At 45.1% G+C, this 72,089-nt stretch overlaps 1 protein-coding gene across 2 annotated transcripts; it reads right to left on the bottom strand.

Annotated features, from left to right (window-relative positions):
* Positions 1 to 9,567: 9,567 nt before the first annotated feature.
* On the bottom strand, positions 9,568 to 18,062 carry LOC146174970 (uncharacterized). Of its 2 annotated transcripts, none has more exons than XM_084584224.1 (4): positions 17,944 to 18,062; positions 16,123 to 16,161; positions 12,819 to 13,016; positions 9,568 to 9,725 (listed from the first exon to the last, which is right to left on the bottom strand). In XM_084584224.1, the coding sequence occupies exons 1-4, from the start codon at positions 18,053 to 18,055 to the stop codon at positions 9,703 to 9,705; spliced, it is 372 nt and encodes a 123-aa protein (XP_084440350.1). In that variant the 5' UTR covers positions 18,056 to 18,062; the 3' UTR covers positions 9,568 to 9,702. The 2 variants fall into 2 exon arrangements, with proteins under 2 accessions (XP_084440350.1, XP_084440351.1); XM_084584225.1 differs by having other exon boundaries at positions 17,950 to 18,054.
* Positions 18,063 to 72,089: the final 54,027 nt, after the last annotated feature.

Consider the following 72,089-nt stretch of genomic DNA (forward strand, 5'->3'; position numbering starts at 1 on the left):
CCGGCCAGGCGATGGCGAACACATCCGCAACAGCCCAAATCCTAGTCCAAGCCAATACTCTTAATGGCCTTTGAGCGGCGCGCGCAGCAGCTCCTTTGAATTCACCGCCACCTCCCTGAGAGTAATTAACGAAGCAAGCTTCCGCAGTGAAGTCACAATGCGGCGAGTGCAGCTGCTCTACTTGGCGCCGCCGACCCGGTCCATTGTCCAGAAGTTTCCAGTCACAAACCGTAGCCTTGCTGCAACGGCGCCGACCAGGCGATAGGGCACACATTTCCCCGCCGTCCAACTGGAGCCCCAAAGAACCACACCCTGGTCCAAGCCAGTGTGCCTTAATGATCATGGGGTGACATAAGCAAAATCTTTGAGTCAACAGTCGCTTCCCTAAGAACAGCTAAAGAAGCCATCTCCCGCTGCTCGGTCACAATACGACGGCCTGCCACGGCTCCCGGTTCGTCCCGCTGCCCTGGTTCATTGCTCAGAAGAGAGGTGCCGGAGATCAAATGACTCTTGTTTCGGTTGCCGACAAATGCGCTTGACTTCAATAAACTTGAACAAGACGCGCGTTTCTATATCGGGAAGATGTCCCTGGTCAATACGCCTCGGTCCACTGCCGCATTCGCGAAAAACCACAGTCGGCTCTCCAGTGGCCCTCTCCGAATGCGCGAACTCTCTGGGACAATTTATGGCCGATTGTTCGGGCATAACACTAGCTCAATAATTTATTTTCAGGAAAGGAAAGGCGCCGTATCTATCACACTTTCTGCGGATATCTGTATTGCGCCGTATGGAAAGACAGGATCCTGCGAGTGAAAGCGAAGAGAAAGGGATGCCGCAGTGGAGGGCTGCGGAGTTATGTTTGAATATCTGTGGATCTTAACGTGCACTGACATCGCACAGCACGCCGACACCACTTCACTTAACCTCCTTAGAAACGCAACCGCCGGCGGTCGGAATCAAGCAAGAAGTATCCAGTGGGCAGCACCAACCCTTGCCTTCCTAGCAAGAGCTGTACTAGGGCGCGCGATGTACCGTATGAAGCAGCAATACCCAGGTTTTTGCATTTCTCCAGTAAAGATCTGTAAGACTTCTCGCTGACATCCGAGGGTGAACTGCGCTGCGAAGGAATGCAGGACGGTGGATGTGAAAGCGGAAAGTGCGCAAGAAGTCCCATACACCGTTAGAAAGCTAGTAGGTGCAGCAGTTACTATCTTTGAATAGGATTTGGTTCTTTTGTACTACCCTTTAACTAAGGCACAACTTTCTGAGGTAGTGATGGCTCCCAAAACTAACCAGTGAAGCTATGTTAGTAGTTTTGACGGGTTAAATTCTAGAATCCCTGTGCAACTTTGCCATAGTATCTTGCTAGCGCAACTTTGCCAAGATTTTCAGAAATAAACGTTTTGTGCTACGCTCACTTTGGTTCTTTTTGAATGTTGCCTTGCCATTCATACATTACCACGCATTCCCGAATAATTTAGATAGAATATTTTTGATTATTTGATGGCGCTTTTCCTTAGAAAGGGTTTTGTCAGAATTTTCTTACGAAAACGCCGAGCTGAACACCTGGCGCCTGTGTCAAAATTGGGCAATAATTTGGAAGTTCATATTTTTGCGCACACTCAAAGCTAACGAAAAATAAAAAAATGACAGAGAATGAGCCTTTGTGCCCCAAGCGCACTCCTGCTCGTGTAATGCGGTGATGAAAAAAGTCAAAGCTACCCTTAACAGCTCTTCCAGGAAGAGCCTGCATTAGAGTGAACTGTGGCGCTTAGTGACAACGACATGAAGACAGTCGCGGAGGAGCGGTCACGTTAGATTGGCGTCACTTTAAAAGCGATACATTTCTGAAAAAACTTGAAAATAATTTGCATTCACGTTCCACAGTACAAATGTTTTGCGCCTACTGCTGCTTTCTTCATCTTAACTTTGTGCTTTCCAGCAGTGTAACAGACTTGCACAACGACACGAAATCAGTACTATTTCACCCCGCAGGCAGGCCCTGCAATCAATTTTTGTTCCATTTTCTTTACTTCTGGTCCAGACATCAACACACTTTAAGCAAGAAAAACCCAAAACGGCGCTGGGAGATATTCACCTGGGCTCGACGGCTGGCAGGTGCTGTAGCGTCGACATTTTATCCAGGCATCCAAACCCACGTGGCTTCGCTGGTGGGCGGGGTATGGCGGGTGTAGGCGCCGAAATACGAAACTGTTTCACGTGCGGGCATAATAAGAACAATGTGGCGATGGCTTATACTCCGGCATTCTCTCCCCTCCCACTCACTTTACGCATGCTGTCCGCTCTATTAAAAAGAGCGCTCTGGACGGGAACGTCATCGCTGTGCTTAGGAAATGGGGTAGTCGAGTCCTATATTTTCTGAAATGCCTGCATGTCCTTGTACACATTTTAAAGTTAGTCATTACCATCGGATTGCCTACACATCAAGTACCACGTGAACGTTGCTCTTGCACCAGTAAGCAGACATCGACTCCACGGTCCAGTCGCATCTGACAGCAGCGCCGCCGCTGCTGTCGACAGTCTGGCTTATTTCCTTCGTTCCGCTTCGAGGTGCTCACTTATTGCCACTGATACTAAGTTTTTGGGGGGGGAGGGGGGGGGGAATTGACGCCGAATAATGTATGAGGAAAGGCAGGCGCTCTGTTCTGCGCCCATGTCTAGCGATTTGGAAAGACCGGAAGAGTGTAATTCAAGTCGGCGGGCTGTATCAGCAGGAAGATTTGATAGATAATTTGCTGGATAGCGATTTCACGGATGCTGCAAATAGCGTGCGCATCGTGCCCCCGTTTTCGTCTTCATTACTTACAATGAAAAGACCTGTGCATTGCATAATCATTATTTATCGCCATTGTTGGTAAATTGATGCCGCGTGTGTCCTTATCCTGACAAAAAGAAATAATGTTAACTCTTCGAAGTGAAATTGCACACAGTAAGTTGTGGAGAAATTGGCTAGAGACATTATGCTGAATACGAATGTCCTGTAGTCCTGTGCTTTTTTTTTTGTTGAGCATAAACAGCACTGAAAGTAAAACGCGCCTAACACCCTAAAAATTATGTCTCGTGTAAAGAAAGCAGTGTGTATAGTTTTTATTTTTTTTTTCATCACGTTTGCATAAGTCTAATAAAGCATATTTTGTTCGAACGTGTTTACATCACGCTTATATCTTTTTTTTGTACTAATTTGTAGGTTTGTAGTAAACCAAAGCCTTGTGGACATTTTTGGTATTTTACAGCACCGCCAGTACTAGTATTTTTTTGTAGTAAACTGTAGGTTTGCAGTAAATTCAAACCTTTGCTAACATTTTCGTTACTTGTCGGGAACATATAACTTGGTCACAGACTTCCTTCAAGACAATATGAGCTGAATTTTTCTGCTTCGCTTTGTCTACAAATATTAGATGCTAGTGCAGCTGCTGGGTTACGCGTGTCTTTATAAACACGTTTCTGTAATCTGTATGCAGCTCAAAAACTTCCTGTAGCCTGTGTCAAGTGAAAGCAATTGTTGAGCTAGTTGGTGCATTTCAGAGAAAAGGAACGATTCACAGCGCTAACAAATACACACTCACAAATAGACACACACAGGAAAGCGCTGACTCCAGCTACTTTTTCGAAACGACACCAAAATGAAACTTCTTCAAGAATTTTTTTTTTTTAAATTAGAGTCAGCACCTGTCCTGTGTGTGTTCCTTTGTAAGTGCATTTGTTAGCGCTGTGAATCTTTCCTTTCCTGAAAGTGATTGTGTCACTTATCACTCCAAAAAATTATACCTGTGCGCATTTATATCTTTTTGTTTTTAATAAGTTTCATTTTGGGGAAATGAACGAACTAAACCAGCAGTTGGTTTTACTTGAGTAAATCCTTTATAGATTGCGGCAACGCTGTAGGAATATTGTTACATATATGCCCTGCGTTGCTGGATTTTGAAGAAGAGGAGGATCAACAGTAGTGACGCCAAAGGAAGACGAAGCTGAAGAAACCGTTGGGACTTGCATGAACACTTGCTGTGTTCTGCTCTACTGTGCTGCGAGCACTTGCTCATCACCTGCTGTTGTTTCTTGTGCTAGCCTTCTGCCCCGTATCATCTTGGTGGAACAAAACGTTGCGGGCTAGTTGGTTTTGTCCGTGTTTAGCTTGCGCTGTTCCCCCTTGTGATCTTGGTGGAGGTGACCAAAGATCCCCGTGCGCACAGATTACCCCTTGCGCTGCCAAAAGCTGGATTTGCGCTGTGGCCGTCATCTACCTGGGCTTTCAACGACGTCAACAACTACCACTATGACCTCCGAGGCAGCCCCTACCACCGCAGCAACTTCGGCTCAGCCAGTCGAGCTCACAAAAATTCGCCACTTCCCATATTTAATGGCGAAAACAATACAGACGTGGAAGATTGGCTGGATGAGTACGAGCGTTGTAGCAAGAACAACAACTGGGACGCGACCATTAGGCTGGCCAACATGATTTTTTTTATTTGGCGTGAACAGCTCGCACGTGGTTCCAAAATCACGAAAAAGAGCTGGTGACGGGGGCAATCTGTAAGCAAAAGCTTCTGGACCTGTTCGGGAAAATTCGAGCAGGCTAAACAATGACGCCTCGTACATCTCTTTGAGCGCCTTCGAAACACCGCAGCTACATCATCCTGCGATGATCTGGCCCCTTTGAAACAGCCTTCTCAACCCACGAACATGACTCGTATCGTCCGTAGAGAACCCGAGGCCTTAGCTCCTACACAACTCATGTCTCCGCTAACCGACACCGTGGCCATGATACAGGCCGTAGTTCGCCAAGAACTTGCAAACGTCGGCCTCTCCTCCAGCCCTGTGTCGCCCACGCCACCATCCCACTCTGTTCCTGTAGTGGCTGCTGCTACTGCCAGCCCACCTTCCCCACGTCGCTACCTTAGTCGCAATCCTGCAGAGTGGCGCACCTGAAACGACAGGCCAATTTGCTTCATTTGCTGTCGCGCCGGTGACACATCGCGTTATTGCCGTAGCCGTACCTTCTTCGCTCCTCGCTCCTATTACAACGCCGACCACCAATACTACCAAGGACCTCGACGCTTCCCTGCCCAACCAGAGGAACTCCGCCCCGTCTACGAATGACCAGGTCATTATCTTTCTCAACAAGATGAGACTCGAAACGAAACCACCCCCCTGCCCATCGCACCAGCCGATCTCTATCCCCACAGTCTCGTCGATCCCATTCACCGGTATCTCGCCGAAACTCCTCCCCATCTCACGCCGGTCCCTACTCGGGAACCTAGCCAGTGCAGCGCCGTGGAGTGAAGCTGCATTCCCGACCCGGACTGTCAACTCGGAACTGATCCCCGCACCTAGACGTAACCTCATTGATATTCTTGTGGACGGAGTCTCCGTTTCTGCCCCTATTGACAGTGGAGCCCACATTTCTGTTCTTAGTTCCTCGCTCCGTCGACGCCTCAACAAAGTCCTCACACCTGCTTCCTCGTCTACCGTTCGTGTTGCTGATGGCAACACAACTACTGTCATTCGTATGTGTACAGCGAGAGTTACCATTGCTGACTGCCACATCCCTGTGCTATTTACAATCCTCACCAGTTGCCCTCATGAAGTTATATTAGGACTCGAATTTTTAACAGAACACTCCGCTCTCATTGACTGTTCTTCTGGACTGATCAATCTAGACCTGCCGCTCTGCCCTGACAACAAAGCTCCTGAAACTTCAACGCTCCGTCTCCGCTCTGCTAAATTTAGTCGCTTACCACCAGAAGCCGCAGTGTATGTGTTGATGTCTCCTTTTCCTTCCGTTCCGGATGGCGACTACGTTGTTTACCCCATAACTGACTTGACACTTGAGCGTAGCATCGCTCTACCTCACAATATAGTGCATGTAGCGAATAACAGCACTTGTATTCCAGTCCTGAACTTCAGCTCTTTTCTGCAAGCTCTTCCTGAGGGCATTTCTCCCGCCGAACTGACCCCATTGTCGGAGTGTGTTGTGGCTGCTCTTTTACGTGACCCTATTGCCGCAGTGCTGACACGACCTGCACCATTCCCACCTCAGGAGGTCCGTATATCCGGCATGGTTGCTCCTGACTTGCGCCCTGATCGTGCTAAAACACTTACGACCCTACTGACACGTACAGTGATATTTTTGATTTTGGTTACCGACCCTTGGGTCAAACGTTCCTCGTTACACATCGCATCGATACCGGCGACACCAGCCCAATTCACAGAAGACCTTACCGAGTCGCCATTTCTGAACGTCGCCTCGTACAAGATGAAGTCGGCAAGGTGTTGGCAAGGAACACTATAGAGCCTTCCAGCAGTCCCTGGGCATCACCTGTCGTGCTTGTTAAAAAGAATGACAATACCTGTAGGTTCTGCGTTGATTACCGACATCTCAACAAAATTACAAAGAAGGACATTTCCCCGCTCCCCAGGATAGATTATATCCTTGACTGCTTGCACAGTGCCAGCTATTTTTCTTCGATTGATCTTCGTTCTGGTTACTGGCAGATCGCTGTTGATGAACGGGTCCGAGAGAAGACCGCTTTCGTCACGCCTGATGGCCTGTACCAATTCAAGGTAATGCCTTTAGGTCTATGTAATGCGCCCGCAACATTCGAGCGCACGATGGATTCTCTTTTGCGCGGTTTCAAATGGACGGCGTGTTTATGTTACCTCGATGACGTTATTGTCTTTTCCTCGACCTTCCAGAGCCATCTCCATCGCCTTGAGGCCATTCTTGGAGTCTTCCGAAGAGCTCGCCTTCAGCTTAACTCGAAGAAGTGTAGCTTCGGCCGACATGAGCTCAAGGTGCTCGGTCACGTGGTCGGCGCACGTGGCGTTCAACCCGACCCAGGCAAAATACGTGCTGTAGGTGCATTTCCTACACCCCGCTGTACCAGTGACGTGCGTAGTTTTCTAGGCCTTTGCTCCTATTTTTGGCGCTTTGTCCCCAACTTTGCGGAGACGGCTCGTCCACTCACCAATCTTCTGAGGAACGACGCGCCATTTCGCTGGAACCAAGAACAATCTCAAGCATTTTCTGCACTCATTGCGGCCCTCACCCACCCACCTATCCTGGCACACTTCAATCCCTCAGCACCAACGGAGGTACGCACCGACGCCAGTGGTTACGGTACTGGTGCCATTCTTGCCCAACAGCAGATGGGTCGCACTCGCGTCATTGCTTATGCCAGCCGCCTCCTTTCTGCGGCTGAAAGGAATTACTCGATCACAGAGCGTGAGCGCCTAGCCCTCATGTGGGCCATTACAAAGTTACGCCCTTACTTGTTTGGCCGGCCGTTCTCCGTCATCACGGACCACCACGCCTTATGTTGGCTTTCTACGCTGAAGGACCCTACTGGTCGCTTGGGGCGTTGGGCCCTCCGCCTTCAGGAATACACTTTTTCTGTCGTCGATAAGTCCGGCCGATTGCACGCTGACGCCGACTGCCTCTCCCGCAATGCGGTAGACTCACCCCCCACAAGTGAGTGTGACGATGACACATGTGTGTTGGCCATCTCTGACCTTTTAAACATTCGCCATGAACAGCGCTTAGATACCAAACTTTGCAGTATTATCAATCGCCTCAGCACTAATCACCTTGAGACTACCCTTGCTTTGTTCGTGCTCCACCACGGCACCTTACACCGGCGGAATATGCGACCAGATGGCGCCGAGCTTCTGCTCGTAGTCCCCGAACACCTGCGCGCCACCACAGCAACTGCACGACGTGCCCACTGCGGGTCATCTTGGTCTATCTCGCACGTACGACAGCGTCCGCCGCCGTTTTTTTGGCCGGGCCTCTATCGCTCTGTTCGTCGTTACGTGGCTTCTTGTGACCGGTGTCAGCAACGGAAGAAGCCATCGGTGGTGCCTGCTGGATACCTGCAGCCGGTCGACATTCCAGTAGACCCGTTTTCCCGAGTTGGCCTTGATCTCCTCGGGCCTTTCCCACTCTCTTCGTCGGGGAATAAATGGATTGCAGGGGCCACGGATCATACTACGCGCTATGCTGTCACCCGTGGCGCTGCCAAATGCGCCTAAGAATTGACGCGTTTGAATTGTGGTGCTGGCGAAGACTCTTGAGAGTTCCTTGGGCTTCCAGAAGATCAAATCAGTCGATATTGTCGACCATAAACCCTGACTGCTCATTGGAGGGTAAAGTTCTAAAGTTAAAGCTCAGCTACTTTGGTCATCTGATGAGAAGAGAGGAGTCGCTGGAGAAAGATTTGATGTTGGGAAAGGTTGAGGGTCGCCGGAGAAGGGGTAAGCAGCGAATGCGGTGGTTAGATGGCATCCTCGAGGCACTGCAGATGAAGTTATGTGATGTTAGGAAGATAGTGAGAGACCGGAAAGCGTGGCGTGACATGGTCCATAGGGTCACGAAGAGTCGGACACGACTGAACGGCTGAACTGACGCTGTCACCCGAGCGATACCCACCAGCTGTGCAACTGACGTGGCTGCGTTTCTACTCCACGACGTCATCTTGCTCTATGGTGCTCCACGTCAGCTGCTCAATGACCGTGGCCGTTGCTTTCTTGCTCGAGTAGTCGACGAAGTTCTCCGGTTCTGCTCCATTAAGCACTATTTCACCACCGCTTGCCATCCACAAACGAACGGCGTCACCGAACGCCTCAACCGCACGCTCACGGACATGTTGTCAGTGTATGTATCGGATGATCACCGTGACTGGGATGATACTTTGCCGTTTGCAACGTACGCATATAATTCCTCCCGTCACGACACAATGGGCTAATCACCCTTCTATCTTCTATACGGCCGCGACCCTCCCCTTCCGTTAGACAGCGTACTGCCTCCCACCGTAAATGCCAGCTCCTATGTTCGTGACGCCATATCTCGAGCTGACGCCGCCCGGGTTATTGCTCGCCGCCGGCTAGCTTCCTTCCAAAATTCCCAGAAACGCCGCCATGATTCTCGTCACCGCGACGGCCACTACTCTCCGGACTCTCTCGTCTTGATCTGGCCTCCCGCTCGTAGAGTTGGGCTGTGTGAGAAGCTCTTGCCACGCTACGCAGGACCCTACCGTGTCTTACGGTCAGTCACTCCTGTGACATATGAGATCACCCCTGTGCATCCGCCGCAACAGTCCGCTGTGCCACGTATCGAGATCGTTCATGTCGCCCGAATGAAGCCGTACTACACCTGCAGTAGTTCGACATGTTATGCAATTTTTTTGAAACGATAATTAGGAACGATGTTATTTTTCCTGCCAAATGCTAAAAATCAATTTTATTCTGCTGCTCATTACAATTCTAGCTTTTTTTTTTCTGCGTGTACTGCAGAGCCGTGTAAATTATTTTATTTCAGTCATAGTAGTGGTAACAAGTCCACTCCTCCTTATCTCTTGCGTTCACGCGGTTTTTGTAATGTGTACTGACAAATACGTCAGGAAATGTGACCTCTCATCTTTACCACACATTTAAAAGAAAAATGAATGATACAAAGTTGTGGAATAATCCATTTTGTGCGCTAAATATTTTTTACTATTCACTACGGGTGAGTCTAAAATTTTCAGGTTAAAATTTAAGATAGAACAACTTCTATGCGAAATAAATCCACACAGTATGCTTTTTATATGTTTTATTCTCAAGCCATAGTACATGTTTACAGCAAATGTCACTGTCGAAACAGCTTTGAGTACACCAGCCTGGCGCAGAGGCTCAGTGCTCTTCAAGTTAACATGAAGGTCCCTGAGTGCCTAAAATATAACAAAAATTTCATGATGTAGTTTCCTTTTTGACACTGACAAATCATATTACCCATTATTTTTAAAGCGCTTAGCTAGGAGTAAATAGCATTTGTGCCGGTGAGAGAATGCAATATGCTTAAAAAGGTTTATCAGGGTACCCCTGCTTGTTGTCTGTCACCAGACGAGACTTTTCGACAAGATATTCCTTAGATTTTTTTTACAAGCAATAAGACTTGAATCATTGAGTAATGCCAGAAATTCCAACAAACTCTGCCGCTGAACTGAAATAATTTACTATTTACGACAATGAGGTTGGCCTCCGTGCATATTCTCCTACGATAGAAAAAGCGAAGTTCCACATATTATGTAGTGTGCATTGCATTACTGCAAATTTCGTATGAACAATGTAACTGTGCTGTCTCTAGAGGGCAACAACTCGTATCCAGCTTCCGATATTCTGCGCCTGTATATGTCAATTGTAATGTTTATTCGGAGAGAACTAAGTATTTGTGGTCATTATCTGAGTGAAACCAGAAGACACAAATGTTTAGGTTTCTGAGGAGAAGGAAGCAGGCGATAAAGGCCACATTAACGCATGTATATCCTTCCACGCAACTGAAATGCTAAACTGCATCGCACGAAACACAACTTAATGAAGGGAATTCCTCGATTGTACAGCCTGGACAATGAAAAGTTTGTCTGAGAAAGTTTTTGGCACTTGGTGACTGTGGAGTGCGTTTGTTGTCATCGCTTTTTAGGGCTCTGGGGTTCTTACTATAATTAAACATATACGTAGATTAGTCGCTGCAGGTAAAATGTGCTTTGCAATCAAATTAATTGGATTCTTGTCAAGAATTTTTGTCGGTGGGGTTTCTGCTATAGCTTCCTTTCAGCGGACGGAAGTAACTAAAATATTTCCCATAGGAGACACTTATGGCCGCTGATTTGGCGAAACGTATACTACTCAACTTGGCCATGCAAACCGCACTAGAGAAGTAAATGATCAGGCTGGTATATATTGGGAATAAAAAAAGCAGCGTTATATTCGCTGATTTACATTGCTGTTTGGAATGCCCGCCGCTTTCATGTACAATTTTCGCACGTTGGATTTAAAACTGAAGGCACTAGAGTTCCCCCATTTTGCAGACGCTTCTATTTTACCTGCTGCCTAAAAGAAAGCGACGAATAAAAGATACGAATTGTACATTTTGTATTCGACATTCCTCCCCAGATGCGAGTAGGTATGCCCGCCGGTTACACAAAACTTGAAAACCGGTCTACAGGTGCGCATGTTAGGAGTGTCCCTTAAATCATTCGGGGTCTTTTCAAATCCAACATTTGCGAAACTTTACTCTAATTTTCAATGGGCTACAGTTCAAATTTGTGCTACTGGAAGATAGTGTAGGAGAGCCATTAACATCGGTTCTGTTTTTTTTTCGTCTGCCACTAATTTTTGTTGCTTTCTTGTGAGGTGATGCGGCATAATGAAGATTTTGGACCTGATAGCTACTGCCGTTCAACTGGCGAAATTATATGGGGAAATTCGGGTAATTAAGGCTTTAAAACTTGCGTCAGTTTTCCCATTCAGCTGCTTCGTCTACTAACGTTCTATATTAGTACTTGTGAAGATTCAGAAAAGACTATGGAAGCTGCGAATGCTGCTCGCGCACTAATACTCGCACAGAACAACCATGCACCGGTATCTGTTTAACAAAGGTGAGCAAATGGTCATTGTGCGCTCGTTCTCTACTCGGTCTATATGATCGCTAAATGCTCACACTACTTTAAATCTATCCAGATACGCATGCACAAACTACGATAAAAAATGTCTGTACCATGAGAAAGTTTGCCGCATCGATTTAGACATTGAATCATCAGCTGCGTCTCTAGTATGCGTGTGTAGAAATTTGAAGTGGATTAGAGAAATCCTGCTATGCCCTGACCCTCAATTTTTAGACGCAACGGGGACGGATATTCATGAAGACATACAAAACATCAGGGGCTTTATTATGAGATACATAAGAAAGGCATCAAAAGCAGCTGACAAAAGGAAAACATAGAAGACTTTTGTTTTTGATGTTTACGAACCTCATAACCTGAATTGCTTAATTGATAACCAACTAGAAACTAGAAGTAAATCAACCACATGTGATACTTTATCCGACTGGCGGTATGTGGGTCTATTATTCTTTATTTCTAGTGAGCTTTCTCCGAGAAAAACCTATTACATCCAGCTAGTCAGCCAGAGGACAATGGTTCGAGCCTTGCATCAATGGCTGCCTTTGCATGGAGGGTAACAGCATGTATTTCGAGCACTAAATGACACCGTGCTCGTTGTGGGATCGAAGGTAGTCGAAATATCTGGATCTGTGCCGTTCTCAATTATTTATGTCCTCATATTGTCCCTGATGTTATATGAAAAGCGATACGCAATATAGCGAGAAAAACTCGTAGGTGCGGGATATACAGAGGGAAAATTTGAAAATGAAAAATTGGACCCACATGTATAATCTAAGAAAGGCAGGATTATAGGCGTTATAAATTTCTTATTTTTGTAATATACAATCTAACGCGTTTATACAGAATTGTGTTAGATGTAGGTAAAATTCACCACACTGTGGCCATATGATACCAATTTCTCAAAACACTAATTCAGCAAGTGTTGGTCTTTTATAAGTACACTTTGTCAAGGTACATAGTGAGTACTGAGTGTTACAACTCGCTTCTACTCAATCCGTACCTGCAAGTATGCGCGTTAATTTCTCTAAATTCTTAGCGACGGTGCTAGAATTTGAATTTGGAATAATGATTGCGAATGGGGTTGAACTTTTTTATTGTTCTGAAACTGTTCAGAGATTATAACCTCTTTGAATGGGCGCTCGAAGTTTATTGTCCCATGTTGAAACAAATATTCATAATAAATTTTGTTTATGTTATAACCGCAAAGGAAATTTATGTTCACAATATTAGCAGCCTAAACTTACTTTACCATCAAGCTCTTCATAAAAAGATAGAGCTGCGTCAAATTGAAATCATACAATAAGACATTGAGTGCAGACTCATAGCGCAGATAGAAGTGCTGAGAGTGCTTAACCTGCTTACCAGATGTATACTCAGAGCCTGTATAATTTCTTTCCTTCAGAGGACGCAAGCATATGGCTCTGCAATCCCTTCTTGTGTAAAAGTTGTTACAGCCCCTGTCACTCCCTAGAAAATTGCGACACTTTCTCTCTGTGTGATTATAGAAATAACGCAATAACTTTCCCCTTCCGTCTCGCCTTGGCTTTTCAGAAAAACAGTCTGAAACAGAATAAAAAATTACATTCATCAAGAGTAAGCTTAAATTTCTTCCATCTTGAGTATTGAATTCATTCATGTGAACAGCGGGACTCTTTGCGGTCTCGAAGGTCTGTTTTATTCATGATGCCTGATATGAAAAAATTGGGCTATATATTATATCAAGAATTGTTTCCGAGTACCGATATTTTCCGCGTATATTCGGCATGGTTTAAAAACGGAGTACGCGCTTTTAATATCCCTTGAAAATAATTCTATGAGTGCTGACTGGGCAGAGCTCTCAGTGTTTACAATTTCGTACTTAACCATATTTACACTGGGCTGCAGCAGCAGCAGTATTTCAACTGCCTGATATAATGCAGGCAGCCCATTGCGCATGCATACAAAAATTTAAGCACGCCTGTAATCTGTGAAGCGTTTATGGGTCACAGGTATTCTAAAGTTATGATTTTCGGTATTAGTTTGGTTTGGTTTTGTGGGGTTTAACGTCCCAAACGACTCAGGCTATGAGAGACGCCATAGTGGAGGACTCCGGAAATTTAGACCACCTAGGGTTCTTTAAAGTGCACTAACATCGCACAGCATACAGGCACCTTGCTTTTGCCTCCATCGAAAAGCGGCCGCCGAGGCCGGGATTCGATCCCGCTTCCTTGGGCACAGTAGTGGAGCGCTGTAACCACTGCGCCACCCTGGCGGGCTCGGTATTAGTGACCGTAATTGATTACAATGCAAATTCATACATATAAACGGTGCGGATTACCAGAAGTCGGAAACACTCATATTCATTTTTCTTTATTCGTTAGGAATGTATCTTTGGGCACGCTTTCTCAAAAAACAACGTGAAAATTCTTTACCCAGGATAACGATGAACATTTTCGCTTTAAAAGCTAACAAGCACTAGCATTATTACAGAATATCACATTTCTGTTTCCGAAGCAATATATGTATGCTTCACGGAATAGAAGCCGATCTCGTGCCAAAAACTTTGATACATTTATTCTCCCTTGAAACGTTATTACTATTTTGCTTTAACCCTGTCCTGCGAGTAGTCGACAGAACTTGGGAAGCTGAAATGTGCTTTGTACTTTCTTGCAAAACTTCGCTCAGCTAACGGGGTCTACAAAGCCTAATAAAGGATGCCACGCAATGTTGCAATGCTGGCTTGGATGTACGGGTGCCACTTACAACAGGCTCAAAATTCTTGACCGTGTCCACTAAATATTCTCATTTATTGTGGGTTCACCACGCAGTTCTGACATTTGCCCCTTGCACTTTTCGTGACAAAAATTCGGATATACGTTCTGCGAAACTGCTAATCGGCAAACAAGTCATTCAAGCAAATCGTCTTGGTAAATATTCCTTAATCCCTTCTTATCTTTTAAATGCTGCGTTCACGTGAAGCTGATATTTTCTTTCTGTCGTTTAAAAAAATAGACCCGACTTAGGCAGGGCCTGCGCTGCCCTTACACATAGAGAATGAGATATGCCTACTAAAGATCAGTGTACAATATTAAAGCTTCTTATTATCATGCAACGATAGTAATAAGTCAGAAAATGGCATTGTCTCATCGACATTTCTGGTGCCGTAGATAAAAAAAGCCATGTGTGCTAAAAGTGGATTCAGTAAACAAAACAATATTGCCTATAATGTGCATACATTGTGGGTTTTCAAAATCACCGCTGAGTTTCGCTCTTTAACAACAAAAATCCAACTTTCAGTGTTGGAGATTCAAAAACCACACCAGGGAAGCTGCAGGAATTGAGTGGTTTTTAATGATTGTACCAAAAGACAAACTTAATCTATCCATTCTCAGTTGCATGACCCGTCTAAGAAACGTGCGCATTACATTAGTGCAGATTATTGCTTAGTAGTTTAGTGTATTCAGCCTATAAAATTCAAAAATGGGTGCTATATCTTCGGCGTCATTCATCGTGATCATGACTTCGTTCACGGATAAGAAATCCTGAGTCTCTACTGAGCGTATAGGTTGATATAAACATAGCTCATTGAATATACAAAGCAAAGTAAAAAACAATTAAAACGACGGCATTAGGGAACTATTGTTACAGGTAAACCGGCGCGGTTTGCTTCTTCAGGAAAGAAGCATGTTTCGTCATTACGTCATTGCGTCACAGCCACGTAACGTGCAGCGGTAGTTTCTAACAGCACACAAAACCCGCTTTAATCTTCACATCAAGCAGTAATATAATAAATCAAACGCACCATGCAATGAAAAACTCTGATTGCATTATGTTTTAAACATTTAAACTTTGTTAAGTTACTGCTTTTGTTCATAAATGTTACTATTAACAGGAAGGATTTGAGCATTGCAGACATAGGTTGCTGTGCTGTCGCGCAAGGCAGTTTGAGCGGTTTACAAAGAAGCATGTTTGCATGCTTTATTTCGTGGAGCCTTTCAGGTAGACCCCGCCGCGATCGTGCTGCAGCAGTTAAGGAACTCGGCTGCCGTGTTAGAGAATGCGGCATAGAATCTCAGCTGTGGCGCCGCTTTTCTTCGAAGGCGTAAAGCAAGGTACCAGTGTGCTGGTGCGATGTCAGTGTACGTTAACAAACCCCAAGTGGTTGAAATTTTCGCATCTGCGTTCTACAGCGTTCCTCATAGCAAAATAACGGCTTGAGGGGCTAGTTGGTGCTGCATAATACCCAGAAATGTGGCGCAACAAACACAAACACAAGCACTGTGTTTTGTTTGTTGCGTGTGCGCGTGTGTTGTGTCGCTTCGCTTGTGCTTGTGTTTGTTGCGCCACAGTTCTGGGTTCCTCATGGCCTTAGTCGCTTTGGGATTAAGAACCCTGTAAACAGACTTTTCACGCAAATAATTTACTTATGACCGTATTTGAACGCGTATGTCACATTTCATTAACTTTCATCCGAGTAGTAATTAGTCGAACAATTAAGCGCAAGACCCCGTATTCTACTGTAGACACAGACCGCAAGAGATGGCAGTGAATGTCAACCTCTGTGGGGTGGTATTATTGTTTGATTTATTATGTTCGAAGTTTTTGCAGACCACTCTGTTTCGGCGTATAGTTCTAATATGAATTCGACGAATATATCATAATATATGATATCATTCATATCACTTACCTTTAGGGTATTCACATGTATTGTTTTGATCTTTCAAATCTGAAAGCAAGAAGGCATAAATTCGTATTGATACATGATGATGCGCCTTCTAAAAAATAGGAGTTTCGAGTCTCTTTTTTGAAACGTAGTCATATGGCGCCGCACTAAACGCATGAATTAGAATTTCTATGAAGGGTTATTCTCCTAAGGCATTCCGCGTTTGAGATAAATAATATTGTTACGGGATAGTTCAGCTTGTAGCAGAGGGCGGACACCGAAGACAAGGCTTTCAAACAGATGTTCTCTGTAGGCACCAGCCGAAGCTGTTAAACGTCTTCTTCTCTTAAAACTCACGAGAGTCTTCTTCTTCTTTCCTTATGCATATGCACCGCCTAATGTGACACTACCCCGCCGGCTGAAAAGCACCGTCCGGTGCGTACTAGCGTCCAAACCAGGGTCCATGTAGTACGGTTTTAGGCGTGCAACATGGACTGTCTCGGTGCGTGGTGTAGAGGCATGGCGGACGGGATGCAAGGGCACAATTTCGTATGTCACTGGTGTCACTTGTCGTAAAATACGGTAGGGTCCTGTACACCGGGGCAAAAGTTTTCCGAAAGGCCAACGCGGCGACCTGGAGTCCAAAGCAGCACGAGAGAGCAGCAAGAATACTCGGTGTTGCGATGACAGGAATCATAGCGACGTTTCTGGGAGCGCTGAGAGGCTGCAAGTCGGTTGCGAGCAACAACGCGGGCAGCATCAGCTCAGGCTATGGCGTCACGAGCATATGAGCTGGCAGTGGTGACAGACGGGAGCAGGCTGTCAAAAGAAAGCAGAGGTTCACGGCCATATAGAAGATAGAAGGGGGAGTATCAGGTAGTGTCGTGACGCGACGAATTGTAAGCGAATGTCACAAATGGCAGCGTTATGTCCCAGTCACGGTGGTCATCAGAAACGTACATAGCCGACATGTCAGTCAGTGTCCGGTTAAGGCGTTCGGTAAGCCCGTTCGTCTGTGGATGGTAGGCACTCGTGAAAGAATGACGAACGTTGCACAGCCGTAGGATCTCGTCGACTATACGAGCCAGAAAGCAACGGCCACGGTCGGTGAGCAGTTGGCGGGGAGCTCCATGGACGAGTATAACGTCGTTGAGGAGGAAAGCAGCGACATCAGTTGCACAACTGGTTCGTATTGCTCGTGTGTCCGCGTAGCGTGTGGTGTAATCAGTGGCCACGGTAATCCATTTGTTCCCCAATACGGACAGTGGAAAAGGCCCTAGAAGATCCAGACCCACTCGAGAAAATGGGTCTATGGGGATGTCGATTGGCTGCAGAAGTCCAGCTGTTGAACGTCGTCTTCTCTCAAACTCACGAGAGTCTTCTTCTTTCCTTGTTCGTATGCACCGCCTAATGTGACGATATTGTTGGGTTCTTACTTCTCAGGCATCATCAGCAAAAACCGTTATCATGCAAATAATTTATGAAGAGTTATGAGCGCATGACAGTGTAATTTTTATTTTTATTTTATTTGTTTTACATTAAATGTTAAATTTGCAAATCTGTTCTCAACACTGCAAATACAACTCTTAGACGACATTTCCGTATTGTGAAAAATTTCAATCCCGTGCAAAACTTCTTGCTGTGTATATTGGAGTGCTAGATTTCAAGTGTGCAACAAAAATGCAGGTTCTTCCCAGATATGTCGAAAATGCAATCAATCTAAGGTATAAAAATGGTTAATCTTATAGACACTTTCTAAGCCAGCATTTAGAGCCGTACTCAAAGCGTTAAAGTTTCAAGACGTATGTTTAACAATTCAGAAAGTAGAATTAGTGTAAAACCCACTTGTACCAGCTAGTCCTTCGGCAAGGAGCTGAACACTCATTCCGGCAATGAAAAGTATAAGGATACCAAAGCTTTGGGACATCATTCCGCTCGATATGAAAACTGGAGACATCAGTGATAGGCGTTGATTTTTCAGGCCTTTAAATACAAATAGTTCCTAAACAATAGAAACATAAATGATCAAAAGCAAGTGTAGGAATACCACACCATAGAATATCGTTGGTAGAGAAAGGTCACCATGTTGTTGGCCTCAAAAATAAGAAAGGTGTGATGGCAGGACCTTTCATTGTACAAATAATCATTTTCACTAAAAGGTTTTCTCCGCATTGTCATAAGGAATCTGACTTTCTCTGCAGTAATTTTTATTCATTTATAGATTAGGCAGCCCTTGATGGAGCGTTTGCAGTATACTTACTATATGGTAGGCTGCGTTTGTGTGAATATCGTCGATTATGATAATTTCACAATGTGTATGAGCGTTCCTGACTAAATGACAGCTATTGAGCAACTGCAGGAATTAAGGCTGCGTACTTTATAGCTGATTTTTGGAGTATTTTTAATCTCGTAAAGCACCCAAGCGTTTTCAGTGCTTTAGTGGAAACGAAATTATTCCGCTTTGTCCAGGATTTTTCACTGGATAACATAAAAAAACACAACCCGTGGATTACACGAGATGTCATCCACGCTAAACGCAGGGTAAAACGTCTCCGAAAAACATTGAAACTGCTTCGTACGACAAAAAATAGAACCAGGCTTAGTATCACTATCCGCCACATGAAGTTAAAAATAAAAGCTGCCAAAAAGAGGGTTTTTACCCACACTCTTCCCAACTTCCTAAAAAAGTTCTCCTAAAAAGTTTTGGGAATACCTCAACCCTAAAGAAAATCAAGTAAACTTTGCCGCCGATGAAGAAAGCCAAACTAGCGCAAACAAGCTGTACAGCTACTTCCGATCTGTTTTCACGAGAGATAATGGCAGCTGCCCAGATCTAAACCAGTGCAGTTTGACAAATCGCTTAAAACCACTATCAGTGACGGAATCGGGAGTACTAAACCTTCTACTAGACCTTGATGTTAAGAAAGGGATTAGGCCTGATAACTTACCGAATGTTTTTCTCCAACGGTACTCACAATGGGTAGCGAAATACTTATGTGTATTGTACGACAAATAACTCACAACTGGTAAATTACCAAGGGAACGGAAAACCGCAAAGGTCATTCCTATTCACAAATCTGGTAGCAAAGGTGATATTTCTAACATTTGACCAATATAACTTGTACCGCCTGCAAACTTCTAGAACACATAATACTAAAACACTTGAACACACATCTTGAGCAGGAACATCTGTTATCACTCTTTCAGCATGGTTTCCGCAAGGGGCAATCAACCGTCACCCAACTACTGGAGCTAATACACGACTTTTCCCTTAGCATTGATAACCAGAAACAAATCGACCTCATCTTTTTAGATTTCTCCAAAGCTTTCGATCGTGTTTCTCATGTAAAACGTATCAAGAATTTAGCTTCCATATTCGGTGATAACCCTGTCATAGATTGGATCCAGGACTATCTAACAGATCGTCACCAGTTTGTCCAAATAAATAACCAGAACTCACAAATAGTACCTGTTTCATCTGGAGTACCGCAAGGTTGCGTACTGGCGCCAATATTATTTTTACTCTTTATAAATGACCTTCCCAAAAATATTCTCGTAAATATCAGGCTTTTTGCAGAATACTGCATCCTTTATCGTGAAATTATTTCCTCTGAAGATCATATAGCTCTACACAACTCACTGGAAACAGTGTCACAGTGGTGTACAGAGTGGCAGATGGTGCTAAATGTTAATAAATGTGTATTCCTGCCGATAACAAGAAAAAAGAGTGCCTGCATTTTCCGTACAGTATAAGCAATACTTTACTAACCCGAAACAGCGAACACAAATATCTTGGCCTGATAATCACGCATAACCTAAGATGGAACTCGCACGTAAATACCGTAACAGCAGCTGCTACACGACAGTTATGTTTTCTTAGACGTCGTCTCTGAGACGCACCACCCGAAACTAAAATGTTAGCTTACAATGCCTTTATAAGGTCAACAGTAGAATATTCAAACGTCGTATGGTTCCCGGCAACTAAACAAAACATAAAAAAACTAGAAGGAATACAACGGAAGGCGATAAGGTACATCTTTAACAAATATAAAATGACTGACTCGCCAACTCACCTACTTAAGAAAGTCGGCATGCTGAGTTTGGAAAAACGCGCAGTACTAGCACGTCTGAAATTTCTGTATCAACTCGTGCATAACCACTTTAATATAGATACATCAAAGTACATTGTCATCAAAGATACAATTCTCACGTATTGTAAACACTCTTTGACTATAAATGAATTTTCTTGCCATTGTGACAGTTTCAAAAACTCATTTTTCCCCCTTGCAATTAGACAGTGGTACACCTTGAAACCATCAATAACACAAAGTTCAACACTTGATGAATTTGTAAAGCTAGTGGAGGATCATTTACACACAAATTCATGAATGTTCATCCAAACAGTTTCCTTCTCAGCATACGTTGATAACTTGCAAATTGTACTAATCCCTTATTGATTTGTTATTTCCATTCTGTGTCCATTCATATACCTTTTTCCTTGTTTCCATGTATTAATAGTTTACTGTACTTTTTACTGTACACTGATCATTGTCTTGCTTCGTTTATTTCTGACCGCAATCTTCCTTTCATTTGAAATGATTGTCCCTGCCTTTGAACATGTTCCAAATATTGTCTGACTTTTTGTATGCGTTTTGTGCCCTGCCTGTAACGATCCCGCCCGGGATTGACAGTATTCCTAAATAAATAAATAACGGCGGATTCTTGTATTCAAAACTACTTGGTGATTGTGAATTGTTGGAAACGCAAATAAAGAGTAACTCAAATGGCTGTTAATAAAAGGCATCACTAAAAATTTAACCAAATTTATTTTCACAATTCATGCCTTCTACCAGGCGCATAACGGGGTCGATATGGATTTCAGTTGCAAGCGAACTTCGCGAGAAAGAATTCTTATATAAAACAAATTTTCGTTCCGCCGGGTGGCGCAGTAGTTACGGTGCTCGGCTACTGTGCCTAAGAACTTTGCCTCGGCGCCCGCTGTTCACTGGGGGTGAAAAGCAAGGCGCTTGTGTCCTGCTTGATGTCACTGGACATCAAAGAATCCTTAGTGGTGGAAATTTCCGGCGTTCTCTGCTACGGCGTCTTTCATAGTGCCACGGATCTCCGGAGAACGCTCAGGCCGAAAATATGAACTAGATATGCCAGCCGTACCCATACGGACGCACGTTTATTACACACACACACACAGACGCTAACACGTAAACAAAATTAACGAAACCTAACACAACCCACCAAGACTTATGATAAACACGATGCTTCACACTAAGGGACAGCATTCCATTTTCGAGTTTACAGTTCAAAGCGGGCGACGCGTTACGTGGGTCCAGGCAGTGGCGTCGGCGTCAAGGTGGTGTTCGGCTTGAAATGAGCTGGTCTTGTTGGCCGTAACGGACGACCGCGTTGAGGTGAAAAACCTGAGCGATGCAGGTGGACGGTGGTACGAGTTTTGGAGGTGCCCCTGGACGAAGCAGGTGGCTGAGTAGTCGCTCAATCCCCGGAACCGGTTCGACAACAGTAGCGATTCACGGTGCAGTGCCATAGAACATGAGGTACAGCAGCCGGCGTTGCTCACTCTCAGCCAAGGCGTCCCTCACCTCCCGGAGCCTCCGCTACTCTGGCTCCTCCCACTCTCCCCCCTTGCCTCTCCATATCGCGCCTTTTTGTAGCCTCTACGTTGATACAAGTCATCCTTATCATCGTCTCCATCGTCTTCTGTTCACCAATCAGTGATTTCCGTGTCGCCGAATACTTCACCTTCATAATCCTTCGTTGGTCCACGTAATTCTTATCACCGTCGTCGGCTTCTTTGCTTTCGCAAGAAGCCTCTGTATTTGGCCTCTTACATGTGATACACAGCCAGAGTCTTTTTGGGACGTTAAACCGCACAATCCAAGCCAAACCTAAAACAAATTCATCTGTCTATGGGCGTATTTACGTTGCAGGCCGAAAACAATCCATCAGGTGAATCATTTTATTCTGAAAACGCGACTATATATTTATGAATTATATGTTCGAGCATTTTACATAAATGTAATAAAATTAGGAGACGCCTGCTTCTGGGAAAGAGAGCCATGGTTAGCCTTGACCACCTAGTAAAGAGCAGAGACATTAGTCTGCCAACCAAGATTCGTATAACTCGTGCTATGGTCTTTCCAGTTGTGATGTTTGGATGCGAGAGTTGGACTGTGAAGAAGGCTGAGCGCCGAATAATTCACGCGTTTGAATTGTGGTGCTGGCGGAGACTTGAGAGTTCCTTGGAATGCCAGAAGATAACATCAGTCGATATTGTCGACCATAAACCCTGACTGCTCATTGGAGGGTCAAACGCTAAAATTAAAGCTCAGCTACTTTGGTCATCTGATGAGAAGAGAGGAGTCGCTGGAGAAAGATTTGATTTTGGGAAAGGTTGAGGGTCGCAGGAGAAGGGGTAGGCAGCGAACGCGATGGTTAGATGGCATCCTTGAGGCACTGCAGATGAAGTTATGTGATGTTAGGAAGATAGTGAGGAATCGGAAAGCGTGGCGTGACATGGTTCATAGGGTCACGAAGAGTCGGACACGACTGAACGACTGAACTGAACTGAATGCTATTCAGAAAGCTTAGTAATAGGCTAAAAGCTGTTTTGCTGCTAGTTTATAACAATGAAAGCACCATTCCAATATTCCACTACAATGTTATACATCGAGCAAACCATAATCGCGTAGGAAACGAGATATGACTTAGGCACGCCATCAGGCAAAATCGCTGTTCGTGTGCAGAGTTTCAGAATCAGATAAAGCACACTCTTCACTAATTCGTATATCGGCAATCAAAGTTGTCTAGTCAAGATGATCATAAAATCAAAAATCGTCATTGTCAAGTGGCAGCACAGTTTAAAAGTGGGCATTGAGTTACTTATTTTTAGCCGATAATCACTTGCTTGAGTACCGACGCTAAAACATAAATGTCGACTGTTTTGTCAAAATGATTACCAAAAGTTTTTGGAACTCATTTCAAGAAAACCACTAATCTGACAAGTTAAAAAACGATCTTTCTACAACTTCGTTAGAATATGATGTTCATCATTTTACCTAAATTTTAGAATGCTTGAAGTATCTATAAAACCAGTTTTGCACCTCAGGGCGTCGAACATGGCCATGATGTAAGGAAATTACCACGACATATAAAAAGGGTATTGGGGGGAAGAAGAGGAGAATTCCAGCAGTTTTTAGCAATGTTTTCCAAGAAGCAGAGCAAAATGTAGATTTCACTCATGTTTGTAACCTTGAGAAAATTAACTGAGGAATTTGCAAGACTATCAGCGATGGAAAATTCACCGGCAGGACTGAGGTCAGCGAATGTAATGAAAGCGTAACCTAGCACAGAAAACGAAATGTTGGAAGAAGTAACTAGCGCCTTCTGTCCAGAAATGCCTTTGACATCCTCGCACTCACAAACGTTTTCAGAAATATCTTATCGAAAAAAAATCAAAGTCGACAAGTGTATTTATGTTGTAGGTTGTTCAACTGACCGTTTCGGCTCGAAGAACAAGGAAAAGTGCATCAACTCGCCACATCTATTTGGTTTCAGTGCTGTAACTGTCTGTTCGTTTGCCGCCATTGGTATTTCCACCAAAACGGGACGTTGTATTGACTTGCAGAGCAGAGACAGTACGAACCGCTGCATGTCTGGAGCGGTGACATCGCGATTCAAAAATTAGATAAGCCGAGTGGAATCCTTGCGCGTTTAAATATTTGATGTGCTGCAATCATATCGTAAAAGAACTGGGGGGGGAGGGGGGGGGGCGAGGAATAATACTAAGTGCAAAATGCTGATTGTTAAGGAGTAGCTAGCATTAAAATGATTCAACCTCTGAGAGAACAAGCTTAAAAGTCACTTGCGTCCAGAGCAAACAAAGAGCGTAACATGCCCTTCTTTTGCCATATTTGTCCGTCCATGATGCCGCCATTTAGCCAAGGGGCAGAAATTGCGAACTGTAAACTGCTGTGTGCAGTAACGTTTTGTTATTTTCACAACATCAGTGGAATAAAAACGGTGTGAGTGAAAATCGCGTATTTATGATTTGTTTCCTCAGTTCTAGGCCTAATCTTTAAAATATTAGCTATCTTCTCACGTGATCCCTTGGCCAGCCAGAAAGCTGCTAACGGTGATGACAACGGTAATGGAGGAGAGGAGGCGGTAGCCGGAACACCAGTGGACACAGGAGAGTAAACAAGTTAATTTTTTAATAAATTTGAAAAATGTTTCAAACATGAAGTCTATTTCAAATAAAATGGGATATAAACGGCCGTCAGGAAGAGAGCCATTGTCGAGAAATAGATGTGAGGCCCCTAAAAGCTTTTTCTTTTGGTTTCATTATCATCATCATCATCATCAGCCCGATTATACCCACTGCAGGGCGAAGGCCTCTCCCATATTTCTCACTTAACCCGGTTCTGTGCTAGCTGCATCCATTTGACCCCTGCGAACTTCTTAATCTCATCCGCCCACGTAACTTTCTGCCGTCCCCTGCTACGCTTTCCTTCCCTTGGAATCCAGTTTGTTACTCTCAGCGACCATCGGTTATCCTCTCTTCGAACTACATGCCCTGCCCATGTCCATTTCTTCTTCTTAATTTCTACTAGAATGTCGGTAACTTGAGTTATTTCTCTGACCCACTCAGCACGCCTTCTATCTCTTAACGTTACCCCTACCATTTTTCGTTCCATAGCCCTCTGGGTTGTCCTCAACTTAAGTAGAACTCTCTTGGTTAGCCTCCACGTTTCAGCGCCATAGGTGAGTACAGGTAAGATGCAACTGTTATATACTTTCCTCTTTAGCGATACCGGTAAGCTACTAGACATAATCTGCGAGTGCTTGCCAAATGCGCTCCATCCCAATCCTATTCTTCTTGGTATTTCCTTTACATGGTCCGGATCTGCGGTTACTACCTGTCCTAAGTAGACATATTCGCCTACTACTTCCAGTACTTCGCTACCTAATGTAAACTGCTGTTCCTTCCCGAGGCTGTTGAACATTACCTTAGTCTTCTGCATATTGATTTTCAAGCCTACCTTTCTACTTTTCCTGTCTAGGTCATCAATCATTATTTGTAGTTCATCTCCCGAGTTGCTTAGCAAGGCAATGTCATCAGCAAATCGCAGATTACTGAGGCATTCTCCATCTACCCTTATCCCTAACTGCTCCCATTCCAAGTCTCTGAATACTTCCTCTAAGCAAGCTGTGAATAGTACTGGGGAGATTGTGTCTCCTTGCCTAACACCTTTCTTTATGGGAATTTTGTTACTTTCCTTATGCAGAACTATGGTTGCTGTGCAGCCACTGTATATATCTTCCAGCACTTTCTCGTACGGCTCGTCTACCCCCTGATTTCGCAATGCCTGCATCACCGCCGAGGTTTCAACTGAGTCAAATGCTTTTTCGTAATCAATGAATGCTATGTATAAGCGCTTTTGGTTTAAGTGAGTTTAAAACAGAAAATATAGAGCTTCTCTGTGATGTCTTTTAAAAGAAGAATGGCGAAAGCCTACCCTTCATCTCCTATCACTTGCTGCTCGTCGTCTGCCTCTCATCGGTGTTCGTGGCAGCGCTACTTGTAATTTTAATTGGAAAGGGATAACTGAGCATATATTCCCACTTCTGGCCCTCAAGGGCCCGCTCGGGGAATTTTAGGGCCAATCCAAAGAAGATTTGGGCTAAGCCTGGGCTAATCTAATTGAAGCTGCCCACTCAAAAGCGCAATAGGTCCCGCATGGGCTAAATACAGGTATGTCCGTGCATTGCCTACATGGGACCCTTGAGGGGTTCTGGAAGGGGAAGGTCAAACAGAAATGTAGGCTTCATGCAGCAAATTGCTGTGCTGCCCCAAACGGGGCTGCCCACTAAAAACATAGATAATTTCCACATGGCCTGTAGCGAGGCAGAAAAGGGCTCCTTCCTGATTCTGTCCGCATTGAGCTCTTGCGGGGCACTTTAGGGCACATCCGAAGCAAATGTGGACCTTAATAGAATAGTAGACGGGCTAGCATAAATGGGGCTGCCTGCTCAAGCACTAAATAGGTACCACCTGTTATGCATCCGGGCTGAAAAGCAGGCATGCCACTTCCCCGCCCACATGGGTAATTCTTGGGCTAATTGCGGGCAAATGCAACATATATATATGTACTCTATGCGGTGAAAATTAGATAAGCCCAATTGAGGCTGACCATGAAAGGCCGCAGTGGGCCCCAAATTGGCCATAGGTGGGCTTACGACGCTAAAACATCGGCACTCTATATTTTAGGAACCATTGTTTTATGTAATTCATCATATACCGGCCGCTAATTACATCTTCTGGATTTTTAACATAACCCCTCTATGCATATCCATGCTATTAATAAAGACTATCAAATTTTGCTCTAAAAACGGCGTTAATTATGCAGTATTGGCAGGAAATATGCTGCCGTAACTGTTCCGCTTTACGAGTATGTACTGAATTACTTCAAAATTTTTCCCACGACATTATTATTCTACATACACCACCGAAATAAATATTCTGACCAACCTTTGGGGGGTGATGTGGGCCAGTCCACATAATTGTAGTGAATTGGGAATAAATTTCTCTTGTGTTACTGAGGGCCGAATGGAAGACAAATAAATAGGGCTGAATGTTTCACACTTGATTAATAGAACTTGGCGAGCCCCAAAAATACCGGATTCAACCCATGAGGGCACCACGTGGGCGGTCCGAAACGGAATGGCCTCCGCAAAGCCCGCGCGGGAACAATTCAGGTATTAGAGGGATTAATCGGCAAAAATTAAACCTTGATCAATGGGGCGGCACTGCCTTCATAAACGTAGGATCCATTAATGATTCTGATATGCGGCGCATATTCAGCTATCTGGGCTGAATGCACGCAGCCCTATTTGGGCTGCCCACACGGATACAGATTGGGACCAATCGCGGCAAAGTTGGGCAGCCGATGCGAGCCCCTTCTGGGTGCGTATCGCGGATCCCGCATGTAAAGAATAACTATTTTAATTCAGTCATCTGAGGTTAATTCAAGTATGAAAGAAGCTGTCCCACTTGAAGACAACAATATACTAATAAACAGGTTGTCAACTTTTTTATTGAAACAACGCTACAAAATGTTTTTGAAAACATGCATCTCGTAAGATTTTGCTGCCAATAATAAGCGGGAATATGATGATAGGAATAGCAGCGATTGCTTGCAGTAAACAAACATTGCGACAAAAAATGGACTGTATAATTGTTGATAAAAGCAACTTTCGGTGAGATCATTATGGGATATAATTTAAGGTCACTATTCCATAGGTATCAATTTTCCATTTCATCTTGTATTTGGATGTCAGCATGACGGCTGCGTCAGACAAACGCAACTAACGCCCAGTCAGAGAAATTGCAGGATAGCAGGTCCCGCCGTTGACAAGTCATCGCTACTCCCCGCAAATACCGGCAAACAGGTAGTTGAGGCATGTAGGTAATGCTGAAATCCGATTGCCTGGTAGTGGACGCTAGAACACTCTGCCTGATTGTCACCCATCAAAAGTAGCCAGGGTAGAATAAATGGATCCGAACTGAATAATGGATACTTAAAAATAGAACCCCAGTGGAGCTGTGAGGACTTCCGCAGTAGCCGCTCAATCAGTAAAGAGTATATGAATGATCGGTTGACACAATAAATGTAGCGCGATTAGCATTGCTTCTAAACGTGACATGAAACGGCTACATTCACTTTCTTTCCTCATATCGTTAGGGTAAGCAGTCTCTAGAAATCATTTAAGAATAAAAAGTAGAATGAAAGCTGCCCTCGCAGCCAGTGGTGCGCCGCCGCCTCTCCGCGCCACATAAAAGTTACAAACCAATTCTAATCAGTCTTGTTGCCTTCAGCCGACATGATCAGCAGCATAATATTTTTGTCATTTCTGACCGAATCGCTTCGCTGCTACTGAAAAGTTTTTTTCTTTAAGCTAGGTAACTCCAAGACAACAAAACTTTGCATGCGAAAGGTCCAAATTGCCGATTTGCGCTACTGGTCGCTTGTTCCTCGAATGGGACCCCAAAACCAGCATGGCGGTTGTTCACAACTCGGCCGCTAGATGACGCTGCATGCACAAAATGGCATGCACTGTCATAACAAATAAGCAAATTCCGGACAGCTGGCGGCAGAGTAAAATAAATTTGATTTATAAAGGGAACGGAGAAAGGATGCACATAAAATGCTACAGGTCGGTTACCATAACATCAGTAATGTACAGGTTAGCCTTGCAGGCGGTGAAATTAAAGGTGCAAGCATGGGTTGAAAGAAACAGGATACTCGGAGAACTCCAAGAACGGCTTTAGAAATGGTAGGCGCTTAGATGATAGCCTGTTCATGCTTACCCAATGCATCGAAATATCTAGAGTGGAAAATAGAAATTTGTATTTTGCCATCCTGGACATAAGCCGGGCGTACGACAACGTAAGCAGGGAACCCCTGTGGAACATATTAAAAGAAGAAGGTATCGGTTATGAGATAATAGAGTTCCTACAGGAAATATACCGGGATAACAAAGTACAAATTACGTGGGAAGGGATAAGAAGTACGGAGGATGTCAAAGTATGCAAAGGATTAAGACAAGGCTGTCCTCTATCACCGGTGCTGTAAGGCCGCAGTGAAAAGCGACTCACACGTGGAGTCGAGCTGGCGGTCGAACCTCCCACGCGCCGAGGCCAAGGAGCGAGCGCTGTAGTTTTTTTTTTCTCCTTTTCTCCCCTTTTCTTGAGCGCAGGCTCGCGGGACGCGTGGGAGGCCTGGTTTGTTTCGTCCTTTCGCCCCGAGGCGTCGCCAAGAAGCGAACGACAGACGCATCCAATTATCAGCCGGGAACAACGGTAGCCCGCTTCTGCGAACCATTTTACGGCCAGCTCGTCCAGCAATCTCAGCGATCTCCCGCCGTGGCGCAAGCATGGGTGCATGGAGACGCCGTTAATGAAGCTTTTTGCACTGCCACAAGCGCTCACTAAATGTAATGCAGAAGGCGACAATAGGCGCGACCCTTGCCCCCCCCCCCCCCCAGTAGGTAATCAGCCCAGCGGCCTCCCGCTGTGTCGCGAGACATTGGGTCCGAGCAACGGCGACTGTACACTGCTCTGGGACAGCGCCCCCCCCCCCCTTTTCCACGAACGGGACGGCTGGATGGCAGTCTCCAGAATCCCCCGCGGCGTTTCTTTCACAAAGGCACCAGCTGCAGTGCGTCGCAAACACGCTGAGGAGGGGAGGCAAAGACAGGCGCCGTGTGAGTGGGTTTGGGGACCAGCGAGTGGAAAGAGTGTGTGTTTTGAATGTTTTATTTTTATTTGACGTAATTAAGGACTTGGGTCCGAGATTATTTCCAACCCCCTGGGGTTGTGGCATGTTTTTAAATAATTTGTTTGGCTGCTTCGTTTTCGGGGCGGATCGCCTAAGGTGACCACCCTTGGGTCTTTGTTGATGTCTGGTATCAAAAAGCGGTCCTCGGACCATGTTCGACAGTCAAGATTGAGGCTCCGTGCTTAGCACGTATTTACAGTCCCTAGGCTTTAACCAAAATGCTCGGTAGCAAAGTAAAGGCTTGTAGAGTGACTTCTCTGTGTGAGAGTCTATTTTGTTTTAAGTTGCAGTTGTCAGTGTGACTCTTGTTACTGTAACTTACAGTTTGCCAATGTAAACTGTTTTGCTTCTGTAAATATATATATCTCCTCCTGACCATCATCAGATCATCGTTTACTGTTTCCTTACTGCCTGCCAAAGACAGCTATTCATTAATGGTGCTGTTCATGCTTTATATAATAAACCTGGAACGGAGGATACAAGAGAGTAATCTAGGTTTTAACCTGTCATATAGATTAGGTGGAAAGGCGGTAGAGCAGCGCCTCCCCGGTTTGATGTATGCAGACGATATTGTGCTGCTAGCTGAGAGCCTGGAAGAATTGCAAACTCTAGTTAAGTATTGCGGAGACGAAGGGGACGCTCTAGGCTTCAGTTTCAGTGCAGTTAAGTCGGGTCTGATGATTTTCAACGGCTCAACTGATCAGGGTCTTTAAATACAAGGCCTTGAAATACCTAGAGTAGCAGAATATAAATATTTGGGGGTATGGGTAAACGAAGGATTGGCATAGATTGGAAAGCATGAGCAATCACTTAAGGCCAAAGGACGAAGGAATGCCGGGATAATGAAGCATAAGGCATTGTGGGGATACAATAGGTATGAGGTATTGAGGGGTATTTGGAAAGGAATTATGGTGCCCGGACTTACTTTCGGAAATGCGGTTTTCTGCCTTAAATCAGAGGTACAGTCAACATTAGAAACAAGTCAGAGATCCGTTGGACGATTAGCACTAGGTGCCCACGGCAAAACTACAAATGAGGCGGTACTGGGAGATATGGGCTGGGCATCTTTCGAAGTACGGGAAGCTCAGAGTAAAATATTATACGAGGAGCGCCTGAGGAAATTGGACAGTAACAGATGGGCAGCTAAGGTATTTAAATACCTGTGCCTAAAAAGTGTTGACTACAAAGGAGGAAACGAACTAGGAAACTAACTAGTAAGTATGCTAGTAACAATGACGGAGAAATAAATAGCATTAAGCAACAGGTGAAAAACACAGAAGGTAAAAATTGGATAAATTCGATGGAAAAAAAAACAGAGTGTGGAATTATACCGAAAGTGGAAAATGCAGATCGGGAAGGAAGATTTCTTTGATAACTCAAGAGGCAGTGCCCTACTTTTTGAAGCTATATCAGGGTGCCTTAGAACACGCAGCTACAAAAAGAAGTTTAACAATGGAGATGACGCATGTGCTGTATGTGGAAACTCCAGTGAAACAATTGACCATAATATACTCGAATGCAATGGTATCCATCCGGAAGTTGATGCAGGCGCAATCACTGTTCCTGAAGCTCTGGGGTTTAGAGATAACAGTGGCCGGGTGAATAAACCGGCGGTGGAAACTAGAAAAAAACGGCTGGAAGATTGGTGGCCTTAAAGCAGAGAAGTGACATAATGTTAGTAATGTAGGAGCAAAATTTATTAAATAGAATGTTGGTTTAGTTAACCATTCTAAATCAATAATTAAGATAAATGGAGAAAAATGAGCATGATAGCTACTGCTACCACCCCGTTTCAAAGGGGACGCTCCTATATTCCATCCATCCATCCCATCCGGCAGCGCCCATGATAACGGTCTATACGACCGGACTAATTGCCTAGCAACCGCCGCAGCTTGCGAATATCTCACATGCGCAGCGCCATCTGGCATGACGTCACACCGCTGGACCGGTCTCCTTATGAAAAAAACGTAGCCACTACGAATCGAACTTCCATCTTTCGGATCCCCAGCAGACCGCTTTACCAACTGCGCCACAACCGTGATTTTCGTTTTTTTTTTTTAGCATTCAGTTTATTTCACTGAAACAATGTCCTATGTACATGGACTATGTACAAATTATTTATAAAAGAGCATGAAATCAACACGAAATGCAATAGAAGACACCAAGTCAAAATTCTAAGCAAGAGGCAATTCAAGGACATTACTAAGAGTGAGTGCCACGCCGGTCTAAAGACACCCTGTGCATGCAGAGAGAGAGAGAGAGATAACTTTTATTCGTACAACAGAGTGACTATCCCGCTCTTAGGTGGTCAGACCCGGAAGGTGGGACAGTCGCCTTAGATGCGGACAGGTAGTTCTTGAACTCCGGCGGCATCTTCGGCCAGTCGAACAATTTCTCTCAGGCCTCTTGAATGAGACGTTCACAGAATGGTCTCCCAGGTATCTTTAGTTATATTTTAGCCCTGCCTAAAGACTTCGCCCTTTCACATATGTGATTTAGTGACACTTTTCCCTACACAATGAACAGAGGTCTAATCATATTTCCGGCCATATATGGTTGACTACAACTGGGCTTAGGTATGTATTTGTCGGTAGCTTTCTCCATGGTATTGTTTCCTTTTTGCTTTACGTGGGATCTGGTGGTGGCAGGACCCTGCTGCTCAGTCTGTAATGCGTTGTTATTTCGCTATAGGTAATCAGGTCCTCTTGTTTTCATTTCTCCGGTGGCGCTCCTCCAGTTCGGTGCGTGAGATCTCTGCTAGTTTCTTTTCCGCGATCTCTTCCGACCATGCTTGCGTGAGCTGGCATCCAAACAAGGGTGACGTTTCTTTCTTTTGGCTTTTGATTGAGGATTCTAGCCACGGTCATCGCTATGATTCCAGCAGTGTAGCTCCTGACGGCGCTTTTGCTGTACGTGAGCTGTACAAGAAAGTATGAGAGTGAATGAGAATGCATAAGAATATGCGAGTTCTTGGGAGATTAAACGTGGATTTATGAGAGCACGTAGAGCCACTGTGCAGACACGCATGAGATTGTACAAGTTCTTGTGAGTTTGAATGAGCCCATGAGCGAGCTCACAGAAGCACGCACAGCCACTGTGCAAGATTGAATGAGAATGAGCTGGTCACGTATTTTTGCGAGCTTGTAGAAGCACCTGGAGCCAGTGCGTGAACAGATGCTCTAAGAGAGCATGCAAACTACGCGGCCATGTACATGCTTGCGTGCTAAAAAATTAGTCGTTGAGACTGTGTAGGTCCTTCCAATATGAAAGAGGTCAAAGTTAGAGCTTTCATCTAATGATTACTTCATGATTATTTGCGACAGGTACACTTTTTCATATTTCACAATTTTGGTCTTGGCTTGCAGCACATTTGCAACTTTAGTAGAAAAGTGCTTGCTTCCTTTCTTTATGCAGAAATCTTTATACGACGACATGCACGCTGAGCAACAACTACTCGACATATCGAGCTCACTGTAAAACAATGTCAAAAGTGAGATACTTCAACTAGATCTAATAGCAACATTTGCTTCTCTTTCAACCATTCGTTGCTGAAAGTTGGACGCAGCCATAGATGCACGCCAAAGGCTGTGTGCACAACATTGATGTGTTGCCTGCCAAGTAGATGACGGTCAAACTGGCGATCAAAATATCCCTTACATTGTGCTTTGCATATGAATGGAGGCAACGCACTATAGCTGCACTATATTACCACCATCAGGCATCACAAGTTTGTATGAAGAACTGGCTTGGAGTTTTTTCTGTAGAAGGAAAAGTAAATGTGATAGCAGAAATGTGAAAGCCAACTCCAGTACTGAACTTCAGGAGCTCATATTCACTTGTAAAGACTACAGAAAGACAGTTCTCAAAAGACTGAACAGCACTAACAGATGGGATGGGAGAGAAGATGACAACAATTCTGCTTCTTTATCTCCCTTACTATCTTAGAGCACTGCTCACTCAATGGACTCATTATAACCAACCAGCCTGACTCTCTTTTTCAGCACAGGTATAGACTGAGCAAAACAACTCCTACAGCCTTTTGAGTTTTGACTTGCACATCTACATCTATATACACCATTTTTAGGTTTCCAGAGGCTATAGCAAACATTTGCTGAAGTGCCCTACTCTGAATTGAAGCTTTCTGCTGCGTAATGACACTTGCAAATGTTGTCCGTCTCATTGTCAAATAAAAAGAAAAAAGAAAGGATTGAATCGGTTATCTTCAACTAATGAAGAGGTACCTAAATCCTAGTACTTTATGAGAGGTGATACCAACAGTATGTGTTGCATCTTGAAGCTATGCACACTATACAAATATATGCTGAATCATCATATTGCAAGGAAATGTCTTTTAGATGGCATATTTTTCAGTGTCACTGTAGGCTGCGTCACGCCAGATGCATTGAGGAAAGCTGCACGTGCAACTCCACGAATATATGTTGTGCAGTTTCCTCCAGCAGTGCATAATCATTTTGCTGCATGGAAAGAGCAGCTGGGTTGCTTTAGCTTCTTTACTGTATGCTGTAGGCCGCAGAAATAAGTTGAAATATTTGTATGGTCAGTTTCTTAATTGAAGTAAAGAGCGTGCAAACACCCCACACTGCCTTCGCTTGAAGCTTGACTGGTAAGCTATTTTTGCATATCGCATGTCTTTCCTGACTGAGAGTTCAGGCTTTCACCCAACTGTCCTTGCTTTTCTGTAAGCCACAGGCATTAAAAAATTTCGCCACCAATCAAGAGTTAAACACTGAAGTAGTGAGGCACATATCACGCAACAAATGATCGCTCTCAGGTGACCAGTTTGAGCTGACAGCCATAGATGTGGCGCCAATAAAGGAACAGCGGGCGAGCCGAACTAGGCTCACCCACTGTTATTTATGAGCGAGCACAATTCAGCATCCTCTGCTTCCAAACAAATCACTTGATCTGTAAAATGCCGTATAGTCTTGCAATAATAACAAACAAACAATTGCCACTGTAAAGGTTTATGAACAGGAGTTTTCGCAAGGAACTTTTGGGCCAAAGCTCCGATTCGCCGAACCACAGACCACGGTCAACCTAACCTCCATGACAAGCAAAGCACGCAGTTAGTTTGTCCAGCGTCACGAGAAAAGAAGCGAAACTCACGGTGGTCTTTCGCTAGCACTGCTACATTTCTGAATATACAAAATACAGGCGCGCATACACGACAAACATGCAGCGCTAGCGCGTAGACGCCCGACATCGTGCTTTCCACTGTTCGGCGAGCAGCAAAGTCGTTAAGTCAGCGACTTCCGAAACCGAAACAAGTCGAAACAAGACGAGGCAGCCGAAACGGATCGAAGTGCTAGCCGTAGCCATTATGATTTGGTGGCGTCGGGCCTTTTTCTCTTGTGTGCTTCTGGGTGCATTGCTGCTGGCGGCTTCATTCTTTCGAGATATACGAGACACAGGGCGCAACAAAATAGCTCGTGTGATGTGCAGAAGCGTGGTCATGTTGTGTGCATACCTGTGCAAAAAGTGTGCTCGCGTGCCCGATAGGTAGTGCATTTCGTTTGTGCGCTCTCACTGCAAACACTACGCTGACGACGGGACTATTGGAGGGCGGCTACCACCCGGCATACATTTGACATCTCGGATGTAAGTTAATTTTCATCTTCCCTGTACATTCTCCTAAAAACTTTGCGCAGAACTGATGATGCATGCCAACACAGCGCTAGTTCGTAAACATCAAGACGCGCATGTCATTATAACATACGGTAGTTTGCTTTTAACGAGGGAAGGGTGAATGCGTTTGCAGTGTCTTGGAAAGGAGACAGTGCCAGGGGCTGCACGCTCAGAGTAGAATATGCCGTACAAATCATCACTCGTAAGACCATTGCGGGGTGCACTATGCTGGCGCCTATTGCAATTCAGCCTAATTCGGCAAGAATTTAAAATGGGCCATTTCCAAGTGACTCGACCCGGGCCTTATGTTGCGCTGCAGTTGAAGATTCGGCGCTTGTGCAGTTGAAACTACAAGGATTGAATAGGCGGTAAAACCTACCTGCTTTACAACAGGACTAGATCATTATTCTTATGTTCCATGAATATTACGGATTATGAGATATGGAGCCAGCGATCATGCGACGGCAATATGATTCAACAGCAACCATACTTAAAATCCATTGTCGAGCCTTGGGTAGTAGAAGGGAAAAAAAAAGTTTTGAGCTATTTTGTATTTTTTTACCTGTATTGGGCTTTACATTTTCTTTTTCATACTTTCGTCGTGACTGAAGTAATCCCCAAAAACTACTAAGCGCATATAAATGGCACCAAACTCAGACCTTCAGTCCAGAAATGTCAGTGAGGTGTAAATGTAATTATGCATTCAACAGTACCAATTGTATTAATTTTCTTGTTTAATTATTTACAAATGAAGCGAAAAAAATCTGACTTAGGGCTGAGATGCCCCATTGGCATCTTCTCTGATATGAAATGTGAATCAAAATGTGTGCAGTATTTCCGTACTCAGTATACCACTCCTTCATCACAGATGTGAGAATATGAAATTTATGCAGGTTTCAAAATGAAGAGTGCATGCAGAATTTCAAGCAAAACAAGCCTTTGCTTCTTAAAGTATCATTCAGTTGTGGTGTTTTTGTTTAAATTTATGCATGTTTTGTAGAAGCAATGGTAGATGTTGACACGGAATTAGTGTTGTGTCTGGATCTAGATTATGAATGGCTACCACATTTAGGAATTGCTTGGTTGCCACATGCACTTCCAGACATTGTTTGAACAGCCACATTCTGCATTTGGCTTCTTTTTACTTTTTTGCATGGAAGTGTTTCCACTTTAGAGTGCGTAGTCTTTCATAATTCATAATTGATCGGGTGAGCATGTTTTGGCATAATAAAAGGTTTGGAAGTTCGAGAGCATTTGCTCTTCATGATGCACAAGGGACAGGCTGCTTACTGCACTGGTACCATTATCTTCCTAGATTTCTTGATATCACTCATATTTCTATACAGAATGCATATTTTCTTAAATCCATATTTCTGGTCCGACACTGCACATTCTTCAGTTGACAAATGGGAGCTAGGGACGAACTTTTGCCTATCTTGGTGCACTGCTCCTATTTCGTTTAAAGAGCCGCCACATTTTGTGCAATCCGAGTTGGGGTGCAAAGGCTGCATGTTCATAGGGTGGTGAGGGAGCAAACTTGGTGGCACTGTGAAGGCCATGAAAAATATGCTGATGACAGGCTGCCTTATAGACTGGCTGGCTTGCATTTCTCGGTGTGTTTTGTATGTGCGAGGGTTCCATAAGCTGCCGCATATATTGCTTTGATTTGATGCTGAGGTGACTGGCATGATTAAAAAGTCAGTCAGATGATCGAAGTCTTCAGAACATTCAGAACATGCTGTGATTGTACCAGCTGCAGCGGTGGCGTAGCGGTGGAACATCCGCCTCGCATGCAAGAGGACCGGGGTTCAAATACCGGTGCCACGCAAATCTCCACAAGACGAAAAAAAAAATCCCCGTGTAGTTGGATTTGCATAAACAGGTTTGGGATGCGACCTGATGCCGGTGAACACTTCCCGCAACGCTCTCCCTCACCAGAAGAGGAGTTGGCCACCCTGGTGCAGTAATTGGCCGCAACCTCCTATGATAACCTCCAGCGCCTGCGGAACAACTGACCAGGGCGGCGGTCAGACCTGTGACGCAGCAGGGGGTGCTAAGAATGCCTGGCTCCGCTGGACAGGCCGCCATTTTAAACTGACCCTGGCAACGTTTAATGCTAGAACCCTAGCTAGTGAAGCTAGTTTAGCAGTGGTGTTAGAAGAACTAGAGGGCATTAAATGGGATGTCATAGGGCTTAGTAAGGTTAGGAGGCCGAATGAGGCATATACTGTACTGAACAATGGGCATGTACTGTGTTATCGAGGTTTACCAGAGAGGCGACACATAGGAGTAGGTTTCCTTATCAATACGTGTATAGCGGGTAATATAGATGAACTCTATGGTATTAATGAGAGGGTTGCAGGCATCGTAATTAGGCCTAATAAGCGGTATAAACTGAAGGTTGTACAGGCCTATGCACCTACTTGTACTTATGATGACCAGGCAGTTGAAAGCTTCTATGAAGATCTAGAATCGGCAATGCGAAAAGTAAAGACGCAGTATACTGTGCTAATGGGTGACTTCAATGCCAAGGTAGGGAAAAAGCAGGCAGGAGACAAAGCAGTAGGTGACTATGGCATTGGTTCTAGGTATAGCAGGAGGAGTTACTAGTTGAGTTAGCAGAGCGCAATACCTTACGAATCATGAATACCTTCTTCAGCAAACGGAATAACCGGAAATGGACATGGGAAAGTCCTAACGGAGAGACTAAAAATGAAATCGACTTCATAATGTGCTCAACCCCCGCCATTATGCAAGATGTAGAGGTAATTGGGAAAGTGCGATGCAGTGACCACAGGATGGTGCGGTCCCGAATTAGCCTAAATCTGAAGAAACAACGCAACATATTAGTAAGAAAGAAAGCCATCAACGAATTAGAGGTGAGGGGGAGGGCAGAAGAGTTCAGGATCTCGCTACAGAATAGGTATTCAGCTCTAACTGAGGATGGCGACATTACCCTAGAGGCAAGGAACAATAATTTCAGAGATATCATTACTGAGTGCGCGGTAGAAGTAGGCGGTAGGATAGTTAGAGAGGTTACTGGTAAGCTGTCTAAGGAGACAAAAGATTTGATTAAGAAATGCCAGAGTTTGAAAGCTTCCAATCCAACAGACCAGATCGAATTCGCCAATATGTCAAAGCTAATTAATAAGCGCAAGTTGGCCGATATAAGGAAGTATAACATGGAGAAAATTGAGTATGCTGTAAAGAACGGGGGAAGCCTAAAAGCGGTAAAGAAGAAATTGGGCATAGGAAGAAAACAGATGTATGCGATAAGGGACAAGGTGGGCAACGTCATCACTGATATGGACAATATAGTCAAAGTAGCCGAGGAGTTCTATACAGATCTCTACAGTAGCCAAAGTAGTCAGGACCGTAATGAGATTGGCGGTAGAGAAAAACAGTCAGACGTTCCACCAGTGACGAGGGACGAGGTCAAGAAAGCACTAGAAACTATGAAAAGGGGGCAATCAGCTGGAGAGGATCAGATAACTACAGATTTGCTGAAGGACGGGGAGGATATCGTGCTAGAAAAACTAGCCACCCTGTATACGCATCCTGGTGTCATCGACGGTACCGGGACCGTGGAAGAATGCAAACATTATCCTCATTCACAAAAAGGGGACTCTAAGGACCTTAAAAATTACAGGCCCATCAGCTTACTGTCTGTTAAATATAAGGTATTTACTTAGGTTCTCGCTAATATAATCAGGACAACCTTAGACTGCAATCAAGCAAAGGATCAAGCAGAGTTTCAAAAACGGTACTCTACTATCGATCATATCCATACCATCAATCAGGTGATAGAAAAATGCTCGGAATATAACTAGCCCTTATGCATAGCATACATTGATTACTAAAAAGCATTTGACTCAGTTGAAACCTCGGCAGTGATGCAGGCATTGCGAAATCAGGGGGTACACGAGCCGTACGTGAAAGTGCTCGACGATATATATATATAGTGGCTGTACAGCAACCATAGTTCTGCATAAAGAAAGTAACAAAATTCTCATAAAGAAAGATGTTAGTCAAGGAGACACAATCTCCCAAGCACTATTCACAGCTTGTTTAGAGAAAGTATTAAGAGACTTGGAATGGGAGCAGTTAGGGATAAGGGTAGATGCAGGATACCTCAGTAATCTGCGATTTACTGATGACATTGCCTTGCTAAGTAACTCGGCGGATGAACTGCAAATAATGATTGATGTCCTAGACAGGAAAAGTAGTAAGGTAGGCTAGAAAATCAATATGCAGAAGACTAAGGTAATGGTCAACAGCCTCGAGAAGAAACAGCAGTTTACATTAGGTAGCAAAATAGTGGATGGAGTAGGCGAATATATCTACTTAGGACAGGTAATAACCGCAGATCCGGACCATGAAAAGGAAATAACAAGAAGAATAAGATTGGGATGAAGCGCATTTGGCAAGCACTCGAAGATTATGTCTAGCAGCTTACCGGTATCGCTCAAGAGGAAAATATACAACAGTTGCATCTTGCCTGTACTCACCTAAGGGGCTGAAACGTGGAGGCTAACCAAGAGACTTCTACTTAAGTTGAGGACAACCCAGAGGGCTATGGAACGAAAAATGGTAGGGGTAACATTAAGAGATAGAAAGCGTGCAGAGTAAGTCAGAGAAATAACTCAAGTTACCGACATTCTAGTCGAAATTAAGAAGAAGCAATGGACATGGGCAGGACATGTAGTGCGAAGAGAGGATAACCGATGGTCGCTGAGGGTGGCAAACTGGATTCCAAGGGAAGGAAAGCGTAGCAGGGGGCGGCAGAAAGTTAGGTGGGCGGATGAGATTAAGAAGTTCGCAGGGGTCCAGTGGATGCAGCTAGCACAGAACCGGGTTAAGTGGAGAAATATGGGAGAGTCCTTCGCCCTGCAGTGGGTATAATCAGGCTGATAATGATGATGTGATTGTACTCCTGGCTTAACTTGCATTGTTTGCTGGTGATACCTTTGAAAGGAAATCTAGTAGATGAAGCTATGGGCAGAGTGCTTGCTTGGTATTTCAACCTAACCACCTAAACGCCACCGTTTACTGGAAACAGATTGTTCAAGCTTCCAGCTTCCGCATGTTTAATCTTACATTGCAGTGAAGCACATTTACGCTTTGGCACATGGCAGGCTCAGGGGCTCGTTCATCGCCACTGTACAAAGTTAGACCTCCAGTTGACTCGAAATGCCTTTTGCCATTGCCGTGAAATAGTGTTTAAAAGAACGTTCGATGGCAGAAATACTGTTTGCTCTCTTTGTAGGTAAAGAAGAGTTAGCATAACGTTTCTTACTTTTATAATGCTACCTAAATTATGAGCAGATCGAGGTGATAGATGACAAGACTTTACTAATGGTCAATTCCAATCATAGGGTCTAGTTACTTACACAACATTATTTTCTGCTCTTTTTTGTAGTAACTGTATTCCAAATGCAGATCCGAAACACAGGGTCAATCTTCCCAATGCAGATGGAGAGCGATTGCTGAGCCAAGATTGGTCCCTGGAGCAGTGGATTGCTCTGCCGAAATCAGCAAAACCGGCTAGAAGTTTGCTTGAGTATTTGTCCAGCTGCACCTTCCATTTTCAGTAGCATGCTCTGCTGTGCTGACTGTGCCCTCTGTGCTCCTTAATAGATGATCATTACATGCCGCTGCTATGAATGCAAATTGCTGTCATGAACTAGTGCTTACTCTTGAGGACAGCAAGTATAAGAGCAGCAGTATTATGCAATAATCGTTTTTAAAGACCTCAGCTCGGAGTGTGACTAGAAGACTTTGTGCGGAAACCAACTTTATGTGCTATTCCTGAACTCTGAAACAGTGAAAAAGGTGAACTGCGACTTCCTTTTATTTGAGAATAGTGCCAAAGAACTTTTACCCGGCTTGCCCGCACTCAGCTTATACGAAAGAATGGCATAAACTGTTGATGTCAATATCATCCCAAGAAGCAGCGGCAGAAATGCAGACCTATTATAGGTTTAAAAACAGCTGGCACGTGTAGACGAGGCACGGGCTAGCACACAGAATACCCGGCAATCCTTCTGTCAGTTCATGGGCACCACCTACTTGCGCTGGCATGAGTTCCAAATGCAGTCGGGACACAATCTTTACTGGATGAAGGTGCTCTTTTGCGGAGCAGACACCACTTCTAGGATTTCAATTCACTGTATGTGCAGAGGAAAAGCAGGCGAACGTGTCTCTGCTGGCATATGTCGCATTGCCTGCCGTCATTCCTTTTACTTTCAATATGTGCTAGTGATAGGAATGCTCATAGCACAAGTAGACTGAAGACACTGATCGGCGCCATTATGGACATGCGAGATGTTAGCATGGGCAAACATCTCTTTGCATCACCGCGAAGCTTGCTAAGGCTCAGTTCCATGTACGAGCAAGCTAATACAATGCGGGCATATGTCAGACAGCTCTTTAGCTATGGGCCAACTGCTGCCATACCTTTAATGAGAACTCTTGACTAAAACATCAACATTTTACAAAGAGCAATGTAAATGATAAGAATTACTTTTTTTTAATTTAACAAAGCTGGTGGTCACAGTGAAGAACTCATGCCATGACTGTAAATATGCCTCTATCCCCCCATTTGTAAAGCAAGCATTTTGAAATTCTCGAATGAGCATGGTTACAGTCGTGAGCAGCTCTGTTAGATGTGTGTCCATAAGGGTGGCACATTGTTTCATTGTTCAAAAGAATTCTAAAGAATTGGTGGTTTGGTACTTAAAGAAAAAGAACAGAGAAGCTGGCTGCAGAGGCAGAAATCCTGCAAATGGTGGGTGGTGGACAGGTGCCAAGCTGTCGTGATCTGCACTTTACAAGGAGCCTCGTGCTACTCATTAGCCGCAGCTTGGCCATACCCACCTTATATAAGTTTGGCTTGTACAAAACATGCCTGCAAATGTAACCTTCTTCAAGGCTGCCTACACCCTACTGTGGTGGCTTCAGTATTTAGGGCATTTGACTAGTGAGCTGGGTGACGCGGGCTCGGTCCGAGCCGGGGTGGTTACATTTCGGTGGTAGCAAAACGCTAAGTCCCCATGTGCTGTACAGTGTCAGTGCCCATTGAAGAAGTGTAGATAGTCAAAATTATCCAGAGCTACCTACTATTGCTGACCCTCATTGTCTAAGTTTCTTTGGCATGTTTAACCCTATCATCAAATCAAGGCTGCCTACTGTTAGCGTGAGTAGATTACCTTTGTAATGCCACAAAGTCTGCCCCTCACCACTCTCCGAAATTTCGTTGTTTTCAACTCAACTCAGTTTACTTAGTTTGATGACCCCTTTTCTGAAACACTAGCAGTTGACGAACTCACTCCCATGCAGTGAACTCTGAGAAAAGTGCTGATTTGGTAATAAACTTTTTTTTTTCATGAAAATTTGTTTTGTGTTTCAGAACATACTTATTGCTGAGCTACGGTACAAATTTGAGGATAAATAGCAAGTTTGCTGCGCTTGGTTGCTTCCACAGACAAGGACACACTTGTGGGGGAGGCGTTGAGTACATACCTGCTAGCCAACCCTTGCGATTTTCTAGACTTCAGATTTTTGACCAAACTTTCTGATTGCACAATAACTGCCCTAAATCTTTCGTTAAGCGATTTCTGCCTGCGAAAAGAATGGCTTTTGCGCAAACGGCACCGATGAATCAGCAGCCGCATTATAATTTCGAGCATCTTCATCAGAGGCCACACTACCACCATCGCCATCATTGGCTAAGCAGGAAATCTACCAAAGCAGACTTTAGCCGAGCAAGAGTAGGTGTCGCTGGCTGCGAAAACAGTTGATGTACTGCGTTTCTTGTAGGCAGCGATGCACAGCTAATGCAGCCACCGTAGATATAGATGCTCTGCTGGCTTTGCTTTCGAGCTCAGCTAAGGGCAGCCACTCAGTGTACTTGAGGCTAAAGGCTTTGCCCAAATGTCATGTTATCTGATCCTTCTTATTGAGCTCAGCCGCATGCTTTATGTTACCAAGCTGCTCTAGGCTCAAAAATGGCATGATTGCTCTTCTTTCGGAACCAACGCAGCCAACAACGGTCACGGACTAAATTACGTGTAAAAGGGCTAGTTATGGCTTTGCAATTAAAAACCTAAACAGCGCTCCGATGGTGCTGAGAGAAAACTGGTGGTGGGCATGCAGATCAGTTTTGCGTTGGCTATAGAGACGTAGTGGGAACGCTCAGTGGCGGCCTGCAGATATCTCGACGGACGCACACCTTTAGACATGCATTGCATGCTTGCTGCGGCATGTGTTTATGCTTAGGATGTTTAGATTAAGACGCATCAGACACTGCCTGAAAGTAGCAGCCGCCTCCCCTTTTGTACACAAACGCTGCCTCCCCCCTCCCATTTTTGCAGTCTTCCCATTTTTTGTCTTTGCAAGTACGTTTAAAGGAAGCTGGGGCCACTAGTAGTGCTATTGAGCCTTGTGAACAATGTCAACATCTGTGCTACAGGCATCAATGACCTGCTTGTCACATCAGGGTACTATGTACGTCTTCGGACACACGGTGCTGTCAAAGCGGTTGGTTCACTTGTTCTGTGGAGAGATATTCACGGTAGGCAGAAGGCATGGCTTTTCAAGTGCAGTGACCATTGTGGCTCCCACCTTTGGAAACTGAAATCAGCGAGTTGAATTTGTTGGCTTGGGTATATATGTAGCGAAGAAGCACGCATATTGTCTTCCCTCTCCCCTGAGCCCTGCAAGCTCAAAGATCAAGTGTAGCAGCCACTTCAAACCAAATCTTAATAAACATCTTTGGTCACTAAATTTCACAGCATTTCTCAATGCATATGTCATGTTCTACATGAACAATATCACAGCGGCAGCGACATTTTGCCTAATATTAAGCGTTTTCAGCTGTTTTTCGCAGCTGCCTTTTCATGCAGCTTGGGAAACATGTTCTGTTAGCCTGTGAATATCGAGTTTGCTTCTGAATGTTCAGAGGACTTGACATTAGGACATGAGTGTTTTGCATGTGAAATAGTTATTCAAATTTTACCCTTATGGCCGAATTCAAAAACATGTCTCCACTCGGCGCTACCTCAACTCCATAAAGTGAAAAAAAAACATTCTTTTCTCTACGTAAGGTTCAGTTCAGTTTCTTGAATGCTTTTCAGCATTATCTCTGACTTAACCTTCAGAAATATTTCTCCACTCCAGACAGCACAAGTGGCATACGGGCACAAGACTAATGGTGAATTCGAGTGGGAGAGCAGGCGCCCTCGAGAGCACTTCGAAAGTGCTCTCAGACAAGTGGGTGCCCTCCAATGGTAGAGCAGGAGTTGAATCACTGGCTTCCAATGGTAGATGAGGAGGTCTTTTCCTTTTCTGAGAGCACCTGAATGCACTCCCAGCTGCTCCCTCATCTAAAGCGACTGTAGAGGAAGCCAAATGACAAAGCGTTGTATCCGCGCCATATTTTTTCTTTTCTTGAGTCGGCGGCGCTCTAAATGGCGGCTGCAAAGCATTGCTCAGGTTTGACAGTCACTGCCAAAAGGGCCAAAGAAGGCAGATCGCTGCGCTGTGAGAACAAAGGCATGCAAAGCAAGCAGTTCTACACGGAGTGTTTCCTTCTCCTCGGGTTGCAACTGCTGTACTGCGGGCAGGAGGAGAATGCTGGGGAGGGAAGTACGGTCACAATGGTCGTGGCGCGCTGCTCTCGACACGCAGAGAGCGTTCCCGTGAGAGGACAATTACACCCTCGCTCGGCGTGTTCCTGTACTTCTCTGTACTGCTCGGCGCCTCTGCTCTCGTCCCCCCAACCGAATGGGCGATAAGGTCAAAATTTGGCCCGGAAAGTGCAGGTCAATACGTGTAACATGGTCATTTTCTAATGTCAAGTCCTTGTGAACAGCATCCACACACTGTCTCAAGTGTCACAGGCTAGTAGGCTGTGGCGGCCGCTTTTCGATGGAGACTAAAAGCAAGGCGCGCATGTGCGGCGCGACATGAGTGCACGTTAAAGAACTCCAGGTGGTTAAAATTTCTGAAGTCCTCCACTACAGCATTTCGAATAGCCTGAGTCGCTTTTGGACGTTAAAAAAAGTCACAGCCTAGCAAAATATGTTTTGCAGACTGCATGAACAAGGCAGCTGTGAAAAATGGCTGAAAACAATTCACATCTACCAACATTCACTGCCAGTGACATATGTCTCATGTAGAACAGGATTTAGGTATTGAGAACTGCTCGAACTGCTGTGAACTCTAGTGACCTAGTTGCATATTTGCCCTCTGAGTGCTCAGCGGCGAGCGTTGAGCATATGTGAGGTGCAAAGAAGCATGTCAGAGCGCATGCACCCAAGCCAACAAATTTGTCTTTCTAGAAGCAAATGGCGATTCTCTTTCCAAGCAAGCTAGGAGCTATAATTTTAAGTGCACTTGAAAAGCCATGCCTTCCACCAACTGCAAATGTCTCTCCACAGCTAAAAAGACAGAAGTGACCCCCCCCCCCCTTTCAGCACTGCATCTAGACATACAGGTATATTTGAGGCAATCAGAAAGCCATTGATGTGTGCAGCACAGGTGTTCCATGGCAGAACTGCACCTCCGGTACCTCGCTGTCTTCCTATTTACAATATGACTTTCCCCATGATTGCACCACTGTCCACAGTGGTTCACAGAAACAACTGCACAGGCTGCATTTGCTGTTAGCCATCAAATGCCTTCTGCAACTTGGCACTCGGCGTGCTCTGAAATGTTGCTAAGGTATCTGGTGATGACTTGAAACGTGCCTACACCACAGAAGCGTAATGCAATGATCAGCTACAGCATTGAAATCTGCAACTGACAATAGTTATCCATGCTCAACGTCAGCCTCAGAAACTTAGGAGGCTTTTCTTGGTCGTACTTGAAACGATGTTTTAGTATTTTCGAGCCAGATTGATGTTCTCGGAGCCAATGCTTCAGAGAGTGGGTCTGTGAATCCTTATTGTATTCACTGTCATGAAAGGCTTGGTATGCAGTAGAACGAAGTCTGCACAGTATGTGAAAGCTGCGATGCCCCATGTTTGCAAGTGGAAGTCTGGGTGTCCCCGTAGTAGTGTCATTGCCACTTATAGATGCTCTGTTTTCTCATGCACTCGAGGAGCAGTTCAAGTGGAGCTTCATTTAAAAAAAAAGAAAGGCCTTGAGAACCGCTTGGAGTAAAGGTGTTAGTCAAGGCATGTTTGTGAATATCAGTTAACCTGATCCCTATGCACTGTTTCCACTGCCTCGGGTGGTTAGGGTATTTCTCATGACCTTATTGGAAGGAAGGCTAAGGGGCCGTCATGAATCTTAACCAAGCTTTTAGTAAACTTGGGGAGAGTTGTGCCACTTCTACATGGCATTCTCGATCACCATTGAAAGATTCCATCATCCCACTGTAAGCTCTTGTACCCCGCTATTGCCATCCATAATTCGCTGCTGGGCTCAAGTAATACTCGTGCACTTTTGGAGATGTGTTATCAACTGTTTTTGTACAAGTTGCAATGATATACTTTCAGCACTGTTCTGTGTGCAATTTTGTTTCCCTTCTATGATCATATATGTAGGATTGCATAATCTTTCATTTCAGGTTTGGTTTTATTACTTAGCCCTGTGTTAAGCCATATCCAAGAATGCACACTTCTAATTCTCAAAGGCCATTTAAATCTACAGTTTTGCACTGCTCTGTTCACTCTAGTTATTGTAGCTTTCCATGAAGCAGTGCTCAAATGTCCTTGATTGATAGGATATGGTTCAAAGACCTTTGAAATATCTGTTCTACTAACGTATTAGATATTGTGATAGACTGATGCTGAATAGCCTGTATTCTTGTGTCAGTTCCTCATATTTTTGTTGTTTAGAATCGAAACTTTTAGAGCGCAGCTCTTTGGCGCCCGTTCCTGAGTTTCGCGTCGACGTCGGCCACGTAACCAGCTCCGCCCCCCTTTCAGCCCCGCTCTTCCTGCGTGGCGCCAGCCGCGTGTGTTATCTGATTGCTGCGCGCGTTCCCCCGTTCCCCGCTGCTTATACCCCATTTCCGCCCCCCCCCACCCTTTTCCTACGTGGCGGCGAGGGTGCTCTCCGATTGCCGGAACGACGGCTCCCTATCAGCGGATCACGGTGCGTGCATTCCAAGCCGAAACGCAGAGTCACGTTCTCTTCACTCGATAGCAGCGTCAGCGACATCAGTCAGACGCTGCTATCTGATCGTCGCGCAACGTTCCTATGGGCTCACGCGCTGCCTCCTGCGACCTCCCGATAACTTAATTGCTCTCTTCATTTCTCCGACCATAAAGCTTCTTTTATGACAGCCAAGAACTGTTAGTGGAGTGTTTCTTGAAGGAATACCTGTGAAAAAAAAAACAAAGTTGTCTGTAATTGTACATACGTGTCCTGCTCGAAATCTTTGCCTCAATCTATCGAAAAGGTGAAACAGCTGATGAGCTGCGCTCAAATTTCGCATTAGGCAGTAACGTAATCGTCGGCAATTTTTTGAATTGTTATCAATAATAACAGAGCACCTACTTACCCCTTTCTCAGAATGTTTTGTAAAGACATGAGCTGAATTTTCGTATTTTGGAATATAGTCCAGCCTTTTTTTTGCATTTTGCAGACGTCGCACAGTGAAAACCTGTATCCAAGCTCGAACCTGGCAGACCGAAAGCAGATGTTTTGGGACCACGGTGTATCAGCCATAAAGCCAATCCAGGTGACCACATGTATCTTTTGGAAGCTTGCATTCTTTGCACTTCAGACTCATCTCATGGAGAGTATCATTTCTGAAAAACATTTTGTGTCATTACTGTAGCAGACACTGATTGAGGCCTTGCACAAGGCCTAAAGCTGGCATATTAGTATTATGCGCAACACACACATGAGGTGCGATGTAGGAGCCTTGCAACCTTGCAGAGTATCACCATAGCATGGTAGCACTCCCATGCCGAATGTCTCATCGTCTTAGATCAGACTAATGTCTTGCACCTTCAGAGTGCACTCATTCCTTGCACTAAGTGAGTGCCTACAGCCATGCACTCTGAATTTTGCTAGCTATGCACAAATTTTGCCGCACACACACTGGTGCAAAAGTCCTCACAGTGCGCACGCCTTCGCGCCGTGAGCACGTTGTAGTTTCTCCCACCATGCACACGTCGCACGTCCTCGCATCGCACACCCTCGCATCGCACACCCTTGCATCGCACATCCTCGCTTGCACAACCTCGCGCTGTGCGAGTCGATAACCACGCACAGATAACCACGCAGAGCCTCCCACAATATTTTCAGTAGGGTGACTATGTATTTTGCCTCGGTCTGAGCAAGAGGCACTCTATTGCAGCCTCTTCCGCTGCCTGTATCGATCTTGTTTTTATAGAGATTGCTGTAACCATTTCTCGCTTGCTTTTAATACGACTGCATTTATTTTTTCTTTGGCGCAATATGCAGCGTCTACATATGAAATTCTACATAGACTGTCTGCCTCGCATCTCATTGTCTGTGTTTCTTCAATTTTCTTTCTTATTTGCTTATTATACTCAGGATGCATGATCTTTGGTAATGGGGGGATATAAATCCGTTTCTGGTCGTCCTGTCTCATTTCCTCTCTCTTATCGAAGCATTCCCTCGGTTGTATACTTATTTCCCTCAACATGGTACTTCTACTCTTAGTTTTCTCTAGCCTTATTTGTTGCGTAGCTAGGGATGCCTCAATTATTTCATCTAATGTGTTATGTATTCTCAGCATCATTAGCCTGTGCGTGGAGGTACTGGTCGAGAGGTGTACTGCTCTTCTAATACATTTTCTGATCATGCTATCGATTCTATCTTTTTCGGCATTCTTCGGGTCTAAGTATGGCATGGCATACCCGACCCTGCTTATTACGAACGCTTGCATGAGCCTTACTATGGCACCTTTCTTAAGGCCTCCTTTTTATTGGCATTCTCATTACAGGGTTTGTTGTTAGTAATACCTGTCCTTTCAACGGGTTTATCGTATCTGCGTTGTATCTGTTTGTTTGGAGGACCATTCCTAGAACCCTCATTTGTTCGATATTCGGGACCGCTTTTCCCTCCACTTCTATATTTACGTGCACTTGTTCTTTTTGCTTTCGGTTTTTCGGATTGTATGGAAACAGCTCCGATATTTTTGAACAACATTTCATGCCCCTCTCGTTTGCATATAGTAGTGTCGTTCGCCGCCTCTTGCAATTTGTGCTCGATTTCAGCATCACTACCTCTGCTTGTCTAGATGTGTATGCCATCCGCATATCGGATGAATTTTATGTCCTCTATTTTCCTTAGCTTTTTTGGGGTCCACGCATAGCTATGTTGAAAAATGTGGGCTATAGCATCGCTCCTTGTGGTGTCCTTCTGCTCTCCAAATCGATTATGTGAGATTTTATTGCCTGGTATCGTAAGTTTGCTTTTATTTCTGTTAGGAAGTTTCTTTTGTAATCACATATCCTTTCCCTCTACGTTTAGTTCTGTGAAGCTCTGTAGAATAGCTTTGCATCTCTTGATCTGGATTTTACAATATCATGTTGTAGTCTGAGCATAATCCTTTGCTACTAAGATGTTGCTTTAAACCTATGACCTCCCGGGGCCAGAGCTCATTCTCCTCCATATATCTGGGCAGCCTTCTCTAAATCACATGTTCCAGTAGTTTACCTACACATGACGTGAGTGATATCGGCCTCAAATTATCGACCGTTGAAGGTTTGCCGGGTTTGGGTATTAGCGATATCTCAGCAAATTTCCATTGCTCTGTGATTTCCCTTGTTTACCAGCATCTCTGCATGAAATTAGCTGCACTATTGCGTCGTTATCCAAGTTCTTTAGCATCTTGTTAATTATCCCATCCAGACCTGGGTTCGATTTGGACTTAGTCTACGGATTTCTGCCACGATTCAGCTACCGGTTTGAGGGCATCTAGTTACTGGTTTGGGTCTCCTTTGCAGTTTTCTAATTTATCTTTCTTTACTTCTCCAATATATCTGTCCTTAAATTCTTTAAGGAAGTCGTCATCGCTGCCTCCTTAATGGTGCCTAGCCTTTATCATCTTAATGGGAGTTTGCGCTTTAGTTTTGTCTGAGTCTACCAGGTGTCGCATTATGTTGGATGTGTTAGCCATACTCATTTCGTTTTCAATTTGATTGCATCCATCTCCCCAGTTTTGCTGGCATAGATTTGGTGCGAGGTCTTCTATTTCTTTGGTAAGCTTCGCTATCCTCCTTCTAAGACACCGGGTTTAAATTTTTGTTTCTCAAGTCTTTTTTCGAAACTCTGTTTGGCTTCCCACATATGCATTAGCCTACTGTGTACCACTTCCAGAGCATCCTTTCCCTGTACAATTTTAGTGTGCTTTTGGACGTCTCGTTTTAGCTTGTTTCGCCATTCCTCGATGCTGTTTATGGGTGGAATTTCATCGGCGGTTCTCCAGTCTCTAAACTTGTTCCACTCAGAGTTTTGGCTCTTCTTTGTTTTTCGCACTTTCGGCTCTCCTTCTTTATGACTTACAGTGATATAATGGTAACTGCGTAGGTTTAACTCCAGGTTGTACCACTCTAGACCTTCTATGTTCTTTGAAAGTGTGAGGCCCGGAGACGGGTCCTTGCTGACACTGTTTTCTATCCTCTGCGGGCTGTCTGGGTTGTTATTCAGTGTAAAGTCCGGAGACGTGTCCTTGCTGACACTGTTTCCTATCCTCTGCGGGCTGTCTGGGTTGTTATTCAGTGTAAAGCCTTGCTCCTGAATATCTTCTCATAGTTGCCTGCCTTTGGGGCATTGTAGCCCCAAGCTTTATGTTGCGCATTGAAGTCATCTACTACTAATAGTTGTAGCCCTCCGCATATATTTTTAGCCTTTTGTTGATGCTCGGAAACTGATCGTTTTCTGCTTTGGCGAGCTGGGGACGTTCAGTATTAAAATGAAATTCTTCTAAATGCACGATCATCCTACAGAAGCGGTCTTTTGTATAAATAACAGATTCACAATTTCCGGGATCGTGTGTAGAGCATCCTAATTCTCCTTCTCTTGCCTGAGGGTAATAGTAGTGATGATGATAGGCCACTCAGCGGTATATTTAACTAGTACTAATTAGTCATTAGCCATCACTAAACAGTAAGAAATGACTATGACTATGACGCCCTCACATGGTGACGTAATCGAGAGGTGATGTCATATGATGTCATCTGGTGATTCAGGTGTCACTTTGGCTCACTGAAGTGTTTCAAAGCAGAAGCCTTCGCGGCCGGGCTGCTTAGACATTGACTGCGAGACCGTTTGTGATTGACTACAAATGTAAACAGACACTGCCACTTTTCTTTGCTGCCAACCAATTTTAAATGCCGCTGATGCCTGTTGTACTGAGTCTGTTTGTATATATCACCCCCGCCGGGGTGGCGCAGTGGTTACGGCGCTCGACTACTGTTCCCAAGGACGCGGGATCGAATCCCGGCCTCGGCGGCCGCTTTCCGATCGAGGCGAAAGGCAAGGCGCCCGTGTGCTGTGCGATGTCAGTGCACGTTAAAGAACCCCAGGTGGTCGAAAGTTTCGGAGTCCTCCACTACGGCATCTCTTATAGCCCGAGTCGCTTTGGGACGTTAAACCTCACAAACCACATATGCTCTCTGGTGCGGCGTTCGAGGAAGCGCCAAATGAATGGCGCCGCACGGACGCCTGAATCAACGCCCAGCGGGGTCAGCTTCACATATGCGTGAATCGCCTGGTAACTTTACACCAGTCATGACGTGATGATGACATCACATCCGCTCATGACTTCAATTCCTATGACGTCGTCATGTGATGGCTGTGGATGTCTCGAGATGTCTAATCATTACAATTGGTTAGTGATACTTAACCATGAGTGAACTTTCTGAGTACTAGTAATGTCTGGTTAGTGTTAGTTAAACACCACTGAACGAGTAAGTGATGGTTAGTGATAGTTTTCATGACCCCCAAATGCATGTGTTTCTATTAGCATCTGGTTAACTATTTTATTATTAGTCGTAAATTACCATAAAATTATCATGAGAATACAATAAATCACGTTTCGATATCATTCTATTGCTAGTTATTAAGTATAGACTAAATGGTTATCGGCATATGTCCATATAAGGCATGCACCCTTAACGCGGACAAATTTGGTAACGACAGTATCAGACATTAAAGGCTTTTGCTTCAAACACTTTCAACCTTTTTTCTCTGGCATCTGTCAGCACAGCGCAGAAAAATCTTGAGACATCTTCCAATAGATGTGGACCTGCCCATCCAACCCTGCTATCTCACCTAACCTGAACTACATCCGGGAGGAGTGTGAGGTGACCCTCTTGGCTGATCTGACCTACATGCCTAAAAAGCCTTGGTGGAGCGCGCTCGGGCAGCGGCCGATGCCATTGGAATGCCGTACCAATATAAGTGTTCAAAACTTCGTCACAAAACCTTTTCAAAGAAAAAAAGTTACGAAATATCGCTCTAGAAGAAACGACAGAAAAGTTTCGAGAAAAATAACAAAAAATATGTAACATATCTACATGTCATACAGGCATACCCAGGAGTCCTCCCGGGTATTCCTGTATGACATATAGGTAAAATAAATATTATTTATTTTAATATTAGTTATATTAAAAGATCTAAAAAATATGATGGATTATAAGCGGGCTTACAATCCATCATATCTATAACTGAAGTCCTCCTTAGTTATGTTTTTACTTCCCTTCACTCGTGCGTCTGCTATCTCTTTTTGTTCCTTTCGTTTCTTGCGGCATCGGTAAACTGACAGGAGGATTTCTTGATGCTCGATTGTTTACCTGTCAAGCAAGCTTTCATCATCTCCTCTGTACTCTAAACTTTCCAATGTGGGTAAAACACATAAATAACAAAGTGAAATCGTTGAAGCACACGAGGCAACCAGCAAGCAATCTGCAAGTTCTTTAATTTACGCGGGCACGCTCCAGGGTACACAACTCACGCGATCGAAACATCATGAGTCCATCTTGCGAGTACTTTTGTTACTAAATGGAAGCAAAAGTAGACACACACATTTAGAAAATATTAATATGAATGTAAACTGAAAAATTATGGTGCAAAAATAGGTGAGACAGCTAAAGGAGGCAAATAATTTCGGTACAGGGAAACCCAAACCGTGTTTCGGTTTCGAAGAATCTACAGGGAGTTACAAATTTGGCTGTCTCTTTAAACAGTTATATATAAAAGTCATACAGAAATGAATGTGTAATTTGATACAGTTAAAGGTATTTTTTTTATATTGGCTTCGTCATTATTTCCCGCTTTCACCGCGCTATTTAGTTTGGATCCAGAATAATTTAATACCACCGTGTTCGTGAAGGTATCCGGCATCTTCCGATACCTGACTTTTTATCAAAGGTGCCTCATTCGTGGAATTAGCAGACTTCCTCACCAAAAGGAGACGCTAGGCCGAAGCGAACCCAGGGCTCACTAGGCTTAGCCAGCCGTGCATCTGCGACGACATGGAGGGTTCCCCACCGCTTCGGTGCATGGCACCCAGGTTTCCCCGATGAGCGTACAAGTAGCAAGATAAGAAATTACCCCCGAGGAATTTCAACGCTCGTCCGGATTGCTGCTCATCGGCGGACACCGAGCTCTCAGAAAAACCCTATGCTCAGCAATAGCGTTAAGACTGCATTTATTCGGGCGGCTCGCAGGCCCGCCATGCCTGCAAAAGAAGTTAGGATCGTCATGTGTCCTCGCGGAGGGCTCACTTTCCAAGGCTGGAGCTGCATGCGTAACTAGTGCCATCATGGTGAGATGCCATGGTGAGCTGAGGATACGGCGTGTCCCAATACACAGCACAACATTATGGTGGTCAGCACTCCGACCTAGGAGCGAGTAGAGAATTATGCTCGAATTCAAGCTAATAATGTCCAAGGCAACATATACCAAATGAGCGCTTACGGGATGGCCACCCACGACACAGTCAAGGGCGTGATCAGGGGTGAGTGTGTGTGTGGAAAACTATTCGGAGGAAGCTTGAGGTAGCCGAAGCAACCTCACGCAAACACTACGCGGGCTCCTCATTACAGGAGCCCATTGGCGAACGCCGCGGCTCGGGCTCGGTGAACCAGGGCCTTCTGGCTTGCCAGGTCGGAGCAGCCGAGTAGGGCTGCCTCCAGTCCTGCCGGGTGAGGTTGGGTTAGGGGGCAGGGTTCTCGCTCAAAGACAGCGAAGCTGAAATAATGCAGCAGATCGTAACCAAGTGCAACCCCCTCGCCGCGGGTCCAAAGCGTTTCGAAAATTTGACGACAGTCATCATTGTGTTCAACGGTATCAAGATTCCTTGTGTATGTGTGGCACGGATCCACACTGTATCTGTGCAGTGTCTACAGAAAGTAAATAGAAGTTTGCAAAGTATGCGGCAAGGTAGGACAATGGCGCGACATTGGTCCCACACCAAACGCAACGCGTTTGCCTTGCATGCGGGGCTTCTAATCCAAGAGGAGGTCACACGTGTGTCCCCAAATTCAAGCTCTGCGGTGAGCGACACCCGAGAGGGGACCACGTCTGCAAAGCCAAATACAAGGTTCCATACGCCGTGCGGCGACGGCGATGGGAATGCCCTAACGCCAAAGAACAGCAAAAGGAAGCGGTCGAACGCCGTAACACCGAAGAATATCACAATCTGTTGTTGTGGCTGTAGGAAGAAGGAAAAGAAAATGCACGGGCCTGCTACTGGCTCTGTAGTTGAGCCACCTTTGCTGCCTCGTACGGGCAGAAGAGAGAAAGTAGAAAAGGAAGAGAAAGAAGAGGGAGAGAAAGACGCACCCCACAACTGCCGTCCGGCGCCACCTCAGCGGTGGCGGGTGTACTTGCGGCCTACAACAGATAAAGCGTCGGTGGCAGGCTAGCTCCGTCGTAAGCTGCGTTGACCTACCAGTCCTAGCCCAGTAGAGCCAGGGACAGCCACCCCTCGAATATCACAAGCAAGCACTCGACTCAAGCTCAATCCCACGCTTTGGATGATCGCGCTCGCGCACTCCCGTACTGGATTCCGAAGAGCCTCGCGCAGCGCGTCCCGTGGCCGTGACTCTTTTCACAGGAACAGACGCGACGCTAAGTGTTCGCGCTCCCGTGACAGAATCAGTTGTGGGGCGCCACAAACGGTGAATTTAAAAGCAGCAACGGTAGCTCCAACAGAGCCACTAGTGGCCGAAGCACACAGAGGACCTGGCAGGATTGGACTACCAGCCCCTACTACAAAGACCTCAATAAACGCTGTGCCGCCACCGCGAAGTAGTTAGATGCCACGCGCGGGCTTACTCAAGAGCTAGCCGACGTCAAAAAATAACTTCAAGCACACCGAGCTGAGCCAACCACTGGCCCACCTCAGTCACTTGAGACACTTACACCGGCTGTTATGCCCGAGAACACCGGCATGCCATCACTTCAAGGAACAGAATCAATGGACATATCACAAGACGAGCCCGAGGATGAGAAAACCATTGACCCAACCCCAAGAAACGAGCACGCACCTCATCACTACATCATAAGGACCTGCCCCAATAAAAAGCTCAGCTCGAAATCAAAATTGAAGCGCTCGCAAACACCTACGCTGCCTCGGCTGCCATCACCGACCAACGCCTGGCGCGGCCGGAGGAGCTAATCACCACGTCCTAGCGAAACATACAGAAATGCTTCGACTTCATTGAATCAACCCTCAAGCAAATAGTATGCAGCCCCATGTTTGTTGCGAAATGCGCCAACCACCCACATCTCCAAAAACAGACGCAAACCCCAACTCCATCAGAACCATATCCTAGCCCCAAGCCACAATAGGATCGCTACTGGGCCTTATGGTCTGGCAGTGGAACTATCACAGTTACAACAAGAGAGTAGTACTGCAACCAGCAAGAGTAGTACCAAAGTAACCAAGAAACCCGACATCATTCTGCTGCAAGAAACGGTCACGGAGACCCCAGCCCTCACTGGGTATCGCGCTCACACTAGCCCAGCGGGGAACGAGGCGCCTGCACATTCGCCCGCGAAGGGCTCATGTTCATTTACCACAAGTTCAAACATGGCCACAGCCAGGGTGAGTACACCTTCACCAAAATCATCCCAAGCAAACTACGGAAAGACAGCCGGTTCGTCGCTAACCTCTACAGTAACCCCAAGCACCAAGCACGGAAATTCAAGACCCTACTAGACGCAGCCAGCACCTTAGCCAAAGGCAACACTTTGTTCATTGGAGAATTCAATGCCTCCTATCCAGCAGGGGGTTACGTGAAAAACATGGCAAAGGGACGGGACACACTGCAGGATACCCTGGACCACAACTGTACCCTGATCACGGATCCCTATCATTTTTCCCGAATCGGCAGTTTCGTAGCACGAGAAACACCACCAGACCTTACATTCATAAAGAACGACCACGCCAGCAAAGTAACATGGCGAAACGCCGACGACCACCTTGGTAGTGACCACTACATCATCGAAATTACGATACCCAATTATTTCTGGGGCAAAACCTTTGCACACCAATGAACGGACTGGGACGGTTCCCGTAGTGGACGCCCAACCACAGCGCAAGGCATCCCAGACATCAAAACCTGGTCGGCAGAGCCCGCAATGCAGTACACTCGGCCACCAAGATCATCGAAACGGACGAGGACATCATAGCTATGGGCAGTAGTCTAGCCCATCTCATCGAGGCCAAGCGTTCGTACAGGCGTGCTGGAAAAGTTAATGGTTTAATCACAAATTGAGAAAGACGGTAGCCGACCTAAACAGAATCATTGAGCATCACTGCAAGGTCTTGTGTTGTCAGCAGTGGAACGAAGTCTGCACCCGAGCTCACAGGCAACTACATCATGGTTGCGCATGGAATCTATTTCGCCACCTCCTAAACGAAACCGAGACCATGTCACACCAGTGTGATCGCCTGGTCTGCCTCGGACACACCACAACACAACAACAAGGAAAAAACGTCTTTATCAAGAGACTGGAAGGCAAGTATTTGCGACACATGCCAACGAAAAACCCTCCCGATATACGCTGGGCTGCCCAACGTGTGGCTCGACCGAGACATTACCATGTCATAGTTACGGGTAGCGCCGCATAAGCTTAACACCTGCTCAGCAGCCGGCACCAATCTTACTACCAACAAGATGGTACGCGATCTCGAATATGCATCGATTGAGGCCCTAACTTGACCCTAAACGAATGCTATCGTTCAGGCAAGCTCTCCGTCAGTGGAAAACGGCAAGAGCAATCCTGATCCCGAAATTGGGCAAGCCATTGGACATCGGCAACTTGCGTCCCATCTTGCTCACGTCCTGCGCGGGCAAGGTGCTGGAGCCTGTTGTTGCCAACCGGTGGCAGGAGTACACGGAGAAGGAAGGCCTATATCCGGATACGATGATCGGCTCCAGGCGCAGACTCAGCAGACGCCATGCTACAACTCAAACAAGAAATAATCGACAACAAGACACAAGACAGCAAAGTGAGTCTGGGGTTTGATATATAATGCGCATTCGTCAAAGTCAAACACATACGCTAAAATGCACAAGTATCAAGATTTATTGAAAGGTAGGCAGCTACAATTACATCCAAAGCTTCTTGACTGACTGCACGGTGGAACTGCACACCGGAGGCCTTAAGCTCCCCGAACACAAGCTTGGCAGCACGGGTACCCCGCAAGGTTCGGTCATCTCGCCGTTGCTCTTGAACCTTGTCTTGATCGGGGTAGCGAGGGCAGTAGAGGGGACCGGCGTCCGGCATGCGATCTAGCCTGACGACATCACCGTGAGGGCGGAAGGCGGCAACGACGCCATCATTGAGCAGCAGCTTCAAGAGGCTGTTACTGCCATTGAGCAGCACCTTGACGGCACAGGCCTAGTCTTCCTGCCAGCCAAATCTAAGCTGTTCATCCTCACACCATTACAACAAGGACAAAAATGCGCTCCCGCTCAGGAGTGCGACCGCATAAAGATCATGACTGCATCGGGACAGCTCATCACCGTAGTTACCAGGATCAGGATCCTGGGTTTCCTGCTAAACATGAACGGCCGCAATATAGTCACCATCAACAAGATTACCACCAAGGCACTTTATGTATGCGGCTCATACACTGTCTCGACATGACGGCAGACATATGTGAAGACAGCCTTCTGCGTCTAGTCCAATCTTTCGTGATCAGTCATATCGCCTGCGTTGCGGCCAGCCTCAACTGAGAGGCCACTGACAAGACAAAAAGAAACACGCTGATAAGACGTGCTTACAAGCCAGCGGTGGGATTAATGGGGACCACAAGTACGGCTCGGCTCCTGCAGCTCGGCATCAATAACACCTTACACGAAATAGCCGAGGCGCAGCTGAGTGCGCAAATGGAGCGCCTCTTTACCACAAGACAGGTCGCAGTATACTGACGTCCTCGGGTACAATCCCTGAGCTCCCAATCTGCAATGGTGTCAGATAAGCTATGAGGCGCGGGCCCACATTCACGTGGACCCCATCCAGAACAACGTGCACCCCGAGTACAACCAAGTACGGCGGCAGCGTGGGCCAAAGTCCTCGTCAAACAATAAGCCCAGGAACCGCACACCCGGTAAGTGGACGCAGCGGAACACAAGCGAGAATGATTTGTGGCAGTGGCCGTTGCGGCGGCTACCGGCATCAAGACAACGGCAGCGAGCGTGCAGGGCACGGACGGCACAGATGCCGAGTTGGTTGCCCTCACTCTGGTGATTTCGCAGGTCGAGTGTCACACCATGCTTAGCGACTCGAGGAACACTGTGCCAAATTTGTCAAGGGGCGAGTGCACGCGTCGGTGTCCGCCATCATCCATAATCTCACGCTACAAGACCGCGGCAACCCTATACATTATCGACATCAAGTGGTTCCCGGCGCACTCGGGAGAGTGTGCATCCTCAACGAATCATAACGAGACGGCCATTTGGCGGCGCGAGCGTTTACCTTCCGAGCCCCCGACAGTGAACGTGGTTCGAAACAAAGGGCTGAATTACCAGTTATAAGGAACTGACTACGTTTTACTGCCTAGCTCGACGTATAATGCCGCCGCCTCACCCGGCACTTAGTCGGGAGGAGGCGGTCATCCTAAGGCAAATACAAACCGGGTCACTCCTCGTCCGGCTGTGCTACACGTTCTCCACCAAGCTACACGAATGATAAGTGCAGTTCATGTCAAGTGGTGCCGGCGGACCAATGGCACCTCATGTGGGATTGTGCCATGTTCCCGACCGAAGCTACATCCAAGACATACCGGCCGGGACTTCGACGTGCTACGCAAAGTACAGACAAGGACATTCAACCATGGGCCGTCCAGCAGTCCCGGGGTGCGCTCGAAAAGCACGAGCCTCAAGCTTCCCCACAAACGGGCCAAAATGAGGTAATGCAGAGTAGGGCATAACTCCGGGTCGACGCTTGGCCAGCGACATGACGAATTAAATCGTCGTTTGCCGGCACCTCAATAAAATTATATATACATGCATGCATGAATGCATGCATGCATGCATGCATACATAGATACATACATACATACATACATACATACATACATACATGCATGCATGCATGCATGCATACATACATACATACATACATACATACATACATACATACATACATACATACATACATACATACATACATACATACATACATACATACATACATACATACATACATACATACATACATACATACATACATACATACATACATACATACATACATACATACATACATACATACATACATACATACATACATACATACATACATACATACATACATACATACATACATGCGTGCATCTTACATGCATACATCCGTACATAAATACAAAGTGGCCTCATACCTTAAGGCAAAGGAGGAACGTGGGAGTGAAAAATGAGAGTAAGAGGGGAAGTAGTAGAGGGCTTCGGACTACCGCGTAGCGGACGCTTCCGACTTGAGTGGTCTAAAGTGCCCCCTATAAGTTTTAGAATTGTTATTGAGGCGACAGCCTTTAATGCCGATTCTTGCGAATCGAGTCCGTCCGTAACGGATTCGTTACGTGGGAGGCGGTAGGTGGCATCCGACATGGCAGAGCATAACTGGATACAGGGCTTCCTGGCATTACGTTATGTTTGGCAGGAGGCGCCAACTCGGGCCTCTCTTTACATATGGGAGGGTGACATCAGAATTAGTCTGCTAAGACCCTTGCATTCACCTTATCCCTAGGCCACGCAGGCACGTTGATACGGCTCGATTAAGGCGCGACTTTATATGTTGACTGGTAGTTTAGATATCGCGTCATCGCGAAGGTGGGAGTGAAAACAGAAAAAGAGGTGCCGTAGTTAAAGGCTTCGGACCACCGTGCGATAGAGGTCTTCTCCTCTTTGTAGTTTAGTGAACAAATTTGCCCTATCGAGTGTTTTAGCTGAGAATTATTAGAAGTTTGCATGACGACGGGGCGAACTATCAAGATACTGCTAGCCGATCCTATGGGGCCGCTAAATTATCGGGGAGTCAATCTCATGATTATCTGAAATGTGGTCGTCAATCGGAAACTTATTTCGCTAAGGTATGAAAGGTTGTGTTATTTCTCCGGGATCGGATTTTGAGATCGCAAATCTTCTTGGTAAGCTGTGCCATGCAATCATTTAGGAGTCAATCGCCGGACGTCATTTGTCGCACATCAGGAAGATAATTCGAATGAGGCGAAGCTATCACATAAGGCGATATTGGAGTACACGCACTCACTGGCCACTTAATGTAGGTGTCGCACATGTAAACTGAGCCATATGACAAAAAAAAGGTTTTTAACTTTAAACTAAACTAGGTAGCACAGTACGCCACTCTTGGAACTAGGCAGCCGAAAATCTGTACAAAGAAGCATAGAGAAAAAATCATCTTGCCGGCATTCCAAATCCAAACTCAAGATTAGGCACAATATTAGGGCTCAATGCAAACTTATAATTTATATGACCAGAAGCACCGGAAGTGATGTAACTCTTTCTGAGCAGCGTGTAAAAGCAGAAGTTAGCTTCCCTCCAATATGTTATTGACATGGGAGAAGAATAGTCTGTGTATGTTCTTACGGGCCTCAGGCTCTGCCCTTTAAGCCGAGAGCCCCGCCGCTAGCTCGGGCCACAGCCGTGGCCGGGAAGAACGACACACCGAGGCACAGCCAGCGGGCCCAGCTGTTTATTTGGTGTGCGCCATTTTCATCCTCGGTTATAGCAGCATTTGCACGCACTGGCCGTCTCCCCGGGTGCAGATACTGTCCACCGAGATTTGAACGAAGGGGGAAGGAGCGGTTGCCTGCCGTGCTATGCCAGTACTCTCAACCCACCCTCTCCGCCACAGCTCCGGGAGAATGAGGCCAGAAGGGGAGAGATGAGAGCTCCCCTTAAAAGACAGAGAGAGAGGGTGTTCACCGCGTCGTTCTTCCTTCCTTAATCGTGACCTGCACCTGGCCGCCGTTTTCCGCTTCGGAGTCTCACTACTGTTCCTTCAGCAGTTCCAAGCCACAGGACATGAGTTCGGACTCGGGTTGGTAAGCTCTGCCTCTGGCGCTACCGCCATAGACAGGATGGCTACCCTCACGTCGAGCTGGCTCCGCGTGCCAACCGCACATCTGACTCTGTCGGCGGAAATATCCGCCGCTGCAGTCAAGGGGATGAACAGGGGCGAAATCCACCGCCCGCCATCCAGTCACGGGCCGCCGGTATGTCCGCCGCACGCTGCTCTCGCCCAGCCGCCCCGACCCCCCGCAGGTCGTAAATCAGGGCAGCAGGCTCGTAATTTCAAGCGCTAGGTGTCATGCAGAACCCCCTGTACAGGATCCACGCTGGCCTGCGATTCTTTTCCAGCCAGGGCCGAAAGGGCGCGCTTGAGTCCGGAAAATCCCAGACGGCGGCAGGAGAGGTCAGAGTGCACTGGTATCCCCTCGCCCTACCCTTCTTGAGTTACTGGGTCGAGCTCGGATGGAGCTGCTCCAAGAACCTTTGTACGCTGGAAAAGACATGGGACGCGTCCTCTACCCATTTCGCCGCTCAATCACCTGAACTAAACGGCGTGGCCCGTACTTGCGCCAGGAGTGCCGGTGTCGTAAATGAGGTCATTGGGTGGGCTTCGCCTATCTGATCATGCTCAGCACAGGCTTCGCGTAAAAGAACGTCGCCTGCTTGTGTATCGACACATGCCGGATAACGTAACACGAGGCCTCTCGTGCCCTTGAGGTTTGGAATTCGGCGACTTTGCCTACCTTCCGCGCAGAAACATTGCAGAAGATATAACCTTTCCTTATAATCTGCTCGCGCCCGAAATCACGGATCTGGCACTTGTTTCTCGTCAGCTCAAGCTTGACAGGCCGCCGAAGCCGCTGGCTGTGCTCTGTGCAAGATACCACGCTCAAACGATATCAGCGCGATCGCTGAACGAAGGGAAAGGACCTTGTTTCAGCGATCGCCCTGGCTGAGGGTGTTGTAGCGATGCCCACGGAGTAGCTTTGCGCGTGGTCACACAGGCGCAGCATTAGACGACCCATTAGGCTGGCTGTGATTGATGCAGAGCCGTGATTTTCATGTTTGCGCGTGCGCGGAGGTTTTTCGGCTGTCGCAGCGACTGCGCTGGATTCGAGTGTGGCATGTTGGCCCGTAGAAACCACTCTGGGGTTCGCTTGCCTACGCGCTGTTCAGCGCGTGCAGTGTCTGCTTCTAGTTACTTTCACTTAAAAGTACTGTTGGCATGTGTACGCCGATTCCCTCCGTCCTCGGGATTCCAGCTTGCAGCCACGAAACAAGCTCATCAACCTTAACTGTTCCATCCATCTATGCGCACCATCCATCACGATCTCGCGGTCACGTCACTGAGTGCATAGTCATAGGTATCCATTGGACTTGCAGCGTTCTTACTGCGGCTGTGGTTCGCATGCCCATTGTCATCTGCCACAATCTCACGCAATGGCTTTGTTTAGTCATCGACAACCGCCAGGACCTTTTTGTTCATGCGAAGGGCTAAGGAAATTCCTATAGTTATGCGACCTCTCACATTTACCCTTGAGCGGCTTTATATTGTTGCGGTGCGCAATATCGAGAATGACGACGACGCGCTGGTGTGGTTGGGTGAAGAAGACGACGCTCAGGCTAAGCTTGGACAACAACAACAACTAAGCTTGGTTCGTTCTGGTGGTGTGTGCTTCGGACAGTTAACTAGCGTTTACCGCTGTCTACGTTTTCCTTAACAATATTACGATCACGATGCTCGCTTCTTTGCGGAATAACAACTTTTCAGCCTTCATCTGAGGCGTCATTGCCTATCAGGTATTCTAGCGAAGCCTATTCATACATCAGACAGACAGACTATGGACTTTGCAGGACAGAGTTATTCCAACTCTCCTCCACGTAGCCCAGTCCTGTGTTAGCTGCAGCCACTTGGCGCTTGCGAACTGCTTAACCTGACGCACCCACCGAACTTTCTGCTGCCCCCTACTACGCTCTCCTTCTCTTGAAATCTAATTTGTTACTCAAGGTGACCATCAATTGTTCTCTCTGAGCACTATATGCCCTGCCCATGCCATTCCTTCTTCTTTATTTTCACTAGAATAGAATTAACACGAGTTACTTCTTTGACGCACTCTGGCTGCATCCTAACTCTTAACGTTACGCCTACTATTTTTCGTTCCATAGCCTTCTGCGTTGTCCTCAACTGATGTGGAACCGTTTTGATTAGCCTCCACATTTCAGCTGCATAGGTGTAGGCAGGTAAAATTAAATAATTGTATATCTTCCTCTTAGGGGATACCGGTGAGCTACTTGTCATAATCGGGAAATAAGTGCCAAATGCGCTCCATCCTTATCCAATTCTCTTACTTATTTCCCCGTCATAGTTTTTATCTGCTCTTGCTACCTGTCTTAAGTTGACAAATTCGCCTACCACTTCTAGGGCTTCGATACCTATTAAGAAATGCTATTCCTTCCTGGGGCTGTTGAACTTTACCTTAGTCTTCTGCATATTTATTTTCAAGCCTAGTCTTCTGCTTTTCCTGTCTATGTGGTCAATCATTATTTGTATTTCATTCCCTTTGTTACTTAGCAAGACCATGTCATCAGTTAATCGCAGATTAGCGTGGTGCACCATCGACCCTTTTCCCTAACTGCTCCCATTCCAAGTCTCTTTACACTTCAACAAAGGAAGCTGATAATACTACTGGGGAGCTCCTGTGCCCTTACCTAACACTTTCCTTTATGAAAATTGATTTACGTTCTTTATGCAGAACTATAGTAGCAGTGCAGCCACTATCGATATCTTCCAGTACTTTACATACGTCTTGTCTACACCCTGATTTCGCAATGCCTCGATAACTGCCGTGATTTCTATTGAGAATTTTTTTTTGATCAATACGTGCTATGTATAAGGGTTGGTTACATTCCCAGCATTTTTCTATCCATGGTTAATGATATGAATATTACCGATAGTAAAATAACCTTTCCGAAAACCGGCGTGTTATGTTTCTTGATTGAAGTTTATTGTGCTGACACTGTTAGCGATTACCTTGATATAAACCTTTTATGTAACAGAAGGAAGCCGTTTGGCCTGTAGTTTTGCAAGTCCTTGGCGTCCCCTTTCTTATGAATTAAATAAATACCAGTTTTCTTCCATGACACATCTTTCTTCACTCAGATCCCTCTTTTTCCTCAAAATATGCTAACTGCATGGTTTCCGACCACGTTCTGTACAAACTAGTACCTGCAAAACACCCTTAGGAGATAGAAACTATTGCTCTTTAGTTGTATTCCCTTTGATCCTCTATATCATTCAACATTGGTTAATCACAATAGGGGCCCAGGAAACAAAGGAGTGCAATTTACACGCGAGTATGCTTTGTCATCAGAGTGTTAATCAATAGTAAACTCTCTCATCTACGATTTGCTACATCAAGCAAATAAACATGTTGAGCAGCAACTTATCAGTATGTAATAAATAAATTGGTTCACAGGAAGGGAAAGGCGCAGTAACTGTCACACTTGCTCTGTGGACACCCGAACCGCGCCGTAAGGGAAGGGAGGAAGGTGGGAATGAAAGTGGAAAGAGAGAAAGAGGAGCCGTAGTGGAGGGCTACGGAGTAATTTCGACCACCTGGGGATCTTTAACGTGCGCTGACATCGCACAGCACACGACGCCTCTTCGTTTCGCCTCCATCGAAACGCAGCCGCCGAGGTCGGGTTCGAACCCGGGAACTCCGGCACAGTAGTCGGGCGTCTTACCACTGCACCACCCCGGCGGGGCCTTATCAGTATGTATACATACATTTTGGTGCATGCTACCAGCAAGTGATGCCAGTATGCATGTTTGCTCCCCTTTTTTCCTACTGTGAGTGATACCTATGTTTGCCATAGCAGATAACACACACACCTAAGTAATTACTGAAGGAGACCAGCTACACCAAGGTTCTAGGTGAATACAAGAGCAATAATAAGGAATGATTAAGTATATTAGAGTTACCCTAGAATATGCAGTCACACATACTTTTTGCTACATATGCCGGTATCAAGTTTGAATAGTGTATTCCCATAGAGCAAGAAAATAAGAAGGTGTCACTCATACCTATCTTTTCCTTTCAAGAGCTTGTCACCAAGGTAAAATCTTTATCATATACGAAAGCAAAATTTAGAATACCTTCTTTTATAAGAAGTCCACATGGATGCTGAAGAAACTACGCTGCTACGCCCCACTGCTACAAGTCCCGGAAGTCAGGTTGCCTCGTCGTTACTTGTCGGCACAGACCACAGCAACAGGGAGTCTCCAGATATGGCTGAATGAAGCATCAAGAGGACTGCATATGCATACGAGAACACTAGTCAGAACAACAGGAAGAACGTTCTTTTGAATTATTTCTGAATAGTGTATTCCCATAGAGCAAGAAATTAAGAAGGTGACACTCATGCCGATCTTTTCCTTTCAAGAGCTTGTCATCAAGGTAAAATCTTTATCATATACGAAAGCAAAATTTAGAATACCTTTCTTTTATAAGAAGTCAACATGGATGCTGAAGAAACTACGCTGCTACGCCCCACTGCTACAAGTCCCGGAAGTCAGGTTGCCTCGTTGTTACTTGTCGGCACAGACCACAGCAACAGGGAGTCTCCAGATATGGCTAAATGAAGCATCAAGAGGACTGCATATGCATACGAGAACACTAGTCAGAACAACCGGAAGAACGTTCCTTTGAATTATAAAAAAGGAAAAGTCAAATGCACAAGTAACAGAAACAAACAAGAAATACGTCATATTGTTGCTGAGTAACAGCATGAAAAGAGAAGCCCAGAATTGGAAATGCAATGCTCGACTGAGGAAAATTACATAATCATAAAATACATCAATACATAACATTCTAGGTATTCTCAGGAATAGTGGCAAGTCTTATGTATGCACTATCTTTTGGTGATATGCGGAAAGAAAGACAAGTCAGATGGGGTGGTAAAGAATGACTGGTTTGGTTTATGTGGTTTAACATCCCAAAGCAACCCAGGCTATGAGAGATGCCGTAGGGGAGGACTTCGGAATGTTTGACGAGCTGGGGCTCTTTAACGTGAACTTACATCGCACAGGACATAGATGCCTTTTTGCTTCCTCAATTTTGAACTTACTGCTGAACTGGTTGTACTCAAAATAGGTTGGCGCCACTTTTGTTAAAATTTAGACGGTCTTTTTGAGGATACAAGACTAGCATGTGTTCCAGACACATTCTGGGAGACACGTTGGCCCTGTACAAAGGCTTAAAAAGTGGAGGGCTTGTCTCATTAAAACACACCCGGCCCCTGCATAATCACTTTTTGGTGCCTGGTATTGCCTGTTTTGGCTCGTCAATTCTAGGCTACCGACAATAGGAGCTAAAAAATTTTATCCTTAAAAAATTATACAGCTTACTGCTGGAATATGCAGTCACACATACTTTTTGCTACATATGCAGTTAACAAGCTTAATAGTGTATTCCCGAGAGTAAGAAATTAAAAAAGTGCCACTCATATCCATCTTTTTCTTCAAGAGCTTGTCACCAATGTAAAATCTTGATCACATATAAAAGTAAAATTTAGGAGAAATACCTGTCTTTTATAAGAAATCCACATGAATGCTGAACAAAGCATGCAGCTACGTCCCACTGCTTCTTGTCCCGGAAGTCAAGTCGTCTCGTTTTTACTTGTCGGCACAGACCACGGCAACAGGGAGTCTCCAGATATGGCTGAATGAAGCATCAAGAGGACTGCATATGCATACGAGAACACTAGTCAGAACAGCAGGAAGAAAGTTCTTTTGAATTATAAAAAAAGGAAAAGTCAAATGCACAAGTAACAGAAACAAACAAGGAATAGTTCATATGGTTGCTTAGTAACAGCATAAAAAGAGAAGCCCAGAATTAGAAATACAATGCTCCACAGAGGCAAACTACAGTAAAATGCCTCTGCACAAAATTCTCTTCTAGAGTGGAAGATTCAGTGATATATGCAAGGGGTTACATTCATCTATTGTGCATGCATATGGTACTATAGGAATATATTACTGTCTCTGAAGTCAACCTCCACACCACCAGGTATCAAACTATTTCAGAAGTTTCTGAAAGATTTCTATACAATGACAGGAAGATCTTTCACTATCAAACACAGTAGCAAACAACACTTAAATCTCTTGAGCCCATGTATGTTTCTCCTAAAAATGTGCGGACAAAGGAAATGTAGTTGCTGCTCCTTTTATATTTTTTACTTGTAACTAATACTGCATCATTTCCAGCTATAGCAGGTGTGAACACAATGCAAACAAACAATAGAGGTGAGCAAGCTTATCTAAAGATTTAGAATGACTTTTTGTAATAAAATGAACAGAAATCCTTTAACTAGCCATGTACAGGAGACAATTCATGTATTTAAGCAAAACTGCACAGATTTAAGAGCCTTATAAGCTTTAGTAAAACATCCTTCTTGTCACTGTTGCCTTTTCACAAACACTACAGGCTGGCCGAGAGCTAGTTTACTGACAATACCTCTAATTATCAAACAGTCAGCTGATCACTTTTTAAAATACATTGATAAGCTCAGGAACACATGGCTGAGCTTTCAAAACATCATCTGTTGGACAGAACCCTCATTATACTCTTGGATAGGTCTGATAATAAAGATCAGCATGGCGAACAGCCATTCGGCGCTTCCATGCACAATGCAAGCTTAATAGCATTATCATATCTTACAGAACACTGTTGTAATTTTCAACGCCCGAGAACCAAATTCCATGGGGGTTTAAAGGGACATCTTTGAGCAAAGTTCACTGTAGGATATTGTTCCCAAAAAACCCAATCACAACAATCTATAAACACATGTTCGACAGCCTCTGGCTTTCTTCACAAAATACAGTTCACACCCCATGGCAGAAAGATCTTTCTCTGCCATGTTTATCCAGGCAGAACCCAAACATGCAATCTAAAAAAGAACATTTTTAGCAGGCTGTAAAGGCATTCGTTTTACATGTTAAGATGCATTATTATTTGATACCCATAAAAGGGCAGCCACACTGACACTTCCCTGCGTATTGCAGCCCACCCTCTCTGCAACAAGCCCACTCATGTTTGCAGAACTCAGCAACAAACAAAACAAACAAAAAGATGGTCTCCAAAAAGATAAATATCAAAATATTAATTTTGTTATTGCTAGTAATTATTTAGCTCTATGGTTAACGATGCATTTATTTAGGTTGTGAATAAGATTGCATATGTTGGTGGCTAGCAAGAGAGTAAACATTTGTGTATATGCTGCTTTGAGCGAAGTAAATATTCTTGTTTAGTCACATAAATACAGTAGTATACCACTTGAACGAACGTCACTTAGACGAAGTGTTCAGATGTACGAACTTTATTAAATCCCCTCACCGAAGCTACATTAAACACTAAGCAAACGCCCTTCATTTTAACAAACTTCAGTTATTGCTCATTTCAGTTCAACGAACATTTTCCACAGCACCATCCTGTGTCTTCAAAGTCATACTGAGCACTTAAAAAAGCACAGCCCGCATCTTTGTAGCATATTTTTATGTTAAGAACCACTCTTCATTATCGCGTGAAGAAAAGTGGCCGTTATTTAGCTTTAAAGTGAATTGACGGTCTAAACTAGCTTGTAACCAGATGAATCCTTAGCTGTCTTTGGATGCTTAATTAGCTGTACAGTCGTAGCCAGTCAAAACCACATCTTCAGCCCTACTAGGCCTTTTAGCTAAAAGAATTGCGAACGTGTGCATTTTGCTTAACCATGATCTGCTTGGAGAAAATGAAAGCTTTTTCTCCTCAGCAGGCCGTTGTGATAGGCAAGGTTCTCAAGAGCTTGCACAGTGACTGAGTTCAAAACCACTGTAGTCCTTTCAAAAGTGCTGCAAAAGGTTACGCATTCACTTGCAATTGAGTGCAGTGACAAATAAATAAGCTCAGATAAGATTTGAACAACCTATGTTTCTTGAAGCTAAAGGAAACAATCTTCCACACATTTATTTCAGTCCAATGAACTTTCATTTTAACAAACTTTTTCCTAAGGTCCCTTGAACTTTGCTCAGGTGAAGCTTTAATGTATGTGTACATATGCTGAGGCAGTCTAAATAAACAGTAACTGAATGTCAGCATGAACACGCACACATATGCACAGTGCAATCAGCTATATTATGAAGCCATGTTTGCCACTGAGCTATTAAAACACAGGTTTACTCAATTTTGCCTCAACTAGAAATAGTAGGTACTACTGCAATAAAACAGCTAAGTATATCTCCTGTTTTAAAGCTCTGAAGAGGCCACGAAAAATTTTTTTTAGTGCAGACTATGAGCAAGATACACCAAAAGGTCAGTCTTGTGAAAAAAAAACCAGCAAGAATCATATAACAACACCGAGCTGGTTTCAAGCTTTGCTTTAATAAAGCCTGTTACACATCCACCCTTTATACCCTAAAAAAAAAGACAAATGCTAGAGAGCATGAGCCAGTAAAGATTTTAGTCATAAAGCAAACACAAGAATGCAAAAAATATCAGCATGTGATACCTACCAATTCAATGTCTCCTTTACAGGAAGGATGCTTTAGGGCAAGGCACCCATGGATGATAGATTAAACAGCCCCAACAGATTCATGACGCTCTCTGCCTCATACTCAGGCAGCGCTCCCTCGATGGCAGATGAAATCTGCTGCAAGAGCAGTGTGACGATAAAATTGCATCAGCTGGACTGCGAGCATTATTGTCAAACGAGCCATAAATGCAGTAAAAGAAACACTTCATATGCTTCTAAAAATCCATGATAACATACCATTACTTTCCCTGTACTTCTAAAGAAAAGCTGTCTCAGAAATAGAACTCCTAGCAGCTCTAGGTCACATGCCATAAGCCACCAAAAAACTCTATCCTATCATCTGTTTTGAATTCTGACCCTTGTCAGCAATGTCAAACATTAATAAAACGAAGAACTTCCATAATTGAAGTTCACTTTTCAAAATATGTTGTTTCTCTGTGAAGCTTAAAAGGTTCTTAGAAATTAAACAAAACAGGAGACTAAGTTTGAAAGCTAGAATCACTTAATTCACAGCCAATTGTTAGCTTGACCCACATAACTTGCCACGCCTCCGTAAAAAAAAAACCGTTGGACCTTGGGACTTCAATAAACAATACAAACATAAACGTTGGGACTTAAATAAACAATACGTGCTGACCTACTAAGGCTATAAATATAACTATTACTGTGTTGCAGTCTGGGAATCGTTATGAATAAAGTGATATATCACAATCTGTGCTTACTATAAAGGAAAGCTTAAAACACAGTGTACTTTTACGCGCCAAAGTCGTTGCTTATGGACTATTCCAATAAACCTCGAATTAACGGCTCCATGTGCAAATAGCTCAACAAAGAAACGCTTTAAATAAAAAAAGATAGGTAGCGAGCGATCGCACACATCTGATGGAATACAAGTATAGCAGGTTTTATACGTCTACATCGCTTTTACGCAGTACAAGGCCTCTCTCAATATTTGAAGCTGACAGTTATGGCTGCGAGGCCAAGGGGTTGTTTACGTTTGAATAATTGATAATAACTCCGCAAAAAACGCCTTAACTATCTGAACTTTGTTGCAAAATGATCGGAAAGAGGCCGCGGACAATCGAGGATCACTTTTTAGAACTTAACTAGGTGCTAAAAACGCTAAACGATGAAAAACCTTCCTAGCACATTGGTCGTGCTGTGTGCAGCGAATTAAAAAATGGGTAAACACGTGTAAGTTAAAAACTGCTCAGTTCTGAAACACAAAATGTTCCGTGAGTATGCGCAAAGGGTTTATAAAAAAGAAATGAAAACGTTTGACAACTTACATTGAAGATTTCTGGCAGAAAGAACGATTTTCCATGCTCGACGTCGCCAAACGCCGTCTTCCCGAAAATATTTTTTGCAGACCTTCGATGCGCAATCACGTGACACATGAGTCGTGGGCAAGTCGCGGGAGATTATTTTTGCAGATATTCGCAGAGCAATCACGTGACACATAGGAGCCGTAGCCAAGCCGTAGCCTCGGCGTCCGCCCACAAGCTCACACGTGTCTCGTGGAGTTCGCTTTTTTTTTTTTTTCCAGTCGCGCTGCCGCGCTGCTCAGACGAAAGGCGGGAAGCGTGGAATGCCGAGCGAACGCCGGTTCTATACGTTCGCAATCTTTTGCTTTTGTTCTTTTTTTTCCGGTGGTTTTGTGGGGTGGCTGGTATTCGAGGCGACGCAGAGACTCGGAGTGGCGAGCCCGCTTCTTCACAGCGCGCTGCATAGATCGTGTGTTTGCTTTCCTCATTGTAATGAAAACGAGTTCTGACCTTATACGGAGCCATACATATTGAGCACCTGCGCATGAGTTATTTGCACACACGCCCGCTCATACATGCAGCTTTGCAGTGGCGGTAAAGAAATAGCTTTCAAGACTGATAGAATTATCTATTGGTGCTAAATAAACACGAAAAATTGA

The sequence above is a fragment of the Amblyomma maculatum genome, chromosome 11 (assembly GCF_055883805.1).
Source record: "Amblyomma maculatum isolate TAMU_Amacu chromosome 11, ASM5588380v1, whole genome shotgun sequence".
Classification (NCBI taxonomy): Eukaryota; Metazoa; Arthropoda; class Arachnida; order Ixodida; family Ixodidae; genus Amblyomma; species Amblyomma maculatum.

Excerpts from the sequence above, each read along its gene's own strand:
- LOC146174970 (XM_084584224.1), bottom strand. The coding sequence starts at position 18,055 with ATGTCTCCAGTTTTCATATCGAGCGGAATGATGTCCCAAAGCTTTGGT. Across the intron at positions 13,017-16,122 it reads TACATGTGAATACCCTAAAG|ACTGTTTTTCTGAAAAGCCA; the intron begins GTAAGTGATATG and ends ATTCTGTTTCAG. Across the intron at positions 9,726-12,818 it reads AGGCTCTGAGTATACATCTG|GCACTCAGGGACCTTCATGT; the intron begins GTAAGCAGGTTA and ends GTTATATTTTAG.